The sequence below is a fragment of the Scyliorhinus canicula genome, chromosome 3, assembly GCF_902713615.1.
Source record: "Scyliorhinus canicula chromosome 3, sScyCan1.1, whole genome shotgun sequence".
NCBI classification, from domain to species: Eukaryota; Metazoa; Chordata; class Chondrichthyes; order Carcharhiniformes; family Scyliorhinidae; genus Scyliorhinus; species Scyliorhinus canicula.
In genome coordinates, this window is record NC_052148.1 from 270,779,458 (window position 1) to 270,851,546 (window position 72,089).

Consider the following 72,089-nt stretch of genomic DNA (forward strand, 5'->3'; position numbering starts at 1 on the left):
GCTGTCTGTATTTTTTTTTAAACCCATAATTAACATGAATTTGCAATCTTAGAAACAGCATGCTTCAAAGTTCCCGCAGGTTTTGTTTGTGGATAATTAATTAGGGAGAAAAAAATGATTCCCCTTTCTAAAATCTCAAGAGCGAATTTCATCCCACATGCCTTAAATTCAAACTCAGCTGGATAGTGGCTTTTCACAGTAACTTCATTGGGGCCTACTTGTGACAATAAGCGAGTATTATTAATTATTATTATTACCCTCCACGGCACCACGAATTCTCTGCGCTGTTGCGTTTTGGGTTAGAATCATAGAATGATTCACTACAGAACGTGGTCATTTGGTGCACCATCCTCACTCTTTCAAAGAGCTATCCAATTAATCCCGCTCCACCTCTTCTTTCTCCGCAGTCCCACCAATTTGAGTATTTATCTAACTTTTTGAAAATGACTCTCAAATCTTGTTCCCCCCCCCCCCCCCCCCCCCCCCCCCCTCTTCAGGCAGCGCCTTCCAGACCATAATAACTCGCTGTGTTAAAAAATGTTATGATGTGGAGATGCCGGCGTTGGACTGGGGTGAGCACAGTAAGAAGTCTTACAACACCAGGTTAAAGTCCAACAGGTTTGTTTCAAACACGAGCTTTCGGAGCACGGCTCCTTCTTCAGGTGAATCTCATTCACCTGAAGAAGGAGCCGTGCTCCGAAAGCTCGTGTTTGAAACAAACCTGTTGGACTTTAACCTGGTGTTGTAAGACTTCTTACTTAAAAAATGTTCACATCGCCCGCTCTGGTTCGTTTATCAATTATCTTAATTCTGTACCCCCCCCCCCCCGGTGACTGATCAATAGAAACAGTTTCTCCATAATGGTTCTATCGGCACCCTTCCATTTTCTGAACACCTCCATTAAATCTCCCCTTAACCATCTCCACTTCGAAGAAACCCACCTCAGTTGCGCTCCCCTCTCAGCAGCCCCGATATCATTCCGCAAAATCTCCCTGCATTAATCAGATGGTCGCCAATTTTTAATTTGTTTTGGAACTGGTGGAAATTTTGCTGGTTGACTGCCCAACGACGATGAACTGTGAACCGATGTGGGATGCAGAACCGATACTGCTGACAACGCCAGCACTGAGGTCACATTTCCCCTGAACACTTGTTGGAAAATCCTCTCGGAAGACTAATGGAAAATCGGCAAATGTGGGCTGAGGTTTGACCATGAATCCTCCTTGCCTTCGAGAGCAGGGAATGTCCACTTGGGGAGGAAATCAGCTCTAACATTGAACAATTGAATCTGTTTCACATCAGCAGAAACTGGACAGTGCAACTGCTGCATGCGTTACAAGTTGCTGCCCAAACTGTGCCTTTCAGTAGCGCCAGGCTACAGTTTAACACCAACACTGAGCAGCAGACCAACAACAGCTTGAGAAGTCTGTGCCCACACCAAAGGCACAGTAAGAAGTCTTACAACACCATGTCAAAGCCAAACAGGTTTGTTTCGAGTCACTAGCTTTCGGAGCGCAGCTCCTTCCTCGGGTGAGGCTGCACTCCGAAAGCTAGTGATTCAAAACAAAACCTGTTGGACTTTAACCTGGTGTTGTAAGGCTTCTTACTGTGCTCACCCCAGTCCAACGCCGGCATCTCCACATCAAGGCTACACAAAAGAGGAAGTTGTACCTGGGTGATGCTGATACCTTAAAATATTCGCTTCAAAAGAAAGTAAGACACTGTCTTGGTTATCAGGTAACAGATGATCTCTTCCTGGACTTTAGTATTGAAAAAAACCCTGAGAATTGTTGCAAATGCAACTGCTTGTAAACGGGAACATCTGTGGAGCGAGAAGTCTGGGTGACTCTTTGTCAAAGCTGACTCTTTGTCTTACAGTTATGACAAAGAGTCACCAGACCGGAAACGTTAGCTCCCTACCCTCTCCACAGATGCTGTTATACCTGCTGAGATTGTCCAGTGTTTTCTGTTTCTGTTTCAGAATCCCGCATCGGCAGTAAGTTGCTTTTATTTTTGCTTGTAAACGGGATAGCTCTGTATTTGACATAGCACCAGGCCCCTCCATAACAAACCAGAGAGTATCACCCCACTAAAACCGAGGGCCAACATTCATACTTTACAGTAACTAGATAATCCTGTGTTGTAAAAATACACCTGGCTAGATTACACCTGGAATTTTCCCTCAATTCTGCTTTGCACTCCTGATTTTAGGATTGCAGGTTCCAATAGTTTGGTGGGAGCTGGATGTATTGATGAGATCTGACGCTGTTACACTTCCGGGAGGGGGTGGGTAGGGGTGCGGGCATCAGGAAATTGCTGCTGTACTCTGCATTGTTTTCTATACATGCTAATTTAAAAAACTGGAAATCTATGGGGACCATGAAAATGCACCCAGAGGACGAGGTTCCCTGGCAGAAGTGCAATGAATAAAACTGTAAAGTATGAATGCCAGTGTACCAAGTACAGAGGCTGCAAAGTAAGGACCACAAATTACGACCATTCTGAATAATGTTCGCACCTTCTCTCGTATCTATGCTATTGTGCCTGACACTAGTTAACCAGTGGTTGTGCTTTCACTGGAGAGTGAATACTGAATATATCTGCCTTCTTTTACAAAAGTCTTGGCTTAAAAATGTAAGCGGCATCAAAGTTAAATCACAATCATACCACTACGTACTGTCACAAACTGAAGAGTTATTGGCCGTTGAAAGATATTCGGAGTCAGAAAGCTCAAATCAAATAATTTGTACGAAATCCAACACCAGACAACATATTCTGCGATACATCCTGTATTTTTTTTGCACAGCTCTAATACTAGAGACTGTTACATAATTTAAACCCTTAATTATGTTTAGATTGCGGTGTGGTCAGGTGGAATCGATTAGCCTTCTCTGGATTATCTGTTCCCCATCTTATTAGAGAGAGAGAGAGAGAGAGGAAGCCAGCTCGGCTGTTAATATTTTCTTGAATGGTGTGACATTGCCAGCGTCAAACGCCCCCAAATTCAATCAGGGTCACTGAATTAGTCCTTGGAGGCCTTTTTAAGGCCGAATATTAATTTACCTGTGACTAACCGCAATTAACCCTTTCACCATCAAAGTGCTGTCATGCACAAGGTTCACTGCAATGACAAACCAGTTACCATCTTTAATGGCAGAATGATGATCAAAAGGACTGCCATAGTGTTTTCAGTAGTTAAAATAAAAGGCATTGGATGCTCTGGCATAAAATATCTATACATGCTGCCAAAAAAATGTTTTGAACAGTAAAGAAATTATATTGAACACACATCACTACCACTTGAGAACAGGTAAATCTTAAGGAAGCTTTAAGAAGTTGTTTTGCATTGTAAAGCAGTCTTCATACAACATTCTTCATCCTCATCTCCTCCTAAAGAAACATAGATAATATCAGAATTAGTCTCAAATCTTATATCTGCATTTGACAATCCATCTTGACCTTCACAAACAGCGTGAAACAAACTAGATAATAATCTTTATTGTCACAAGTAGGCTTACATTAACACTGCAATGACGTGACCGTGAAAATCCCCTAGTCGCCACATTCCGGCGCCTGTTCGGGTACACAGAGGGAGAATTCAGAATGTCCAATTCACCAAACAGCACGTCTTTCAGGACTTGTGGGAGGAACCCGGAGCACCCGGAGGGAACCCACGCAGACACGGGGAGAACGTGCAGACTCCGCACAGGCAGTGACCCAAGCCGGGAATCAAACCCGGGACGCTGGCGCTGTGAAGGAACAGTACTAACCACTGTGCTACCGTGCAGCCCTATGTTACCATAACACCCTATCGTATATGGTATATGATTTTGCGTATGATCAATTATGGGAAATTTATGATTACAACAGAATAGAGTCATCATACCAGAAAGCACAGTTGGGGGCTATCTGACCCATCATGCTTGGGCCAGCTCTTTGCCCAATTAGCTCTCACTCTCCTGCTTTTTCCCCAAAGCCTTGAACATTGTTCCTTTTTGAGTATTTATCCAATTCACTTTTGAAAGTTCTGATTGAATCTGCGTCAAACGCCCCCAAATTCAATCAGGGTCACTGAATTAGTCCTTGGAGGCCTTTTTAAGGCCGAATATTAATTTACCTGTGACTAACCGCAATTAACCCTTTCACCATCAAAGTGCTGTCATGCACAAGGTTCACTGCAATGACAAACCAGTTACCATCTTTAATGGCAGAATGATGGAAACGTATTCCAGGTCATTGCATCTTGCCGTGTCAGCTCATTGACCTCTCAGGTTCTTTTGCCAATTACCTTAAATCTGCGTCTCTCTGGTCCCTGGGATCCCTTCCGATGGAAACAGCTCCTTAATATTTACTCTATCAAAACAGCCTCATATTTTTGAATAGCTCTATTAAATCTCCCACCCAACCTTCTCTGCTCTAGGGAGAACGAGCCCAGCTTTATTTTCATACTCATTCATGGGCCATGGGTGTCACAGGCTTGGCCAGCATTTATTGCCCATCCCTAATTGTCCTGAAGTATGTGAAGGTGAGCTTCCTTGAACTGCTGCAATCCTTGTGGTGTAGGTACACCCACAGTGCTGTTAGAGAGGGAATTCCAGGATTTTGACCCAGTGACAGCGAGGGACGGGGATATATTTCCAAGTCAGGGTGGTGAGTCACTTGGCGGGGAACCTGAAGGTGGTGTTTCCATGTATCTGCTGCCCTTGTCCTTCTAGGTTGTAGCAGTCGTGGGCTTGGAAGGTGCTGTCTGAGGAGTCTAGGTGAGTTCCTGCAGCGCTTCTCCAGTCTCTCCACCCATCTGTAGTCCCTTATCCCTGGTGCCATTTTAGAAAATCTCCGCTACCCCCTCCCAGGTCCTGATATCCATCCCAAAGTGCAGCGTCTAGAATTGGACACAATTGTCTTGCTGTGGTTTAACCAATGTGGTAAAAATGTTTAGCATTGAAAAACAGCTTTATCAGCTTGTTTGCCACCTTTGGAGAACATAGAAGATAAGAAGATAAGAACTAGGAGCTGGAGTCAGCAATTCAGACCCCTCGAGCCCGCTCCGCCATTCAATACGATCATGGCTGATCCCCTCACAGTCTCAAGTCTACTTTCCTGTCCATTCTTGAAATGAAAATCGCTTATTGTCACGAGTAGGCTTCAATGAAGTTACTGTGAAAAGCCCCTAGTTGCCACATTCCAGCACCTGTCCGGGGAGGTTGGTACGGGAATCGAACCGTGCTGCTGGCCTGCTTGGTCTGCTTTAAAAGCCAGCGATTTAGCATTGTGAGCTAAACCAGCCCCTTTAACCCATTACACATTAAAAATCTGTCTATCTCCTCTTACGATCTCTGTATACTTTCGGTAGTGGTAATCCTGGACCATGCGCCACACTGAGTGGATTTGAAGCAGGATGTGGTTTCCTGGCTGCCCTCGGGTTCTGTGTTAAGATTTTTAGGGCCTGAGGGGACTGTGTGACATGGAATGATAATGGGACGGTCTCGTCCTCTACGTTGTGGGAGGCGTTAAAGGCGGTGATTGTGTGGGGGGGGGGGTCATTTTGTACAAGGCTCATGTGGATGGGGAGGCAAGGCAGGGGTTGGTGGATGAGATTTTGGTGGTGGAGAGAGAGTGAGCGACTGATCCTACGCCAGAGCTTTGGGTGCGAAGGAAGAAGGTGCAAATGCAGTTTGACCTGTTGTCCACCGGCTGGCTGATGCATCAGCTGCGTCGGGTAAAGAGGGCGGTGCGCGAGTATGGAGAGACGGCCAATCATCTTTTTGTTCATTAGCTGAGGTGGCAAGAAGCTGCTGGAGGGATGGTGCCGGAGCCCAGCCGGGGGGGGGGGGGGATTGGTGTCTGCCTCAGAAAAGATCAATCAGGAGTTTTGCTCCTTCTACCAGGGGCTTTATAAGTCAGAGGCACTGGAGGATGAACGGGGGTCTTGGGGTTTTTTAGAGGGGTTGTAGTTTCCTCAGGTTGTGGAGAAGTTGCAGGGCGGTTTGGAGGTGCCAATGGGGCTGGATGAGGTATGTATGGCTTTGGAGAAGATGCAGGCTGGGAAGGTGCCGGGGCCAGATGGGTTCCCGGTAGAATTCAATAAGAAGTTTGTGGATCAGTTGACCCCCATTGGTGTTGGGGATGTTTAATGATTCACTGGCACGGAGTCCCCTTTCGGAGGCAATGGGGCAGGCTTCTATTACCCTCTTTCTAAAGAAGGATAAGGACCCTAAAGAATTGGGGTCGTATTGGCCAATTCCTCTGCTTAATGTGGATGCAAAGCTCCTAACGAGGGTTCTGGCGTTAAGGTTGGAGCCGTGACTTCCAGAGGTTGTGGGGGAGGATCAAATGGGCTTTATAAAGGACAGGAAGCTGTTGTCTAATGCAAGATGGTTACTCAATGTGGTTCTGGCACTAGCAGTGGGGCCAGAGACAGAGATAATTGTACCTCGGACTCAGAAAAGGCCTTTGATAGGGCTGAATGGGGATACTTGTTTACGGTTCTGGGAAGGTTTGGGTTCGGACCTGGGTTTGCGGTCGGGCTGTTGTTAATGGCACCGCCGGCCAGTGTGCGAACTAACACAATGAGTTTGGGGCCCTTTAGGTTGCACAGGGGGACGAGGCAGGGTTGTCCCATGTCTCTGTTGTTGTTCACATTGACGATCGAGCCATTGGGAATAGCTTTGAAGGTGTTGGACAAATGGAGAGGTATTGTGAGGGGTGGGGGGATGTGGAGCATAGGCTATCTTTGTACGCCCTTAATCTCTAGTGTATGGGAGGGACCCGGGGCAATGAAGGGTGATATTATGGGGATATTGGAGAGGTTTGGTTACTTTTCTGCAACTCGAGAAGGTTAAGTTCACGATGAGGGGAGCGATTGACGGATTCTATCGCAGGTGGCATCCGTTTATTTTGCATTTCAAGGATCTGGTCACTGTGAGCTGTTGGGGAAGGATTCTATTGGGGAGGGGGAGGTTATAATTGCTGATTGGGGAGGGTTGTTTTTGGTTGCTATGGTTTGTTAAGGTTGTTGATACATGCTTTATTGTTTTTTACTTATGTATAAAACGTTAAAAACTCAATAAAAATATTTTCCAAAAATAAATTGCTGTATAACCATAGAATGATTACAGCACAGAAGGAGACCATTCTGCCCTCCAGGTCCATGGTGACCCTCTGTTAGTTACACTCCCCATAGTGCTGCAAATGTATTCTCCAGCCTCACACTTCAGCTATCTTTAATTGCGATCAACACCAGGAATGACCTTTACCAGGAAGCTGAGTAAGTCCATTAAATAGTGAACTATCATCAGCGTGTGGGAAGCGAGTATTTGGCAGAGACCCAGGTTCCCATGGCAAAGTAAACAAAGCTCACCGTGCCACTCAGAGCAGATAAAGATAGCTTGATTGACATTTGAATATGTAACAAAGGTTTTGCTTTTTGCAACGCAGAACCCAAGAGCGAGTGAAAATTTCCACCTGGGTGGAAAGTTGACCTTGCAGATTGTCTGTTGTGGCCGCCTCCTGTTTTTCACCCCCACAACATAATGGGGCTTGTGGGGGTGGAGTGCGTTGGGAGGGGAGGGAAGAGAGGAGAGCGGATCTATCATGGTGATTTAATACTCAGGCAGCGAGCTGAGCTCCCAATCTCCCACACCGTCAGTGTAAAGGAGCTGCGTTGACACAATCTAGGTGGCTCAGATGGTATTGCTCCTGCCTCTGAGTCAGTGGTAGTAAGTTCAAGACCCACTCCAGGACTTGGAGGCTGAGAAATAAGCATTCATGATGCAAACAGGGTGACAGTCAACCTTGCAACACTGTGGGGAAAGGGAAGGTGACCCTGATGATATGAAACAAACACAGTTGTGTATAACCTTGAGGAGCCTTCTTTTCTTTGTATTTAGACATTATTATCTGCAAAACTGAATTCAACAACTCGAGATTATAATCATCACTCGCATTTTTCCCCAGACACTGGGATTGGAAAGGATTGTGCTGCACCTATTTACCGGGCCCACCTTTCGTTTATCTGCTGGTCCCCTTGCACCAGCATCCCATCTGTCACTTAATCTCTCCTGTCCACACACCCCTCCCCGCAGCACGGACTATTCCACCGTTATTCCTCCCCATTTTCTCTGAGCTCCAGACCTGTTTGGAGAATGTTCAGTTTCTAATCTCTTCCAGTTCTGATGAAAGATCCCGAAGTGTCCGACCTGCGACCGGAGAATCCCGCCCGAAGGTCATTGGAGTTCTCCATTGTACGCGGCCGGCCCGTGCCGTTAACTTTGAGTGGGATTCTCCCGTTCCCCGGTCGCGTGTCTCTCCGCGCTGCGCCATTCGCTGGCGACTGGATTCTATCTTCCCAATGCTTGTCAAAGGGATTTCCCATTAAAGCCCCCCTCTCTCCTCCAGGCAACCCATGGGCCGCGATGCGCTGCCAGCGGGAACAGGGAATCCCAATGGCCGGAGAATTCCGACCTTTCCTTCTCCCCCTCCGCAGATGCTGCCAGGTCCACTCAGCGTTTTCTGTTTTTAATTTCAGATTTATAACAATAATAATCTTTTATTGTCCCAAGTATGAAGTTACTGTGAAAAGCCCCTAGTTGCCACATTCCGGCACCTGTTCGGGGAGGCTGGTACGGGAATTGAACCCGCGCTGCTGGCATTGTTCTGCATTTCAAGCCAGCTGTTAGCCCACTGTGCTAAACCAGCTTCTGGTGGTTCTAACAGCCACAGTATTTTGGGTGGCATGGTAGCACAGTGGTTAGCACTGTTGTTTCACAGCACCAAGGTCCCAGGTTCGATTCCCGGCTGGGGTCACTGTCTTTTAATTTAATTTAATTTTTTTATTATTGTCACAAGTAGGCTTACATGAACACTGCAATGAAGTTACTGTGAAAAGCCCCTAGTCACCACATTCTGGCTCCTGTTCGGGTACACAGAGGGAGAATTCAGATTGTCCAATTCACCTAACAGCACGTCTTTCGGGACTTGTGGGAGGAAACCGGAGCACCCGGAGGAAACCCACACAGACACGGGGAGAACGTGCAGATTCCACACAGGCAGTAACCCTTCACCACCGACGCACAGTAGCAGCCGTGTGTACCATCTACAAGATGCACTGCAGCAAGGTTCCTTAGGCAGCACCTTCCAAACCCACGACCACTACCATCTAGAAGAACAAGAGCAGCAGATACCTGGGAACCCCACCACCTGGAGGTTCCCCTCCAAGTCACCCACCACCCTGACTTGGAAATATCTTGCCGTTCCTGCACTGTCACTGGGGCAACATCCTGAGCCTCCCTCCCTAACAGCACAATGGGTGGACCTACACCTCAAGGACTGCAGCGGTTCAAGATGGCAACTCACCACCATCTTCTGAAGGGTAATTAGGGATGGGCAATAAACACTGGCCTAACCAGCGATGTCCACATCCCATAAATGAATTTTAAAAACCTGTGCTCAATCCAATGATGCCTCGTTGGACACTCCCTGAGCACAAACCCTTGACCTGGGTAGGATTGGAACACTTTGGTAGTTTCCTTCATGGGTCGTGAGCGTCACTGGCAAGACCAGTATTTATTGGCCATTCTGAGTGCTGTTCCCCCTCCCCCAGCTCTTTCCCCATATCCTTGCAATTTATTTCCTTCTCCAAGTATTTAATCGCTTCACTTTTGAAGATCACTCTTCAATTCGGGGTGACACGGTAGCACAGTGGTTAGCACTGCTGCCTCACAGTGCCAGGGACCTGGGTTTGATTCTGGCCTTGGGTGACTGTCTCTGTGGAGTTTGCACATTCTCCCCATCACAGTGTGGCATTCCACTGGGTGCTCCAGTTTCCTCCCACAGCGCAAAGATTTTGAGAGTACTCAATTCTCTTTTTCCCCAATTAAGGGGCAATTTAATGTGGCCAATCCACCTAGCCTGCGCATCTTTGGGTTGTGGGGGTGAAACCCAAGCAGACACGGGGAGAATGTGCAAACTCCACACGGACAGTGACCCAGAGCCGGGACCGAACCTGGGTCCTCGGCGCCGTGCAGCAGCAGTGCTAACCACTGCGCCGCCGTGCTACACCCCCCCCACAGTCCAAAGATGTACAAGTTAGGTGGATTGGTCTTGTTAAATTGTCCCTTAAGATCCAAAGATGTGCAAGTGAGATGGGTTTACAGGGATATAAGGTGGGGGGGGGGGGGGGGGGGGGCCTCGATGAGGTGCTCCTGGAGGGTCAGTGCAGACTTGACGGGCCGAATGGCCTCATTTTGCACTGTAGGAATTCTATTCTATTCTGTTACTGACATCCTATCGAACAGTGTACTGCAAAGCCTAATGATTTACTGCATAAAAATGTTTTCCTTTCATGTCATATCTGGTTCTTTTGCCAATCACCTCAAGTTGAAACCTTCATTATTTTAAATACTCCCATCAAATCTCCTCTTAATTTTCTCAGGCAGCTCCAAGGTGCAAAACCCGAGCTTCTGAAGGCTATCCACGGAACTGTGACCCCCTCCTGCCCAGAAGCATTCTGTTCCAGTGGCGGTCAATCTGTGACCCAGGGCCCCACATAGCCCACCTGGGGTTTGAGTGCATTTTGTTGACTGTTGCCGCGCGTAGGGGTACCACATTCCGCTAATTTCCATCTGTGTGTAGCTTTTTCCCACCGGTTTGACTGAAGTGATTCGCGGTATAGCAAGGGCTAGTGAAGTGAGGTACTTGCTGATTGCTCACAACATTAGAGTTACAGAACAAAGAGGTCTTGGGGTACAGATTCATAGCTCCTTGAAGGTGGAGTGGCAGGTGGACAGGGTGGTGAAGAAGGCATTCAGCAGGCTAGGCTTTATTGGTCAGAATATTGAATACAGGAGTTGGGACGTCTTGTTGAAGTTGTACAAGACATTAGTAAGACCACACATGGAATACTATGTTCAGTTCTGGTCACCCTATTATAGGAAGGATATTGTTAAACTAGAAAGAGTGCAGAAGAGATTTACGAGGATGCTACTGGGACTTGATGGTCTGAGTTATAAGGAGGGGCTGGATAGGCTGGGACTTTTTTCCCTGGAGCGTAGGAGGCTTAGGGGGGTGATCTTAGAGAGGTCTATAAAATAATGAGGGACATAGATAAGGCAGACGGTTAACATGTTTTCCCAAAGGTAGAGGAGTCTAGAACTAGAGGGCATAGGTTTAAGGTGAGGGGGGAGAGATACAAAAGAGACCTGAGGGGAAAGTTCTTCACACAGAGGGTGGTGAGAATCTGGAATGAGCTGCCAACGGCAGTGGTAGAGTTGGGTACAATTTTTTCCTTTAAAACAGTTAGACAGGGTGGGTTTAGAGGGATATGGGACAAATGCGGGCAGGTGGGACTAGCTCAGTGATAGAAACTGGGCGGCATGGACAAGCTGGGCCGAAGGGCCTGTTTCCAGGCTGCAAACATCTGTGACTCTATAACATCGACTGCGGGAGCCGTGCACTCCTCTGTCAGAAATGTAAATATTTATTTTGTTTTACCATTCAAAGTTGATGACAGTTCTTTTAATATATGAATGATTAACCATTTTCTATATCTTGCAATGAAATACTGGGTGTGCATTAGATGCATTTAGTCTTATTCAAGGGTCGCAATTTGTAAACAAGCCTAATTTCAATCTGGCGGCCCAAGGAGATGAAGGAGGGCCAGTCATACGGCCCACTCACTAACCTTGGTTACCCTTCTACATACTTTCCAAACCCTTCTTGCCCTTCCATCGTACCTGTTCCCGGATCTGGACAAAATATGCCAGCTAGGGACAAACCTGTGACGTGGGCACGAGCTCATGCACGCCTTTGTCACTTCTAGATTTTACTATTCCTGCCCGCCTCGCACTTACCACTCGCCATAAGTTGCAGGTCATCCAAAACTTTACTGTCCGTGTCCATACTCGCAATGCCGTCCCTAAACCTTGCCACTTCTCTTCCTCGCTTTTATTTTTATAAATTTACAGTACCCAATTAATTTTGTCCAATTAAGGGGCAATTTAGCGTGGCCAATCCACCTACCCTGCACATCTTTGGGTTGTGGGGGTGAGACCCATGCAGACACGGGGAAAATGTGCAAACTCCACACAGACAGTGAACCAGAGCCGGGATGGAACCTGGGACCTCGGCGCCGTGAGGCAGCAGTGCTAACCCAATGCGCCACCGTGCGGCCCTTCTCTTCCTTTCTGTACCACTCTCTTTAAAGTTACTTCTCTGACCAAGCTTTTGCTTATACGCCCTCATATTCCCCATGTGTCTCTGTGTCTAGTTTAGTGCAGCAGCTTGACTTATTGTATTAATTGTGGTATTAATTTTGTGTTGTTGTTTGGACTCCGCCAGGAAAATGTAGACTTCCCCTGATGTGGCCTCACCCCTCCCTCCTCCTTTCCCAGGTGATGACAGATGAGAGCAACCAAGGTTCGCCAGACATGATCCGGGGATGGTAGGCTTGTCTTATGAAGAGAGATTGGGCCAATCTGGAGCTGTATTCTCTAGAGTTTTGAAGAGTGAGAGGTAATCTCATTCAAACTTCCAAAATACTTCAAGGAATTGAATTTTTTGAAGAGGTGACCAGGTGCGTAGACGAGGGAAATGCATTTGACGTAGTCTAATTGGACTTCAGCAAGGCTTTTGATAAGGTGCCACATGGGAGACTGACAGCGAAGGTAAGACCCCATGGGATCCAAGGAAATTTGGCAAATTGGGTAAAAATTGGCTGAGTGGCAGGAAGCAGAGGCGGATGGTCGAGGGGTGTTTTTCTGACTGGAAGCCTGTGTCCAGTGGGGTCCCGCAGGGATCAGTGTTGGGGCCCTTGCTGTTTGTGGTTTGCATAAATGGTTAAGAGGTGGTAGATTCAGAACTGAGATGAGGAGGAACTACTTCTCTCAGAGGGTGGTGAATTTGTGGAACTCGCTGCCCCATAGTGCGGTGGAATCTGAATCATTAAATGGTTTCAAGAAGGAGATAGATATATTTAGAACAGTACAGCACAGAACAGGCCCTCCGGCCCTCGATGTTGTGCCGAGCCATGATCACCCTACTCAAACCCACGTATCCACCCTATACCCGTAACCCAACAACCCCCCCTTAACCTTACTTTTATTAGGACACTACGGGCAATTTAGCATGGCCAATCCACCTAACCCGCACATCTTTGGACTGTGGGAGGAAACCGGAGCACCCGGAGGAAACCCACGCACACAGGGGGAGGACGTGCAGACTCCACACAGACAGTGACCCAGCCGGGAATCGAACCTGGGACCCTGGAGCTGTGAAGCATTTATGCTAACCACCATGCTACCCTGCTGCCCCATTTCTGATAACAAACGGGATAAAGGGATATGGGGAACAGTTGGGGAGGTGGATTTGAGACCAGGAAGAGATCAGTCATGATCTGATAGAAACAGGCTCAAAGGGCTGAATTGCCTATTTCCACTGCCAATTCCTATGTTCCTAAATATCTCAAAGTTGCATTTTGCTATCGTCATATATTTTCCTCCAGTACTACCCATCACTCCTGGTCTAACAAGGCTCCAGATGACCTGTTCCTAGGTTTTTGCTTATGTAGGTGTCAGCCGTGGTTGTCGGTTCAAGCACCACTCCAGCCACTTCAGCCTGGAACTCATCATAGAATTCCACAGAGAGAGGCCATTTGATCCATCACACCCATATTGGTTCTTGCTCGGCATTTACTCTGATCCTGTTGTCCTATCTTTAGAGTGAGACTGCTGTACAGGAAATGGTTATGGGACCCATCTTCTGTGTGCTGGGTCGAGCTCAAGAACTGGAGGCATCGGTAGGTCGAGACTGAGACACACGAAGATGGGGGTCATCATACTTACAGAAAGACACAAGTCACAGACCCAACAGAGGACTTAATGTGTGAATGCTTTAGCGTGCTTAACTGAGGTTTCTCTCCCCCGCTGTTTTGACAGAGCTGTTAATCAGTTTAAAATAAACCGAAATTCAAGGAGGTTCTCCTGCATGGGCAGCTGCTGTCAGTGAACCTGATCATAAGCACTGTGTGCCTGGCGGCTAAGCATATGGGTGAGGGGATTTCTGGCTTACAAAAACAGTGCAAAACTTGCTCCATCTCAAAGTGAGTCAAAGTTCACAAGGGAGTTGGTGAGAGAGGGTCAATAACACTGGTTTCAGGTCTTGATGCCCCTTAAGTATCTCCTGAGTGGCCTCAGACACAACTCCCCCTCCTCCTCTGTTGCCCAGGTAGCTTCCATTCAACTGTAGTATTCGAAAAGAGTATCTCAAATGACACGTCATTCTCTATTCTACAGCAGACCAACATTGTCATCTCAACAGGATCGCAACGAGTCTCCGGAGACTAATGAAACCAGGAGCATGATAAATATCAGACCAATATCAGAGTGATCAATATCAGAGAGATCAATATCAGAGAGATCAATATCAGAGTGATTAATATCAGAGTGATTAATATCAGAGTGATCAATACCAGAGAGATCAATACCAGAGAGATCAATATCAGAGTGATCAATATCAGAATGATTAATATCAGAGTGATTAATATCAGAGTGATCAATACCAGAGAGATCAATATCAGAGAGATCAATATCAGAATGATTAATATCAGAGTGATTAATATCAGAGTGATCAATACCAGAGAGATCAATACCAGAGAGATCAATATCAGAGTGATCAATATCAGAGTGACTGACAGCCAAATACCGAGTGCCAGAGGAGGAAAGGGCAGGATCTTTGAGATTGGGATACGAAGGCACTGTCCAATCTACATTCCTCAAATTCTGTCTATGATCTGAAGATACCCCTTTGTACTAAAACGGTTGGGTGAGGTTACTCAAAGCTGCGGAGAGATTGTATTCCACCTTCTCATGGATGTATAGAGTTCTCCAGCGTCCCAATTCGGAACTCCTAGGCACCGTAACATGTGAGGAAACTGGAGCACCCGGAGGAAACCCACGCAGACACGGGGAGAACGTGCAGACTCCGCACAGACAGTGACCCAAGCCAGGAATCAAATCTGGGACCCTGGCACTGTGAAGCCATAGTGCTAACCACTATGTTAGTACAAGACTTGTGGGAGAAAACTGGAGCCCCTGGGGAATCCACTCAGATGTGGGGAGACACGGGGAGATGTGGCTCTGACACTACTTTCTTTCCTGTCCCCATGACTCCCTTGTCAATCAAAAATCTAAATGTGCCTTGAATATATTCACTGACCCAGCAGCCACCACTGCTCTATGGGGAAGAGAGTCCTAAATACCTAAAACCCTCTGAGAGAAGAAATTCCTCTACATCTTAGTCTTAAATGGAAGACCCCTTTGTGGTGATATGATTTGCATAGCTGTCTGCCATTGGTGCAGAACACCGGCTTACCATTGGCCCTGGTCGGTCATGTGCCTCTCGACCGATTGGCTGAGACCAGTCATGTGACAGCTCTCCGATTGGTCGAGAGGCTGAGTTAACCACGCCTCCATACCGAGGTATAAATAGTCGGAACGGTCGTCCATTTTATTGTAGACAACCGCAGGGCTAAGTTCTAGCTTATTAAAGCCTAACTTTTGTATAGCAACTTGTTTCTCGTGCAATTGATGGCTCATCACTCTTATTTTGAAACTTTTCTGAATACCTCACGGGGGGACACAGCCTCTCCACATCTACCCTGCCGAGCCCCCTCAGAATAGTTTAATAAGATCACCTCTCATTCTTCTGAACTCCAATGAGAAGTCAATAAGAGGACAAAGAGATTTCAAGTCAGTAGCCTCTTTGTCGTGTGAGGACGTGCTTTGAAGATCTCTTTGCAGACTAAATCCTTTAATTAGAACCTATTACATTAATGCCCATTCTGACTGAAGAAAAATAAGCTGCTTTTGTTTTATTTGAAGAGTATTTGTTCAATATTTTATTGAAGTAATATTTTGATTCAAGATCACCATATGAAATGACAGATCAGCGGTAATGGATGATTCGGTGCAGGTTAGTTATTGAGAAGTGGAAAACTGTAACTCTCTCCCTTAAGTCAGGGCGTAACTGAAACTGTCAAAACTGAGACTGATAGATTGTTGTTGGGACTGGGTAGTAATGGTTCCAGAATCAAGGCGGGTAGATGCAATTAAGATCCAGATCGGCCATGATCTAAGTGAATGGTAGAATGTGGCTTGAGGAGTCTCCTCCTGCTCCTGACTTGAGTAGTTCAAAACAAATTCACAAACAGTTTGTGAACAAAATGGGAAAAACCTTGCATTTGCATGGTGCCTTTCACATCCTCGGAATACCCGAATTGTTTGGCCATTGCCCCAAGGAGCCTGGGTTTTAAAAAAAAGGGCAGGAAGTTAGGTTTCGATTACCTAATCTCCAGCTGGACCCCATCTGGAGTGCATTCAGTACTGGACACCATTATTCGGGGAGGATGTACTTACTGGTCTTAGCGAGACTGCGAGAACACATTCATCAGAATTTTATCGGACCGTAGAGGGTTGAATTACTAGGACAAGTTGCATAGACCAGGTTTGTATTTCCTTGACTATAGAAGAGTCTGGGGGTGATCCAGTCAAAGTACTTAACATTAAAGGATTTGATGGGATAGATACAGAGAAACTCTGGTTGGGGATGGGTGGGGGCCGGGGAAGGGGGGGGGGGGGGTAGTCCAGAGGAAATCAGCGGAACCTTAATATTAGAGCTTGGCGGGGCAGCACGGTTAGCACTGCTGCCTCACGGCGCCGAGGTCTCAGGTTCGATCCTGGCTCTGGGTCACTGTCCGTGTGGAGTTTGCACATTCTCCCCGTGTCTGCGTGGGTTTCACCCCCCACAACCCAAAGATGTGCAGGCTAGGTGGATTGGCCATGCTAAATTGCCCCTTAATTGGAAAAAAAGAATTGGGTTCTCTAAATTTATTCCAAAAAAATAGAATGGCAGTTCAGAGGTTATGTCAGGAAGCATGTTTGATAGTGTTGATGCAGATATGTTTCCGCTTGTGCAGGTGACCAGAACAAGCGGGGCCGTAAATATAAGGTAATGACTAATTAATTGAACGGAAAATTCAGGGGAAGCTTCTTTAGCCAGAGCGTGGTGAGAGTGTGAAGTTTGCTGCCATCGGGAGTAGTTAAGGCGAATAGTATGAGGTGCCGTTAAGGGGAAATTAGGGACGGACTGTTATGGCCCCTCCCATCGACCGGATTTCCCGACCTGGCCAAAGTCAAAGTGAATGGCTCGCCGCATTCTCCAGCTCCGCCCCCACCATGACAGGGCCGTAACATTCTGCGCGAGATGAGTACACGAGGGAGAAAGGAATGGAAAGATAGATTGATAGGGTTGGATAAAGTAGAGCGGGATGAGGTCCATGTGGAGCATAACACCAATATATTGAGCCGACAGGCCTGTTTCTGTGCTGTGAATACCTTGTATTTATGACAGTGATCAACAAATATGAGCAACTGGCTACTTGGCACAGCTCCGAAAGTGCTTAACATTAGATAGGGCGAGCAGCTTGGAGCTATTTGCAGCAACACAACAACCCAACTTTGACTTTCTCTTTGAATTACTGACAGTAAACTCCACCGGCTTAAATTAGACACAAACAAAACACCATCTGATTATTTTCTGCGGTGCCCCATCAGCAGGCAAAATAAGCAATCTTCGTACAAACTGAACTAGCGCTTTTTGGCAAGCTCACCAATTAATCAGAAATAATTGTATCGTTCCAGTGTTTATAAATTGCAAAGTTTTTAAAGTTTCGCACTTCAAGTGTCACTGCTCAGGGACTGCCGACAAATGGGAGGAAAGCAAGATCGGTGACAGCCGTTGTGATGTACGGGCTCCTGTGAACGTACGAGTTGTCACTTCATGTTGCTTTCTTTCTAACGTACAACCATAACTCTACAAACTGAGGGCACAGTGGTTAGCATTGCTGCCTACGGCGCTGAGGACCCAGGTTCGATCCCGGCCCTGGGTCACTGTCCGTGTGGAGTTTGCACATTCTCCCCGTGTCTGCGTGGGTTTCACCCCCACAACCCAAAGATGTGCAGGTTAGGTGAATTGGCCACGCTAAATTGCCCCTTAATTGGAAAAAATAATTGGGTACTCTAAATTTATTTTTAAAAACTCTACAAACTGCAGACCTCCTCCCTTAATCTCAGTTCAGCTTAACCAGAATCTCACCATTGCAGCAGTGCAACATCTGCCCTCTTCCCCCCCCCCCCCCCCCCCCCCCCCCCCCGCCCCCCCGACTCTGATTTTGCTTATAAACTGTTGCATCTCAAACTTCGCCCAATTCTGATGAAGAGTCCTCATCCTGAAATATTGGGCGGGATTCTCCCATTCCCCCAGTCATGTGTTTCTCGGAGGTCCGCGGTTCACTGACAGCGGGATTCTATCTTCCCACCGCTTGCCAATGGGATTTGACATCGTAACCACTCCACCTCGCCGGGAAACTCCCTGGCGGGGTTGTGCTGCTGGATTGAAAATTGAATGGCAACGACTAGAGAATTCTGGCCAATGATCTTTCGCCACAATAAATGATATCTGACAAAGCGTTATGTGGCGGATGAGTGTGTGCGAGCCCTGCCGTTGACCTGTGCCATCACGCAGGCTTCCTATCTCCACATTTGGAACATTAACTCCACCCCTTCCTCAGCTCACCTGCTGCTGGAACCCTCATCCATTCTTTTATCACCTCCAGACTAGATCATTCTAACCCTCTCCAGGCTGGTTTCCCACGTTCTGCCCTCCATCAACTTGAGACCATCCCAAAACTCTGCTGCCTGAGTCCTTACTTCCACCAAACCCCATTCATCCATCACCCTGCGCGCGTTCACCCACGTTGGCTCCAAGATCAGCAACGCCTCAAATTTAAAATTATTTTCAAGCCTCCCCCCCCCCCCCCCCCCCCAACCACCCCCCTCCACCCCCCCACCATGGCCTCACTGTTTTTTTTCATCTCCTCCACACTCCACAACTCCTTGAGATCTTTGCGCTCCTTCAGTTGTGGACCCCACAGCATTCCGGATTTAAATCCCTCCACCCTTTGCCGGCTGCGCCTTCTGTTCCCTGGGCCCCAAACCCCAGAATTTCCTCACTAAATCCCCCTGCCGCTCTCTCCTGCTTTAAACAAACCTCTGTGACCAAGGTTTCGACCCCCTTCCCTGCTATCGCCTTATGTGGCTCAGTGTTGGATATTACTACCACACCAACATATAAATTAGGGTCAACTGTAGATCATTTGGCCGCTGCTATTCAATAACGCCATAGCTGATCTAATTGTGGCTCCAACTCTACTTTTCTTCCTATCCTCTAAACTCATTGGCTGTGATCTAGCAGCCCCATTAATCATGGCTGAAAATCCCGTGATAAAGAACAAAGAAAAGTACAGCACAGGAACAGGCCCTTCGGCCCTCCAAGCCTGCGCCGACCATGCTGCCCGTCTAAACTAAACCTTCTACACTTCCGGGGTCCGTATCCCTCTATTCCCATCCTATTCATGTATTTACCAAGACATCCCTTAAACGTCACTATCGTCCCTGCTTCCACCACCTCTTCTGGCAGCGAGTTCCAGGCACCCACTACCCTCTGTGTAAAAACAATTTCCCTCGCACATCTCCTCTGAACATTGCCCCTCGCAGCTTAAACGTATGTCCCTTAGTAATTTACTTTCCCACCTGGGGGAAAAAGCTTCTTACTATCCACTCTGTCCATGCCCCTCATAATTTTGTAGACTTCTATCAGGTCGCCCCTCAACCTCTGTCGTTCCAGTGAGAACAAACCGAGTTTATTCAACCTCTCCTCATAGCTAATGCCTCCATACCAGGCACCATCCTGGTAAACCACTTTGGTACCTTCCCCAAAGCTTGCACATCCTTCCAGTAGCGTGGCGATCAGAATTGAACAATCTACTCCAAGTACGCCTAACTAAGCTTCTATAAAGCTGCAGCATGACTTGTCAATTTTTATACTCAATGCCCCGGCCGATGAAGGCAAGCATACCGTATGCCTTCTTGACTACCTTCTCCACCTGTGTTGCCACTTTCAGTGACCTGTGGATCTGTACACCCAGATCCCTCTGCCTGTCAATATTCTGTTTTAAAATAAATTTAGAGTACCCAATTACTTTTTTTTCCAATTGCCAAGGGGCAATTTAGCATGACCAATCAACCTAACCTGCACATCTTTGGGATGTGGGGGTGAAACCCACGCAGACATGGGAAGAATGATGTGACCCAGGGCCGGGATTCGAACCCGGATCCTCCGCGCCGTAGTCCCAGTGCTAATCACTGCGTCACGCGCTGCCCTCTGCCTGTCAATATTCTTAAGGGTTCTGCTGTTTACAGTATATTTTCCATCTGTGTTAGACCTTCCAAAATGCATTACCTCATATTTGTCCGAATTAAACTCCATCTGCCATCTCTCCGCCCAAGTCTCCAACCGATCTATCCTGTTGTATCCTCTGACAGTCCTCATCGCTTTCCGCAATTCGACAAACCTTTGTGTCATCCGCAAACTTACTAATCAGACCAGTTACATTTTCCTCCAAATCATTTGGGCAGCACGGTAGCATTGTGGATAGCACAATCGCTTCACAGCTCCAGGGTCCCAGGTTCGATTCTGGCTTGGGTCACTGTCTGTGTGGAGTCTGCACATCCTCCCCGTGTGTGCGTGGGTTTCCTCCGGGTGCTCCGGTTTCCTCCCACGGTCCAAAGATGTGCAAGTTAGGTGGATTGGACATGATAATTGCCCTTAGTGTCCAAAATTGCCCTTAGTGTTGGGTGGGGTTACTGGGTTATGGGGATAGGGTGGAGGTGTTGACCTTGGGTAGGGTGCTCTTTCCAGGAGCCAGTGCAGACTCGATGGGCCGAATGGCCTCCTTCTGCACTGTAAATTCTATGAATCTATGAATTTATATATACTGCAAAGGTCCCAGCACTGATCCCTGTGGAACACCACTAGTCACAGCCCTCCAATCAGAAAAGCACCCTTCCATTGCTACCCTCTGCCTTCTATGACCTAGCCAGTTCTGTATCCACCATGCCAGCTCACCCCTGATCCCGTGTGACTTCACCTTTTGTACCAGTCTACCATGAGGGACCTTGTCAAAGGCCTTACTGAAGTCCATGTAGACAACATCCACTGCCCTACCTGCATCAATCATCTTTGTGACCTCCTCAAAAAACTTGATCAGGTTAGTGAGACATGACCTCCCCTTCACAAAGCCGAGCTGCCTCTCGCTAATATGTCCATTTGCTTCCAAATGGGAATAAATCCTGTCTCAAAGAATCCTCTCCATAATTTCTGGCCACTAAATCTCACAAGTGGCCAAAAACAGTATTTGGGCCAGTGAAATCTCAGTTTAAGATCCAACCCCCCCCCCCCCCCCCGGGTGATATGATCAGGTTCACGCCCAGCAAGGGTCTGAAAATGATCTACATCTTTTAACATAAATTATCATGTCATTAAAGGCCTTGAAGCCATAGCGTTCGCCCATGTCCCATCCTCCCGGCGGCTGACATCATGCTTTACTACTGGTTCTCAAAAACAGAACCCAGTCGCGATGACCATGCTGGGGGTGCGGAGATGCCTCTAGCAGTCCTGTTACACACACACACACAGTCAGTGCTGAGACACTCAGTCCTGTTACACACACACACACACACACACACAGTCAGTGCTGGGACACTCAGTCCTGTTGGACATGGGGAAATACCAAGGGGTCACTGGCGGGGGGAGGGGGGTGGTTTATCCTGTTCCATGGAGGGGGGGGGGGGGTTTTCCCTTTCTGTGTGTGGGGGTTGGGCGGTGTTCTCCTTAGCCACCGGGGGGTCCTAATGACCATTAGGAGAGGGGGGTGGGGGGCGGGGGAGTTCTGAGATCCATTGGGGGGGGGGGTCCATTTGACGGGTGTGTGTGTGTGGGGGGGGGGGGCTCTATATTTAATTTTAAAAGCTGCGCTCCGATCTCAGATTCCCAACTGTACAAGTGTGTTTAGGCCCTGCCCCTCCAGCTGGCTGCGTGATCCTCGCCCGCACTCTGAAATTGCCAGAGTGCCGTGTGATCAGACGGCATTTGAAGCCAGCGAGTTTCACACAGCTTTTCTCGCCTGGTCCAACATTCTGTACAATTTTTAGAAGATTGCACTCAGTGTGGCTTAGTGTGAAAATCCAATCTTCTCAGGCTTCTCTACAAAACTCTAAACTTTCATCTTCACTACTCCTGCAACCTTTCCGTAGCCGCTATTTCCTTCCTCTAATCGGGTAGCCAGAACTACACACTATATTCCAACTGCAGTCTGAAACAGACTTTGTAAAGTTATGTGGAATTACAGTGTTTGTTACACAGAAACAAACCCTTCAGCACACTTGACCTAGAACATAGAACAGTACAGAACAGGCCCTTCAGCCCTCGATGTTGTGCCGAGCAATGATCACCCTACTTAAACCCACATACCCGTAACCCAACAATCCCCCCATTAACCTTACACTACGGGCAATTTAGCATGGCCAATCCACCTAACCCGCACATCTTTGGACTGTGGGAGGAAACCGGAGCACCCGGAGGAAACCCACGCATACAAGGGGAGGACGTGCAGACTCCACACAGACAGTGACCCAGCCAGGAATCGAACCTGGGACCTGGGACCCTGGAGCTGTGAAGCATTGATGCTAACCACCATGCTACCGTGATATGCTGCTGTTTATTTTTTTTTAAAATTTAGTGTACCCAATTCATTTTTCCCAATTAAGGGGCAATTTTAGCGTGTTCAATCCACCTACCCTGCACATCTTTTGGGTTGTGGGGGTGAAACCCACACAAACACGGGGAGAATGTGCAAACTCCACACGGACAGTGACCCAGAGCCGGTATCGAACCTGGGACCTCGGCGCCGTGAGACTGCAGTGCTAACCACTGCGCCACCGTGCTGCCCGCTCTGCTGCTGTTTATGCTCCACATGTTCCCCTCGTCTCCCTCTATCAGTATCCTCCGATTCCTTCCTCCCTCATGAGTTTATCTAACATCTATGTAAATGTATCTACACTATTGACCTGAAGTACTCTTTGAGATAGTGATTTGCACAATCTCCCCAATCTGAGTAAAAAGTTTTCTCCTGAATTCCGTTTTGAATATTTTAGTGACATTCTTTCCAGGCCCATTGTTTTGGACTCTCCCACAATCAAAATGTTTTCCTTATATCTAACCTATCAAATACTTTCATCACCTTACAAAGACGTGTAACTTTACCTTCTCTGTTTTTATATGCTATGCTTCCAGGATCGCAACTGTGGATTCTGTTGCCTTTTAAATCTGGAACATTCTTCCCCACGCCCGCCAAATGTTGCTGATGCCAGGCATCAATTAAATATTTTTAAATTGAGAATGGTAGATTTTCACTGGGCAAGAGTGTTCAGAGTTTCCAGAACCAAAGTGGATACGTTGGAGTCAGGTACAAATCAGCCATGACCCAACTCAATGGTGGAATAGGCTCAAAGGGTTGAATGGTCTACACCTATTCCTATATTCCTTTTCTATGGAATGATCTATTTAGGCTGCTTTGTTTAATGGTCCCCAGATCCACCTGCATTTCTGCTCTATTTACAGTCTTATTGTTCATGGTGTGTGTTGCTAGGGCAGCACGGTACCACAGTGGTTAGCACTGTTGCTCCACATCGCCAGGGTCCCAGGTTCGATTCCCGGCTTGGATCACTGTCTGTGCAGAGTCTGCATGTTCCCCCCGTGTCTGCGTGGGTTTCCTCCGGGTGCTCCGGTTTCCTCCCACAAAGTTCTGAAAGACGTGCTGTTAGGTGAATTGGACATTCTGAATTCTCCCTCAGTGTACCCGAACAGGCGCCGGAATGTGACCCCCTCCCCCACCCCCCACCTCCCACTTGCCTGTCTATGTCCTTCTTTTACAATCTTTGCCACAATTTACCACACTTCCCAAGTGTGGTAAGGATTTATTTTGCTGCAACTTCTCCGCCCATTTTCCCTGACCGACACCCCACCATCACATCCCACATTCCTCTGTGACAGAAGGATGATTAACACGGCCTTACACTCAAGGTCGAGCAGCTATGTAAGCTGTCATTAAAGATATTCAGTTTGTACAGTTGCAGGTGAAAATGCCTGCAGTAATTTCAATTGTGCGTACCAACTTTCCACGGTATGCATCGTGACCAAGCTATGGGTAAAGGCTGAGGAAGTTGGATCATTTCACCTGAGAGCAGTGATGGGTAATCTGCGGCCCATGGCCCTATATGGTTCCGAGTGCGGCCCATGGCCCTACACAGCTCCGAGTGCGGCCCATGGCCCTACATAGCTCCAAGTGCGGCCCATGGCCCTACATGGTTCCGAGCGCGGCCCATGTCCCTACATAGCTCCGAGTGCGGCCCATGGCCCTACATGGCTCCGAGTGCGGCCCATGGCCCTGCATAGCTCCGAGTGCGGCCCATGGCCCTACATGGTTCCGAGTGCGGCCCATGGCCCTACATGGCTCCGAGTGCGGCCCATGGCCCTGCATGGCTCCGAGTGCGGCCCATGGCCCTACATGGTTCCGAGTGCGGCCCATGGCCCTATATGGTTCCGAGTGCGGCCCATGGCCCTACATGGTTCCGAGTGCGGCCCATGGCCCTACATAGCTCCGAGTGCGGCCCATGGCCCTACATGGTTCCGAGTGCGGCCCATGGCCCTATATGGTTCCGAGTGCGGCCCATGGCCCTACATAGCTCCGAGTGCGGCCCATGGCCCTACATGGTTCCGAGTGCGGCCCATGGCCCTATATGGTTCCGAGTGCGGCCCATGGCCCTACATAGCTCCGAGTGCGGCCCATGGCCCTACATAGCTCCGAGTGCGGCCCATGTCCCTACATGGCTCCGAGTGCGGCCCATGGCCCTACATAGTTCCGAGTGCGGCCCATGGCCCTACATGGCTCCGAGTGTGGCCCATGGCCCTACATAGCTCCGAGTGCGGCCCATGGCCCTACATAGTTCCGAGTGTGGCCCATGGCCCTACATGGCTCCGAGCGCGGCCCATGGCCCTACATGGTTCCGAGTGCGGCCCATGGCCCTACATGGCTCCGAGTGTGGCCCATGGCCCTACATAGCTCCGAGTGCGGCCCATGGCCCTACATGGTCCCGGGTGCGGCCCATGGCCCTACATAGCTCCGAATGCGGCCCATGGCCCTACATAGCTCCGAGTGCGGCCCATGTCCCTACATAGTTCCGAGTGCGGCCCATGGCCCTACATGGCTCCGAGTGTGGCCCATGGCCCTACATAGCTCCGAGTGCGGCCCATGGCCCTACATGGCTCCGAGTGCGGCCCATGGCCCTACATAGTTCCGAGTGCGGCCCATGGCCCTACATGGCTCTGAGTGCGGCCCATGGCCCTACATAGCTCCGAGTGCGGCCCATGGCCCTACATGGTCCCGGGTGCGGCCCATGGCCCTACATAGCTCCGAGTGCGGCCCATGGCCCTACATGGTCCCGGGTGCGGCCCATGGCCCTACATAGCTCCGAGTGCGGCCCATGGCCCTACATGGCTCTGAGTGCGGCCCATGGCCCTACATGGCTCCGAGTGCGGCCCATGGCCCTACATGGCTCTGAGTGCGGCCCATGGCCCTACATAGCTCCGAGTGCGGCCCATGGCCCTACATGGTCCCGGGTGCGGCCCATGGCCCTACATAGTTCCGAGTGCGGCCCATGGCCCTACATGGCTCTGAGTGCGGCCCATGGCCCTACATAGCTCCGAGTGCGGCCCATGGCCCTACATGGTCCCGGGTGCGGCCCATGGCCCTACATAGCTCCGAGTGCGGCCCATGGCCCTACATGGCTCTGAGTGCGGCCCATGGCCCTACATAGCTCCGAGTGCGGCCCATGGCCCTACATGGCTCTGAGTGTGGCCCATGGCCCTACATAGCTCCGAGTGCGGCCCATGGCCCTACATGGTTCCGAGTGCGGCCCATGGCCCTACATAGCTCCGAGTGCGGCCCATGGCCCTACATAGCTCCGAGTGCGGCCCATGGCCCTATATGGTTCCGAGTGCGGCCCATGGCCCTACATAGCTCCGAGTGCGGCCCATGGCCCTACATGGTCCCGGGTGCGGCCCATGGCCCTACATAGCTCCGAGTGCGGCCCATGTCCCTACATAGTTCCGAGTGCGGCCCATGGCCCTACATGGCTCCGAGTGTGGCCCATGGCCCTACATAGCTCCGAGTGCGGCCCATGTCCCTACATAGTTCCAAGTGCGGCCCATGGCCCTACATGGCTCCGAGTGCGGCCCATGGCCCTGCATAGCTCCGAGTGCGGCCCATGGCCCTACATGGTCCCGGGTGCGGCCCATGGCCCTACATGGCTCCGAGTGCGGCCCATGAGTCATTTTGTTGACTGTGTGCAGGATTGCCACATTCCACTGATTTCTGTCTTTGGCGTTTTTCCTACCGGTTTGACTGAAGTGATTCGCACATAAGGCGAGGATGATTGAAGTGAGGTCCGATTGCTCACAGCACTGACAGTGTGAGCCCTGCACTCCCTCTGTGTCCAAATATTTACCATTTGTCTTTTAAATCGATGATAGCCCTATTAATGAATAAATGATTAAGCATTTTCTATAACTCTTTATGAAATATTCGGCATGTATTGAATTTATTTAATCTCATTCGTGGTTAGTGAGCCACTCTCTACCCTTGGTTACCCATCACTGGACTGGAGAAAAGAAAAATTCCGTCTCCCACCTTTGCATGTAGAAAGCTGATTTCCTGCTGCGGAAACATGTTTTGAGGTTATATCCGACAAAGAACAAGTCTCCTGTTGTGATGCTGTTTTTTTATTCTTAAAAATTAAAAATCGTTTTATGGAATCTCATTCTTTGAAAATACAGTTAAAAATAAAGGTGTTGTCTTTTACTAAAATCTCTGTTTTTTGATCATAGAATTTACAGTGCAGGAGGAGGCCATTCGGCCCATCGAGTCTGCACCAGCCCTTGGAAAGAGCGCCCCGCTTAAGCCCACACCTCCACCCTATCCCCATAACCCAGTAACCCCACCCAACCTTTTTTTTGGACACCAATGGCCAATCCACCTAACCCGCACATCTTTGGATTGTGGGAGGAAACTGGAGCACCCGGAGGTAACCCATGCAGACATGGGGAGAACGTGCAGCCTCCACACGTACAGTGACCCAAGTTGGGAATCGAACCAGGGACCCTGGAGCTGTGAAGTGACAGTGCCAACCACTGTGCTACCGTGCTGCCCTGTTTAGCCAATATAAAATACTTACAACACCTACGTACCCACTCCTATCTACAATTGCAAGTTACATTCATATAAAGCATCCTCAGGATTTTCACAGCAGTGAGCATCAAACAATATCAGACACCAAGATATGTAAGGAGATCCTAGAACAGGTGATCAAAAGCTGAGTCAAAGATGTAGGTTTTGAGGCACATCTTAAAGGAGGAGAGAGAGGCAAAGAAAGGGCTGTTATCCATTGACGGGATGTGGGCATTATTGTATTTATTGTCAATCCCTAACCACCCATTTCAGAGGGTAGTTATGTGTCAATACATTGCTGTGGGTCTGGAGTCACAAGTAGGCCAGACCAGGTAAGGACGGCAGATTTCCTTCCCTCACGGACATGAGTGAACCAGCTGGGATTTTTAATAAATTTAGAGTACCCAATTATGTGTTCCTCCCAATTAAGGGGCAATTTAGCGTGGCCAATCCAGCTAATCTGCACATTTTTTGGGTTGTGGGGGTGAGACCCATGCGGACACGGGGAGAATGTGTAAACTCCACCCGGACAGTGACTCAGAGCCGGGATCGAACCTGGGACCTCGGCGCTGTGAGGCAGCAGTGCTAACCGCTGTGCCACCATGTCGCCCTACCAGCTGGGATTTTAGGACAATCTGTTAGTTTTATGCTCACCAGTACTCTTTTTCCTAATTCACGATTTCCTCAATTACATGAATATATATAAATTCCCAAACTGCCATGTTGGGATTTCAGATCAATGGCCCAACCCTCAGCATTGCAATTCCAGAAATATAAGAATTATGCAAAGGTGCCCAATTAGAAGTATGTCTTACGATTTGGCTATCATGACCATGTTACTAAAACCTGCACGGTTAACCCTGGTCTAACGGGCAGCCTGCACTGGTCCCCACAGGTCACTGGTACATACTCACGTTCGGCGCACCTGGACTCTCATCTGTGTTCCACCACAAAACTCATGGTGGTTCCATCGAAGGAAGGTGGAGCGATGATCCTGGGCCCTGGCTGCGATGTGAAGCTGATCACTGGTTTTCCCTCTGAGAAGGCCTTGGACGCCCTGGTTATGGGTTGAGAGGTCAGAGTGTGCATCGGGTTCAAGGTTTTTCCGGTTGGGGAATAATAAGGACTCTCCATGTAATGGACATCGCTGGGCTGGCACACCGTACTGTAGGGTTTCCCGGTCTCGTTGCATTCGTTCTCTGGCCGGGAGAGCGGAGTGGGTAGATTGGGCAGCATGGCTGGCGAGGGTAGAAATCCAGGGTAGATCATGTAGGTGGTGCCGTAGGTGCCAGGGTTGATTGCAATGGGAGACATGGGCACTGGCATGGGGGCCATGGGCTGTTGGGGCATGGGCACATCCACGTATTGCCGTGTCTCTGGGTCGTACAGTCGCTTGCAGGCTGGTTGAATGGGCGTGTCGACCAGGTAGTACTGCCCGGTGCTGGGGTCCAGCAACATCTTGCGCTGCGTGTGCGGAGCTGGGTAGCAGGGCACCGGGGGGCTGTCCATCAGCACTGGCGGCTGCACCTTAACCGGGCTGATCAGCTCTGGTGGCTGCATCCCAGGTGGGGTGAAGGTGATGCACCGGGGTGGGGGTTGGTGGTAGATGGTGGCGGGGGACGGTTCCCGTTGTTGTTTGGGGCTGGGGCTGTGCTGGCGGCCCGGGGGCAGAGAGTAGGCGGCAGTAGGTGGCGGTGCTTTGATGGGGATGGTCAGGTAGTTGCCGTATTCGGAGGGGAGCGCTTGTTGCGGGTTCTGGGAGCCGCTCTGTCGCTCCACCGGAGTTTGCGCCGCTCGGCTTGGCTCCTCCAGGTCCTGGCGATGGGGCGCCCGCAGCGAGCGGGATTCTGGCGGCGGCGGGCTCCTGGCGCGGGCTGGTTTGACTTGCTGCGGTACCGGGGCCACGGTGAAAAGGTGCGGTCCGGTGCCCTGGGTACCGGTGGGGGGTCCCGGGGGCTTCCCTGCGGCGGCCGCTTGCACCCTCGGGACGGGCGGGAACGCCGCCCGTTCCTCGCTGGCGATCAGAGACAGGACGTGACTCCCGGCGAGCGAACCGGCGCCAGACTCGCTCTTGCGTTTCCACTCGTTCTTGTCGAACACGTATAATTCCTCCATGGTGCGCACGGCCGCCGTTAACTTCTCCAGAGCCAGCTGCTTACTGGCGGCCGCCACGCCCGGCGAACTTCCCGCTGCCGCCTCGCTAAGCGGGGCGCGGCTGATCTTCATGCTGGTGTCTGGGCTGCTTCCCCCGCTGCTCTCGCCAGGAACTCGCCTCCCCGCAGAATCGCGGCGGCTAACCGCCTGCAGCACGATGGGCAGCAGCGAGCTGACCGCGCCGGAGGGAAGTGGATCGCGGTTCTGCAGCTTCAGCAGCTGGTAGGAGGTTTTCACCAACTTCCTGACATCCCGGACCTGGTGCAGGGGAGTCTGCAGCTTGTGCAAATCCTCCCTGATGTCCCTCACCGTGAAGTGAGGAGCTTTACTCCTGGGATCTTCCTCTGCCAGCGACATGCACAGTGCCTGGAATCTGCTCTGCTCAACCCGCCCTGCCGCACTCTCGCCTATATCAGGAGGGGGCAGGTTGGCACTGCTGAATGCACCCCCCTGCCGCCCAACACCCTCCCCACTCTCCTGCCGCCCAACACCCTGCTGCCTGCTCCCCTGCCCACCCCCCTGCCGCCCAACACCCTGCCGCCCAACCCCCTCCCCACTCTCCTGCCACCCAACACCCTGCCCACCCTGCTGCCCAGTACCCTGCCACCCAACCCCCTGCCCACTCTCCTGCCCACTCCACCGCCCGCCCCACTGCCCGCTCCCCTGCGACCCAACACCCTGCTGCCCGCTCCGCTGCCCACTACCCTGCCGCCCAACGCCCCCCTCCCCACCCCCCTGCCGCCCAGCCCCCTCCCCACTCTCCTGCCCACCCTGCTGTCTAACCCTCTGCCCACTCCCCTGCCCAACCCTCTCCCCACTCTCCTGCACACTCCCCTGCCCACCCTGCTGCCTGCTCCCCTGCTGCCCACTTCCCTGCCGACCGACCACCTCCCCGGCCCCCTGCCCACTACCCTGCTGTCTAACCCCCTGCCCACCCCCCACTCTTATCCGCATTTCTGGCCATTTGCAACTTGCTGTCTGGCTGTCTGCGCTGCCCCCCTGCCCAGCCCCCTGCCCGCTCCCCTGCAAACCCCCCTGCCCACTCCCCTGCCACGCAACACCCTGCCCAGCCCCTTGCCCGCTCCCCTGCCCGCTCCCCTGCCACGCAACACCCTGCCCACCCTGCTGTCTAGCCCCCTGCCCACTACCCCCCTCCCCACTCCCCTGCCGGCCCCCCTGCCCTCCCCCCTCCCCACCCCCCCTGCCCAGCCCCCTCCCCACTCCCCTGCCCGCTCGTTGCCCCTCTCTGGGCTAAATGGCTTGGCCGTTTTGCTCCTTGCCCCCCGGCTGCCCTCTGGATGCCGGGCACGAAGAGATGGGACATTTTTCGGTCCTGGCAGAGGCTTTGCCGCCCGATGTGCGCCCGGACGCGGCGGGCGGCTTCCCGGGCTCCGGTGCCGCTGCCCCCGGACAGCAGCCGTTCCCGGTCCCGCCGATCGGCCCACAGCCGGAATGCGCTGCGCTCGCTGCCGAATCCGCCGGCCCGCTGCTCCGCCGGCGGCTCCGGGAGATCGGGGCTGCCGGTCAGCTCTGCCGGCCCTGGGGGGGACGGGGGGCAGATCTCCCCCCTCTCCATCCGCAGCTCCTGTTCCAACTGCATCTTCTTCCCGATCACATTCTGCAGCAGACTGCAGGCCAACACCGACCTCCTGGGAGCCTGCTCCATGTCTGCGGCCGCTCTGCCCCTCTCCCCGCTGCTCTCCCTCTGCGCTGCTTCCCGCCGCTCGGCGGCATTCCGGACCCGCCTCCTGGCCGGGAGCCGCTCCTTCCCATCCCAGCTGGGAATGCCGCTTGGGGGGGTCACTCTGGATCCAAATCCCTCCCTCTGGCCGCCGCTCACTCCTCCCGCCCCATTTTCCTGCCGGTTGGGAACGGCGTTCGCCACACCCTCCGCCGGTGAGTGTTTCCGTGCCGCCCCGTGGCTCTGGCTCCCCGGGCCAGCGCTGGACGCTGGGTTTCCGCCAGCAAATTGGCTGCCATTCCTATTCGCCGCTGCTTTCCCACCAGGAAGATCGGGAATTTCCGAGCAGCGGGCGCTATCCCCGGGCGGCGAGGACAAACTGGCGGATCGGTGACCAGCGCAGAAAGTGTCAAAATATTCATCCGCCGGCCGGGCCAGACTGCGGAAAGTTCGCGACGTTAAACTTCCCACTTCCTTATCGGCGTCGTCCAGCTCACTGGGTCCGCCGGAACTTCCGCTGAAACTCTCCAAAGCTGCGCTCCTCCCTCCGTCCGCCCGAACTTCCGCTGGCGAATCTTCCCAAATTCCCCGCCAATTCCGCTCCTTTTGGGAATCGGCGCAAGTTCCCATCTCCAGCGCCCGGGAACTGGCCCTGATCGACAGGTGGATGCGCCCGGCGCAGTTGGCACTGCCAGGGTGCCCGCCGTCCGCTGCCCACTCACCATTCCGCTGCCCGTCTGCCTCCTCTGCGGGCGGCGGCGCATCTCCGGCGCAACTTGCGGCGCGTGGGGTCTGGGAACCTTCCTCGGAAGCGTCGCTCTGGCCGGAGCTGCTGTCCAGGAAGGTGCAGGTGGCGCTGCCCTCCTCCAGGGCACAGCAAGATCCCAGTATAACCTCACACTCGCCATCATGGTCCAGCTCATACAGTTGGATCTCGTGGGTGCTGATAAATTGCACCTCGTCTTTCCCGGCGGATTGGGAATGATCCCAGGACACATCCCACTGTCTGTCCTCGGTGTTTCCAGTCCCGCCCTCCTTCCGCCGGCAGATTTCCGAGCCCGCGGCCATTTCACAGCCGGAAAATTGGGCGGGGGGCTCGCCCGGCCAGCCAAGCCGGAGAGATCCCCGCTCTGCCGCCCGGGTTTCCTCGCCGCTGGCGCTTCTCCGGCGAGAATCTCCCCCGCTCTCCTCCCTCCTCATTGCGCTCCGCCGGATCTTCCGCCGCTCCAGGCTGGCTCCTGCCACCTCCCTGCCCGTCACTCTGCGGGGGCACCGGCTGGTACGGCTGGTTGCCCAGTCCCCGGTGCCATGGACAGAGGACGCTCCGGCTCCCAGCGGCGTTCCCAGCGGCGCTCCCAGCGGCGTTCCCAGCGGCGCTCCCAGCGGCGTTCCCAGCGGTGCTCCCAGCGGCGCTCACAGCCTCCGCCACCGAGACCCACACAATGTGGCAGCTTCCAGCTTCACTGTCCCAACAACACTCAGGTCAGCAGCCAACATCCAGCGAAATGTCCCTCCTGAGCCAGCCAGCCACACAGCCACAGCATTTCCTGCAGGAAATTCACATTGAAAGAGTTAAATCAGAGTCACAGCCTCCAAAACCTGCAGCATGTTTCATGTTAAAATCCCAACGTTGTGCATTTAATTAATTGAAATCTGAGCTCCGACTTTTGCATTCTTTGAAAAAGGACAACCTTTCACAATGCAGATTATAAAAGGTAAAAAATTGCATTAATATAGCGCCTGTCCCAAACACCTTTCACACCTCCTCACAGTCCCTGCTTCCAACGTTGAGACAGTGGGACTAATTGGGCAGCTTTGAAAGGGGCAGCATTTGAAGGGTGGGCCGAATGGGTTGTGTTCATTCTATATCATCACAAACACCCGGATTGGTAAAAAATCACCCTCCCCCCCCCCCCCCCCCCCCACCCCCCAACCTCCCATTTAAAAAAAATGCAGAGATTCTAAACAAATGGGAAGAAATTCTATATAAATCCTGCCTTTATAATCACACATCTGCTGTTAAGCCAATTTTGCACCGACTCTCTGCCCAAATTACTATTTCTGTTCAAACTTTTGCCCGGGAATTTCAAAAAAAGGTAGCACAAGATCCGTGTGCAGGTGCGGAAAGGAAATCTTGGTACCAACCCTGAGGATTTTTAAACATCCAAACCACTTTTAAACATCAGACCACTATTTAAAGGTGGAGACTTGAAAGCGGCTGTGGCTAGTCACCAGTTTAACAGCGAGGTGTAAGATCCTGAGAAACACAAGCAGACCCCCAGAGTAACAGATTTAAATCACCCTCAGCACCCTCACTATTGGCACCGGTCTGAATACTACCCCATTCCTGATCAAAGATTGGTGCAGGTTGAGTTGAACAATATTTAATTGCAGCACATATTAAACTACAAGAACACCCTGAACCCACCCGCATTATGACTGAATACACTATTTGGGGGGGGGGGGGGTGAATTTCCTAATTATTGAGCCTAAGTTATTTTTGGCTCTGAATCAAATGCGCCAGCAGAAGACTGTTTAAACCTTTTGATTAACAGCAGTATCTTGCGCACATCAATCAAATAACATGATCCAAGTCAGAGACTCGCCAGAGTGGATGGAGGCAACACTCACAGAGCTGACAGAACCTGATTCTCCGAGGGCTGAGCGCCGGGGGCGAGCTGGACACAGCTTCATCGGGAGGTCCTCGGGGTCTTTGTTAGGAGCTCACTGAGACGATCTCTGAGTCACAACTGCAAACTATTCATAGACAATGCGTCACTTATGCCGATTGAATGAAGTACTATTTTAAACGAACCCATTACACTGGCTGATAAGGAAAATGAGAAGGGTCGGGCAGAGGTAAGGGCAAACGGATATCAGGGGGGTGGGGTTTTCTGAGGGTGTCTCGACCTGTCTCATGTTCACAGTCCTGTGGTCGGGGCTGACATGTCCAACGGGAGGACATTCCCCTTCCACAATATCAGCGCTCCCAAAACTTGTTAAAGACATATTTCAAACTGGTTATAATGTAGGGAATGCTGTACTGCAGCTTCCACAGTGCAGCACTCCCTCAGTACTGACCCTCTGACATTGCAGCACTCCCTCAGTACTGACCCTCTGAAAGTGCAGCACTCCCTCAGTACTGACCCTCTGACAGTGCAGCACTCCCTCAGTACTGACCCTCTGAAAGTGCAGCACTCCCTCAGTACTGACCCTCTGACAGTGCAGCACTCCCTCAGTACTGACCCTCTGACAGTGCAGCACTCCCTCAGTACTGACCCTCTGACATTGCAGCACTCCCTCAGTACTGACCCTCTGACCGTGCAGCACTCCCTCAGTACTGACCCTCTGACAGTGCAGCACTCCCTCAGTACTGACCCTCTGACAGTGCAGCACTCCCTCAGTACTGACCCTCTGACAGTGCCGCAATCCCTCAGTACTGACCCTCTGACAGTGCGGCACTCCCTCAGTACTGACCCTCTGACAGTGCGGCACTCCCTCAGTACTGACCCTCTGACAGTGCGGCACTCCCTCAGTACTGACCCTCTGACAGTGTCGCACTCCCTCAGTACTGACCCTCTGACAGTGCAGCAATCCCTCAGTACTGACCCTCTGACAGTGCCGCACTCCCTCAGTACTGACCCTCTGACAGTGCGGCACTCCCTCAGTACTGACCCTCTGACAGTGCAGCACTCCCTCAGTACTGACCCTCTAACATTGCAGCACTCCCTCAGTACTGACCCTCTGACAGTGCAGCACTCCCTCAGTATTGACCCTCTGACAGTGTAGCACTCCCTCAGTGCTGACCCTCTGACAGTGCGGCACTCCCTCAGTACTGACCCTCCCACAGTGCGGCACTCCCTCAGTACTGACCCTCTGACAGTGCGGCACTCCCTCAGTACTGACCCTCTGACAGTGCGGCACTCCCTCAGTACTGACTCTCTGACAGTGCAGCACTCCCTCAGTACTGACCATCTGACAGTGCAGAACTCCCTCAGTACTGACCCTCTGACAGTGAGGCACTCCCTCAGTACTGACCCTCTGACAGTGCAGCACTCCCTCAGTACTGACCCTCTGACAGTGCAGCACTCCCTCAGTACTGACCCTCTGACAGTGCGGCACTCCCTCAGTACTGACCCTCTGACAGTGCAGCACTCCCTCAGCACTGACCCTCTGACAGTGCGGCCCTCCCTCAGTACTGACCCTCTGACAGTACGGCACTCCCTCAGTACTGACCCTCTGACAGTGCAGCACTCCCTCAGCACTGACCCTCTGACAGTGCGGGACTCCTCCAGTACTGACCCTCTGACAGTGCAGCACTCCCTCAGTACTGACCCTCTGACAGTGCGGCACTCCCTCAGTACTGACCCTCTGACAGTGCAGCACTCCCTCAGTACTGACCCTCTGACAGTGCAGCACTCCCTCAGTACTGACCCTCTGACAGTGCAGCACTCCCTCAGTACTGACCTTCTGACAGTGCAGCACTCCCTCAGTACTGACCCTCTGACAGTGCGGCACTCCCTCAGTACTGACCCTCTGACAGTGCGGCACTCCCTCAGTACTGACCCTCTGACAGTGCAGCACTCCCTCAGTACTGACCCTCTGACAGTGCAGCACTCCCTCAGTACTGACCCTCTGACAGTGCAGCACTCCCTCAGTACTGACCCTCTGTCAGCGCAGCACTCCCTCAGTACTGACCCTCTGACAGTGCGGCACTCCCTCAGTACTGACCCTCTGACAGTACGGCCTCCCTCAGTACTAACCCTCTGAGAGTGCAGCACTCCATCAGTACAGTCCCTCTGACAGTGCGGCACTCCCTCAGTACTGACCCTCTGACATAAGAACATAAGAACTAGGAGCAGGAGTAGGCCATCTGGCCCCTCGAGCCTGCTCCACCATTCAATGAGATCATGGCTGATCTTTTGTGGACTTAGCTCCACTTTCTGGCCCGAACACCATAACCCTTAATCCCTTTATTCTTCAAATAACTATCTATCTTTACCTTAAAAACATTTAATGAAGGAGCCTCAACTGCTTCACTGTGCAAGTAATTCCATAGATTCACAACCATTTGGGTGAAGAAGTTCCTCCTAAACTCAGTCCTAACTGTACTTCCCCTTATTTGAGGCTATGCCCCGTAGTTCTGCTTTCACCCGCCAGTGGAAACAACCTGCCCGCATCTCCCCTATCTATTTCCTTCATAATTTTATATGTTTCTATAAGATCCCCCCTCATCCTTCTAAATTCCAACGAGTACAGTCCCAGTCTACTCAACCTCTCCTTGTAATCCAACCCCTTCAACGCTGGGATTAACCTAGTGAATCTCCTCTGCACACCCTCCAGTGCCAGTACGTCCTTTCTCAAGTAAGGAGACCAAAACTGAACACAATACTCCAGGTGTGGCCTCACTAACACCTTATACAATTGCAGCATAACCTCCCTAGTCTTAAACTCCATCCCTCTAGCAATGAAGGACAAAATTCCATTTACCTTCTTAATCACCTGTTGCACCTGTAAACCAACTTTCTGTGACTCATGCACTAGCACACCCAGGTCTCTCTGCCCAGCAGCATACTTTAATATTTTATCGTTTAAATAATAATCCCGTTTGCTGTTATTCCTACCAAAATGGATAACCTCACGTTTGTCAACATTGTATTCCATCTGCCAGAACCTAGCCCATTCACTTAACCTATCCCAATCCCTCTGCAGACTTCCTGTATCCTCTGCACTTTTCGCTTTACCATTCATCTTAGTGTCATGTGCAAACGTGGACACATTGCCCTTGGTCCCCAACTCCAAATCATCTATGTAAATTGTGAACAATTGTTGGACCAACACGGATCCCTGAGGGACACCACTAGCTACTGATTGCCAACCAGAGAAACACCCATTAATCCCCACTCTTTGCTTTCTATTAATTAACCAATCCTCTATCCATGCTACTACTTTACCCTTAATGCCATGCATCTTTATCTTATGCAGCAACCTTTTGTGTGGCACCTTGTCAAAGGCTTTCTGGAAATCCAGATATACCACATCCATTGGCTCCCCATTATCTATTGCACTGGTAATGTCCTCAAAAAATTCCACTAAATTAGTTAGGCATGACCTGCCCTTTATGAACCCATGCTGCATCTGCTCAATGGGACAATTTCTATCCAGATGCCTCGCTATCTATTCCTTGATGATAGATTCCAGCATCTTCCCTACTACCGAAGTTAAGCTCACTGGCCTATAATTTCCCGCTCTCTGCCTACCTCCTTTTTTAAACAGTGGTGTCACGTTTGCTAATTTCCAATCCACCGGGACCACCCCAGAGTCTAGTGAATTTTGGTAAATCATCACTAGTGTATCTGCAATTTCCTTAGCCATCTCTTTTAGCACTCTGGGGTGCTCTTTTTTGTTTTATATATTTGTAAAAACTTTTACTGTCTGTTTTTATATTCTGAGCAAGTTTACTCTGATACTCTATCTTACTCTTCTTTATAGCTTTTTTTTAGTAGCTTTCTGTTGCCCACTAAAGATTTCCCAGTCCTCTAGTCTCCCACCAATCTTTGCCACTTTGTATGCTTTTTCCTTCAATTTGATATTCTCCCTTATTTCCTTAGATGTCCACGGTCGATTTTCCCTCTTTCTAACGTCCTTCCTTTTTGTTGGTATAAACCTTTGCTGAGCACTGTGAAAAATCGCTTGGAAGATTCGCCATTGTTCCTCAACTGTTACACCATAAAGTCTTTGCTCCCAGTCTACCTTAGCTAGTTCTTCTCTCATCCCATTGTAATCTCCTTTGTTTAAACACAAAACACTAGTATTTGATTTTACCTTCTCACCCTCCATCTGTATTTTAAATTCCACCATATTGTGATCGCTCCTTCCGAGAGGATCCCTAACTATGAGATCATGAATCAATCCTGTCTCATTACACAGGACAAGATCTAGGACCGCTTGTTCCCTCATAGGTTCCATTACATACTGTTCTAGGAAACTATCGCGGATACATTCTATAAACTACTCCTCAAGGCTGCCTTGACCGACCTGGTTAAACCAATCGACATGTAGATTAAAATCCCCCATGATAACTGCTGTACCATTTCTACATGCATCAGTTATTTCTTTGTTTATTGCCTGCCCCACCATAACGTTACTATTTGGTGGCCGATTGACTACTCCTATCAGTGACTTTTTCACCTTACTATTCCTGATTTCCACCCAAATGGATTCAACCTTATCCTCCAGAGCACCAATGTCATCCCTTACTATTGCCCGGATGTCATTCTTAAATAACAGAGCTACACTACCTCCCTTACCATCCACTCTGTCCTTCCGAATAGTTTGATACCCTCGGATATTTAACTCCCAGTCGTGACCATCCGTTAACCATGTTTCAGTAATGGCCACTAAGTCATAGTCATCCACGATGATTTGCACCATCAACTCATTTACTTTATTACGAATACTACGAGCATTCAGGTAAAGTACACTTATGTTGGTTTTTTTACCTCTGTTTTGAATCTTAACATGTCCAGTTTTATTCCTTTTAGTATTACTGGGCCTATTCACTGAGCTCCCCTCAGTCACTGTACCTTGTACTGTCAGCCTTTTTGATTTTTGACTATGTCTTCTCTGCCTTGCACTTTCCCCCTTACTTTGCTTCTGTCCCTGTTTTACTACCTTCCCGCTTCCTGCATCGGTTCCCATCCCCCTGCCACCTTAGTTTAAACCCTCCCCAACAGCTCTAGCAAAACCCCCCCCCCCCCCCCCCCCCCCCCCCCCCCCCCCGGACATCAGTTCCAGTCCTGCCCAGGTGCAGACCGTCCGGTTTGTTCTGGTCCCACCTCCTCCAGAACCGGTCCCAATGCCCCAGGAATTTGAATCCCTCCCTCTTGCACCATCTCTCGAGCCACGCATTCATCCTATCTATCCTGACATTCCTACTCTGACTAGCTCGTGGCACTGGTAGCAATCCTGAGATTACTACCTTTGAGGTCCTACTTTTTAGTTTAACTCCTAACTCCCTGAATTCCGCTTGTAGGACCTCATCCCGTTTTTTTACCTATATCGTTGATGCCTATGTGCACCACGACAGCTGGCTGTTCACCCTACCCCCCCCCCCCCCGCCCAGAATGTCCTGCAGCCGCTCCGAGGCACCCTTGACCCTTGCACCAGGGAGGCAACATACCATCCTGGAGTCTCGATTGCGTCCACAGAACCGCCTGTCTCTTCCCCTTACGATCGAGTCCCCTATCACTATAGCCCTGCCATTTTTCTTCCTGCCCTGCTGTGCAGCAGAGCCAGCCACGGTGCTATGAACCTGGCTGCTGCTGCCTTCCCCTGGTGAGCCATCTCCCTCAACAGTATCCAAAGCGGTATATCTGTTTTGCAGGGAGATGACTGCAGGGGACCCCTGCACTGCCTTCCTACTCTTGCTCTTTCTTTTGGTCACCCATTTTCTATCTCCCTCAGTAACTTTCACCTGCGGTGTGACCAACTCGCTATACGTGCTATCCACGACCTCCTCAGCATCGCGGATGCTCCAAAGTGAGTCCATCCGCAGCTCCAGAGCCGTCAAGCGGTCTAACAGGAGCTGCAACTGAACACACTTCTTGCACGTGAAGGAGCCAGGGACAGTGGGCGTGTCCCTGTGCTCCCACATCGCACGCGAGGAGCATGACATGGGTCTGGGATCTCCTGCCATGTCTTAAACCTTAGGTAAACTTATGCAACTACAATTTCAAAAGAATGAAAGAAAAATAAATAAATTAGACAATGAAAACAAAAACGACTTAGCTGTCACTTACCAGCACCTCCTCCCCACCCAGCTTCGAATTCCCACCTAGCTTCAAATTCCCAAACTCACTCTTGGTTGTGCCTCACTCTGGCTCTGTCTTCTCTGGCTCACTGGGAGAACTCACCCAGGATCTCAGATGCTCCCTGGTTCTCTCACAGGCCAGAAGAAAGAGAGCGAACAAAACAGTAGAGAAAAAGCACCTTCTCCCACTCAGCACCGAATTACCTCACTGCACCAAATTACCAAGTTGCAATTCCCACTCTGGATGTGCCTCACTCACTCAGGCTGTGTCTTCTTGACAGTGCTGCGCTCCCTCAGTACTGACCCTCTGACAGTGCTGCGCTCCCTCAGTACTGACCCTCTGACAGTGCTGCGCTCCCTCAGTACTGACCCTCTGACAGTGCATCGCTCCCTCAGTACTGACCCTTTGACAGTGCGGCGCTCCCTCAGCACTGACCCTCTGACAGTGCGGCACTCCCTCAGTACTGACCCTCTGACAGTGCAGCACTCCCTCAGTACTGACCCCCTGACAGTGCAGCACTCCCTCAGTACTGACCCTCTGACAGTGCAGCACTCCCTCAGTACTGACCCTCTGACAGTGCAGCACTCCCTCAGTACTGACCCTCTGACAGTGCAGCACTCCCTCAGTACTGACCCTCTGCAGTGCAGCACTCCCTCAGTACTGACCCTCTGACAGTGCAGCATTCCCTCAGTACTGACCCTCTGACAGTGCTGCACTCCCTCAGTACTGACCCTCTGACAGTGCAGCACTCCCTCAGTACTGACCCTCTGACAATGCGGAGCTCCCTCAGTACTGACCCTCTGACAGTGCAGCACTCCCTCAGTACTGACCTTCTGACAATGCGGAGCTCCCTCAGTACTGACCCTCTGACAGTGCAGCACTCCCTCAGTACTGACCCTCTGACAGTGCAGCGCTCCCGCAGTACTGACCCTCTGACAGTGCAGCACTCCCTCAGTACTGACCCTCTGACAGTGCAGCACTCCCTCAGTACTGACCCTCTGCAGTGCAGCACTCCCTCAGTACTGACCCTCTGACAGTGCAGCACTCCCTCAGTACTGACCCTCTGACAGTGCAGCACTCCCTCAGTACTGACCCTCTGACAATGCGGAGCTCCCTCAGTACTGACCCTCTGACAGTGCAGCACTCCCTCAGTACTGAAACTCTGACAGTGCAGCACTCCCTCAGTACTGACCCTCTGACAGTGCAGCACTCCCTCAGTACTGATCCTCTGACAGTGCAGCTCTCCTGCAGTACTGACCCTCTGACAGTGCAGCACTCCTTCAGTACTGACCCTCTGACAGTGCGGCACTCACTCAGTACTGACCCTCTGACAGTGCAGCACTCCCTCAGTACTGACCCTCTGACAGTGCGGACCTCCCTCAGCACTGACCCTCTGACAGTGCAGCACTCCCTCAGTACTGTCCCTCTGACAATGCGGACCTCCCTCAGTACTGACCCTCTGACAGTTCTGCACTCCCTCAGTACTGACCCTCTGACAGTGCGGCACTCCCTCAGTACTGACCCTCTGACAGTGCAGCACTCCCTCAGTACTGACCCTCTGACAGTGCAACGCTCCCTCAGCACTGACCCTGTGACAGTGTGGCACTCCCTCAGTACTGACCCTCTGACAGTGCAGCACTCCCTCAGTACTGACCCTCTGACAGTGCAGCACTCCCTCAGCACTGACCCTCTGACAGTGCAGCACTCCCTCAGAACTGACCCTCTGACAGTGCAGCACTCCCTCAGCACTGACCCTCTGACAGTGCAGCACTCCCTCAGTACTGACCCTCTGACAGTGCGGCACTCCCTCAGTACTGACCCTCTGACAGTGCAGCACTCCCTCAGTACTGAACATCTGACAGTGCAGCACTCCCTCAGTACTGACCCTCTGACAGTGCAGCACTCCCTCAGTACTGACCCTCTGACCGTGCAGCACTCCCTCAGCACTGACCCTCTCACAATGCGGACCTCCCTCAGTACTGACCCTCTGACAGTGCAGCACTCCCTCAGTACTGACCCTCTGACAGTGCAGCACTCCCTCAGTACTGACCTTCTGACAGTGAAGCACTCCCTCAGTACGGACCCTCTGACAGTGCAGCACTCCCTCAGTACTGACCCTCTGACAGTGCGGCACTCCCTCAGTAGAGCACTGTTGTTGTAGTGCTGCAGTCTGGAGCAGGACCTGGACCCACAACCATCCTGACTCAGAGTGAACCCTCTATCCACTAAGCTGATTAAAGAGGTGATAAATCCAACACCATGCACATATAGTGTTTTATGGACATAAACAGCGATGTTTTGTACCGTAACCAACACTTTGCATTGATCTGGAGTGAAAGTGAGGCAGAATATCAGAAAGTAAATGCCCATGGATTTGAGGTTCATTAAGGCCACTCCATTTATTACCATCTTTCTAGAAAAAAACAACATTGATAATGTGCATGATGTCTGCACACTTGAATTATTGGCAGCATGAGATGTATTTGCAGCATAAGGCACAGTGAGATCTACATTGGTTGAATTGGAAATTATTTCAGGAGATGTGGGTCTGGTTTACGGAGACCAGAATCTCTGGCACTGGAAGTAATAATAATAATCTTTATTATTGTCACAAGCAGGCTTCCATTAACTCTGCAGCGAAGTTACTGTGAAAATAGCGGTGAAGGAGAAATCACAGACTCGTTCCCCTCGCTAGCAATAGATACATCTGCAGACAAATAATCACCACGCCACATTAAAAATAAGGAGCAGTGGATATGTGGGGGAAACGTGAGCCTCGCTCACTCTGTCGTTATGGATTGCAGTATATTTTACGCCTGCAGGGTGATGGGCCGGCCACAGGGCTGACAACAGGTGTGTTATAGACGTGCAGCTCCGAAGCCAATCCCTCCCAGCAGCAGCCACTGTGTCCCGTTCAGCCTCCCAATATACAGACACCCAAATACAGCACACACAGCAAGCCCACAGCTTTAACCATTCCAGTCCAGCTGTATTCAGCAGTCACATGCAGTTGATGGGAAATTTACAACATAAATGGCTGGTTGAGAGCCCCCAGTGGAATAAACAGACCCCCACGACCTCCCACCCCCTACAATTCCTCTCATTTCTAATTCCGCCCTGAGAGTGTGGGGGAGGCAAATTCAGTCAAAGTTTGTGCAACGGTGTAAGAAACCAATTTCCGAAGCAGCAGAGATAAGAGCAGGGCCAGTGCGACTCGCCCAACTGCTCTGGCAGAGGGCCAGCACAAAGATGATCGGCTGAATGGCAACCTTCTGTGCTGCACCCCTCCTGCATTCTGTCCAGGGACAGACCCTTGGTTCCCTGTCCCCTGTTTCTTCAACCACAGCTGGTTTTTTTGTGGCACTTTGCTGATGCTCTCCCCTCTCGGGTGCAGAGCGAGGAGGCAGATGTCTACCTCAGGTAGATGTCTACCTCAGACAGGTGTCTACCTCAGATAGATGTCTACCTCAGACAGATGTCTACCTCAGGCAGATGTCTACCTCAGACAGATGTCTACCTCAGGCAGATGTCTACCTCAGATAGATGTCTACCTCAGACAGATGTCTACCTCAGGCAGATGTCTACCTCAGATAGATGTCTACCTCAGACAGATGTCTACCTCAGGCAGATGTCTACCTCAGGCAGATGTCTACCTCAGGCAGGTGTCTACTTGAGACAGATGTGTATCTCAGACAGATGTGTATCTCAGACAGATGTCTACCTCAGGCAGGTGTCTACTTGAGACAGATGTGTATCTCAGACAGATGTGTATCTCAGACAGATGTGTATCTCAGACAGATGTCTACCTCAGGCAGATTTCTGTTCAGGCAAATGCCTACCTCAAGCTCGCGTTTACCCCAGACAGATGTCCAATTCAGACAGGCGTCTAATGTCTTTGATTCCTGGGTTCAAATCCCACCGTAGCAGATGGTAAAATTTGGATTCAAGAAAAATCGGGAATTAAAAGTCTAATGGTGACCAGGTAAATGTTGATTGTTGTAGAACCCCATTTGGTTCACTAATATCCTTCAGGGCAGGAAATCTGCAGTCATTACCTGGTCTGACCTATTTGTGTGTCCAGACCGACAGACCCAGTTAGGTTGACTCTGAAATGCACTCAGTCCAAGGGCTAATTAGGGCTGGAATAATCGCTGTCTCTGCCAGCGATGTCCAAATCCCATGTTAGAACTAAAAAAAAATTCTATGATTCTACAACATAAAAACAGGAAATAACAACCACAAATTGCAGGCATCAAAACTATTATACATTTAAATCAAATCTTTAAAACTTCCCAGAACGGCGTACACATCTGCCAAAGGCAGATTGATATGACTACAGCAGAGTGGACTGTATCAAAAATCTGGTCAAATCGGAGCAAGACATTGCGGCGCAGTGGTTAGCCCTGCTGCCTCAAGGTGTTCGATCCTGGCCCCGGTTCACTGTCCGTGTGGAGTTTGCACATTCTCCCCGTGTCTGCGTGGGTCTCACTCCCACAACCCAAAAAGATGTGCAGGGTAAGTGGATTGGCCATGCTGCATTGTCCCTTAATTGGAAAAGAAAGAATTGGGTACTCTAAATTTATATTTCTTTTAAATCGGTGCAAGATTGAAATCATGGGGCGGGATTCTCCGCGAACTGGCGGGGCGGGCAACAACGGCGCAAAGGAGTGGCGTGAACCACTCTGGTGTCGGGCCGCCCCGAATTCTGCACCTTCAGGGGCTAGGCCGGCACCGGAGTGCTTTGCGCCGCATCGTCTGGCGCAGAAGGGGCTTGGCGCCATGCCAACCGGCGGCAAAGGGCCTCCACTGGCCGGCGCGAGTTAGCGCATGCACGGGAGCGCCAGCGTGTGCTGGCGTCATCCCAGCGCATGCGCAGGGGTGGGTTCACCTTCGCACCGGCCATCGGCACAGGCCCGCCCGCGGATCGGTGGGTCCCGATCGCGGGCCAGGCCGCCGTGGGGGCATCCCCGAGGCCAGATTCCCCCCCCCCCCCACCCCCCCCCCCCGAGGACCCTGGAGGCCGCCCGCAGAGCCAGGTCCCGCCGGTAAGTACCTACCTTAATATACACCGCTGGACGGGCCTAAAACGGGCGGCCGCTCGGCCCATCGCAAGCTGGAGAATTCGGGCGGCACCGGGGCCCATTGCGTCGCGCCGGTCCCACACAGAGGATGGGACGTATGTGGAATGAGCTGCCGGAGGAAGTGGTGAGGCAACGACATTGACAACATTTAAAAGGCATTTGGACAGATACATGGATAGGAAAGGTTACAGGGATATGGGCCAAATGCAGGCAAATGGGGTTAGCTTGGATGGGCCTTTTGGTTAGCATGGACCAGGTTGGGCCGAAGGGCCTGTCTCCGTTCCGTAGATTCTATGATTCGATGATCTGCAAACTTACTGATCATACCTCCTACATTCATGTCCAGATCATTAATGTACACTACGGACAACATGGAATCCTGCACCAATCCCTGTTGAACATCACTGGGCCCAGGCTTCCTGTCTCAATAACAACCTTTGACTATCACCCTCTGTCTCCTCGCACTGAGAAGTCTGACAACACCAGGTTAAAGTCCAACAGGTTTATTTCAAACCATAACCTTTCGGAGCACATCCCCTTCATCAAGTGACGTGGAGGCAGCTTCACAGTCACAGCATATATACGCAAAGACACAATTGCAAGACAATTACAGATTGGAATGTGAAGAATGGTTGGAATGTGAATCTTTACAGGTAAATAAGTCTTTACAGGAACAAACAACGTGAGTTGAGTGAGTGATAATCACAGGTAATCGAGGTGTGAATTGTCTCAAGCCAGGACAGTTAGTAGGATTCTGTAAACCCGGGCAGTATGACGGGGGTTACATGTAATGTGACATGAAGCTGAGATCCCGGTTGAGGTCTTCCTCATGCGCGCAAACTTGGCTCCCAGTTTCTGCTCGCCGATTCTGCGTTGTTGTGTGCCTTGAAGCAGAATATTGACCCGAAGATCGGAGGCTGAATAACCTTGACTGCTGAAATCTTCACAGACTGGAAGGGAACACTCCTGCCTGGTGATTGTTGCGTAGTGTCCTTTCATCCTCTCACTCAGCTAATTTTGGATCCAATTTGCCAAATTGCCCTTGATTCCATGGGCTCTGACCTTCTCGACCAGTCTCCCATGTAAGACCTTGTCAAAAGCCTTACAGAAGTCCATGTAGCTTACATCAGCTACACTACCTGCACCTACATACCTAGTCACCTCCTCAAAAAATTCAATCAAATTTGTAAAATATAGGGCAGCACGGTGGCACAGTGGGTTAGCACTGCTGCCTCACGGCGCCGAGGTTCCAGGTTCGATCCCGGCTGTGGGTCACTGCCGTGTGGAGTTTGCACATTGTCCCCGTGTTTGCGTTTCGCCCCACAACCCTAAGATATGCAGGCGAGGTGGATTGGCCACGCTAAATTGCTCCTTAATTGGAAAAAATGTATTGGGCACTCTAAATTTATTTTTAAAAAGATTGTAAGATATGACCTCCATTTGACAAAGCCTTGCTGACTATTCTTGATTAATCTTCGCCTCTCCACGTGAAGATTTATCCTGTCCCCAGAAATTTTCCAATAGTTTTCCCACCAATGTAAGATTCACTCACTGGCTTGAAATTTCCTGTTGTTTTCTCTACTTCCCTTCTTGAATAATGGTAGCACATTAGCTGTCCACCACCTCTCCCGTGAAAATTAGAAAATTATTGACTGAGCTTCTGCAATCTCCTCCCTTGCCTCCCATATAGCCTGGGATACATCTCATCTGGACCTGGCAATTTATCCACTTTTAATCCCACTGAAACTGTTACTATCTCCTCCCTCTCAATGTCAATTTGTTCAAGGACATCAATGTCCCTTTTTTTCCTTATCTAACCTGGGATATCCCTTGTCACCCAGGATTCTCTGAGGGTGGCATGTGGCGTAGTGGTTAGCACTGGGACTGTGGCACTGAGGACCTGGGTTCGAATCCCAGCCCTGGGACACTGTCCGTGTGTAGTTTGCACATTCTCCCCATGTCTGCGTGGTTTTCACCCCCACAACCCAAAGATGTGCAGGTTAGGTGGATTGGCCATGCAAAATTGTCCCTTAAAAAAAAATCCAGGGTTCTCTGGAATTGATGGTCCCATTCTTCACCTTTACTGGGATATGTTGACTCTGTACTCTCTCTATTTCCAGTTGACTTTTGCTAGATCCTGTCTTATGCTATTAAAATTTCCGTCCCCCAATTCAGAACCTTTATTTCTGGTCCATCTCTGTTGTCCCTTTCCATAACTATCTTAAATCCTACTGAGTTATGATCACTGTCACCAAAATGCTCCCCCACTAAAACATGTACCATTTCCCTGCCTTCATTTCCGAAAACTAGGTCCAGCACCTGTCTTGGAGGGCTTTCTACATATTGGCATAAAAAGGATCTCCTGGATTTGCTTCCACTCGTGGCTGCAGGAATGGTGTAGGAGGGAGGGCTTCAGGTATTTGGATAATTGGAGTGCACTCTGGGGAATGTGGGGCCTGTACAAGCAGGACGGGTTGCATCTGAACTAGAGGGGCATCAATATCCTGGGAGGGAGGTTTTCTAGTACTCTTCGGGAGGGTTTAAACTAATTTGGCTGAGGAATGGGAACCAGATTTATAGTCCAGCAACTAAGGAAGCCGATATTCAGGACGCCAAAGCACGTAGTGACGCAGTGGGGAAGGTAACACTGACAAAGGAGAGTACTTGCAGGCACGGAGATGGGTTGAACAACTCAAGAAACATCAGGAATAAGGTGGGTGAACTTCAGGCATGGATTGGTACTTGGGACTACGATGTGGTGGCTATCACGGAAACTTGGATAGAAGAGGGGCAGAAATGGTTGTTGGAGGTCCCTGGTTATAGATGTTTCAACAAGATTAGGGAGGGCAGGGCAGCACGGTGGCCTAGTGGTTAGCACAACCGCATCACGGCGCTGAGGTCCCAGGTTCGATCCCGGCTCTGGGTCACTGTCCGTGTGGAGTTTGCACGTTCTCCCCGTGTCTGTGTGGGTTTTGCCCCCACAACCCAAAAATGTGCAGAGTAGGTGGATTGGCCACACTAAATTGCCCCTTAATTGGAAAAAAAAATAAATTGGCTAATCTAAATTTAAAAAAAAAAGATTAGGGAGGGTGGTAAAATAGGTGTGGGGGTACATTGTTAATTAGAGATAGTATAACAGCTGCAGAAAGGCAGTTTGAGGAGGATCTGCCTACTGAGGTAGTATGGGTTGATGTCAGAAATAGGAAAGGAGCAGTCACCTTGTTGGGAGTTTTCTATAGGCCCCCCAGTAGCAGCAGAGATGTGGAGGAACAGATTGGGAAAAAGGTTTTGGAAAGGTGCAGAAGTCACAGGGTAGTAGTCATGGGTGACTTCAACATCCCAAATATTGAGTGGAAACTCTTTAGATCAAATAGTTTGGATGGGGTAGTGTTTGTGCAGTGTGTCCAGGAAGCTTTTCCAACACAGTATGTAGATTGTCCGACCAGAGGGGAGGCCATATTGGATTTGGTACTTGGTAATGAACCAGGGCAAGTGATAGACTTATTAGTGGGTGAGCATTTTGGAGATAGTGACCACAATTCTGTGACTTTCACTTTAGTAATGGGGAGGAATAGGTGCGTGCAACAGGGCAAGGTTTACAATTGGGGGAAGGGTAAATACGATGCTGTCAGACAAGAACTGAAGTGTATAAGTTGGGAACATAGGCTGTCAGGGAAGGACATAATTGAAATGTGGAACTTGTTCAAGGAACAGATACTACGTGTCCTTGATATGTATGTCCCTGTCAGGCAGGGAAGAGATGGTCGAGTGAGGGAACCGTGGTTGACAAGAGAGGTTGAATGTCTTGTTAAGAGGAAGAAGGAGATTTACGTAAGGCTGAGGAAACAAGGTTCAGACTGGAGGGATACAAGATAGTCAGGAGGGAACTGAAGAAAGGGATTAGGAGAGCTAAGAGAGGGCATGAACAATCTTTGGCGGGTAGGATCAAGGAAAACCCCAAGGCCTTTTACACATATGCGAGAATTATGAGAATGACTAGAGCGAGGGTAGGTCCGATCAAGGACAGTAGCGGGAGATTGTGTATTGAGTCTGAAGAGATAGGAGAGGTCTTGAACGAGTACTTTTCTTCAGTATTTAGGAATGAGAGGGGCCATCCATATTGTTGGAGAGGACAGTGTGAAAGAGACTGGTAAGCTCGAGGAGATACTTGTTAGGAAGGAAGATATGTTGGGCATTTTGAAAAACTTGAGGATAGACAAGTCCCCCGGGCCTGACGGGACATATACAAGGATTCTATGGGAAGCAAGAAATGAAATTGCAGAGCCGTTGGCAATGATCTTTTCGTCCTCACTGTCAACAGGGGTGGTACCAGGGGATTGGAGAGTGGCGAATGTTGTGCCCCTGTTCAAAAAAGGGAATAGATATAACCCTGGGAATTACAGGCCAGTTAGTCTTACTTCAGTGGTAGGCAAAGTAATGGAAAGGGTACTGAGGGATAGGATTTCTGAGCATCTGGAAAGACACTGCTTGATTAGGGTTAGTCAGCACGGATTTGTGAGGGGTAGGTCTTGCCCCACAAGTCTTATTGAATTCTTTGAGGAGGTGACCAAGCTCGTGGATGAAGGTAAAGCAGTGGATGTAGTGTACATGGATTTTAGTAAGGCATTTGATAAAGTTCCCCATGGTAGGCTTATACAGAAAGTAAGGAGGCATGGGATAGTGGGAAATTTGGCCAGTTGGATAACAAACTGGCTAACCGATAGAAGTCAGAGTGGTGGTGGATGGCAAATATTCAGCCTGGAGCCCAGTTATCAGTGGCGTACCGCAGGGTTCAGTTCTGGGTCCTCTGCTGTTTGTGATTTTCATTAATGACTTGGATGAGGGAGTTGAAGGGTGGGTCAGTAAATTTGCAGATGGTATGAAGATTGGTGGAGTTGTGGATAGCGAGGAGGGCTGTTGTCGGCTTCAAAGAGACATAGATAGGATGCAGAGCTGGGCTGAGAAGTGGCAGATGGAGTTTAACCCTGACAAGTGTGAGGTTGTCCATTTGGAAGGACAAATATGAATGCGGAATACAGGGTTAACGGTAGGGTTCTTGGCAATGTGGAGGAGCAGAGAGATCTTGGGGTCTATGTTCATAGATCTTTGAAAGTTGCCACTCAAGTGGATAGAGCTGTGAAGAAGGCGTATGGTGTGCTAGCGTTCATTAGCAGAGGGATTGAATTTAAGAGCCGTGAGGTGATGATGCAGCTGTACAAAACCTTGGTAAGGCCACATTTGGAGTACTGTGTGCAGTTCTGGTCGCCTCATTTTAGGAAGGATGTGGAAGCTTTGGAAAAGGTGCAAAGGAGATTTACCAGGATGTTGCCTGGAATGGAGAGTAGGTCTTACGAGGAAAGGTTGAGGGTGCTAGGCCTTTTCTCATTAGAATGGAGAAGGATGAGGGGTGACTTGATAGAGGTTTATAAGATGATCAGGGGAATAGATAGACAGTCAGAGACTTTTTCCCCGGGTGGAACACACCATTACAAGGGGACATAAATTTAAGATAAATGGTGGAAGATATAGAAGGGATGTCAGAGGTAGGTTCTTTACCCAGAGAGTAGTGGGGACATGGAATGCACTGCCTGTGGAAGTAGTTGAGTCGGAAACATTAGGGACCTTAAAAGGCTATTAGATAGGTACATGGATTACGGTAGAATGATGGGGTGTAGATTAATTTGTTCTTAATCCAGGACAAAAGTTCGGCACAACATCGTGGGCCGAAGGGCCTGTTCTGTGCTGTATTTTTCTCTGTTCTATGTTCTCTGGATGCATTTTAAGAATTCTGCCCACTGTAAGCCTTTTGTACTTTGACTATCCCAGTTAATATTGTGGAAGTTGAAATCCCTGACTATTACTTCCTGATTATTCTAACATTTCTCAGAGATTTGCCGACATATCTGCCCTTCTATATCTCCCCGACTGGTTGGGGGCATATGGTACACTCCCAGCAATTTGATTGCCCCCTTTTTGCTTCTATGTTCTACCCATATGACCTCATTTGAGGAGCCTTCTAACATATTATCCCTGCTCGCTGCAGTAATTGACTGATTAACCCAGTGATACAGGAATCTAAAGCCCTCCCTCCTACACCATCTCTTCAGCCACGCATTGATCTGGTGTATCCTGCTATTCCTATACTCATTGGCATATGGCACTGGGAGTAATCCTGAGATTACAAACTTTGCTTTTCAATTTGCTACCTAGCTCCCGAAATTCCTGTTGCAGGATCTAATCCCTCTTACCGCCTATGTCTTTGGTACCAATGCGAACCACGACCTCTGCCTTTTCACCCTCCCTCTTCAGAATGCCCTGCAGCCGTTCAGTAGCATCCTTGACCCTGGTACCATGGAAGTAACACACCATCCTGGAGTCACGTCTGTGGCCGTAGAAATACCTGTCGGTACCCCTCACTCTCGGGTCTCCTACGCTCTTCCACTCTTAATCCTCTCCCAGTGCAGCTAAGCCACCCACAGTGCTGTGGACCTGGCTCTGGCTGCACTCGTAGAATCATAGAATACCTACAGTGCAGAAGGAGGCCGTTCAGCGCATCAAGGCTGCACCGATCTTCCGAAAGAGCACCCTACTCTATCACCGTAACCCCATAACCCCACCTAATGTTTTGGACACAAAGGAGCAATATGGCACGGCCAATCCACCTAACCTGCACATCTTTGGTCTGTGGGAGGAAACCGGAGCACCCGGAGGAAACCCACGCAGACACGGAGAGAACGTGCAAACTCCGCACAGACAGTGACCCAAGCTGGGAATCGAATCTGGGACCCTGGCGCTGTGAAGCAACAAATGCTACCCACTGTGCCACCAAGATCCTGTAGCTGGAACTTAACTCTTGCTATCTATATTCCGCATCGTTTTATTAATTTTATTTACCAGGTCCTTACCCATCTTCTCAGAATTCTTGCTCTCTCCAAATTCCCTATCAAGCCGCTCTATTCAGATGCCAGTCCGTTTCAGAACCGTTCTGGGTTATTTATGTTGACCTGGGTCTTCAAGTTAACATCTCCTCTAGAAACCTGCACCTCTGACAGTGCAGCACTTCCTCATTACTGAACCATACTGGGCCATCAGCCATTGCGCTCAAGTCCCTGGAGTGGGGCTTGAATCCACAACTTTGTAACTCAGAGGTGAGTGTTCTACCTACCCAGCCACCGCTGACACGAGAGAGGGACGGTAGCACAGCGGTTAGCACAGTTAATTCACAGCTCCAGGGTCCTGGGTTCGAGTCCCGGCTTGGGTCACTGTCTGTGCGGAGTCTGCACGTTCTCCCCGTGCCTGCGTGGGTTTCCTCCGGGTGCTCCAGTTCCCTCCTACAAGTCCAGAAAGACGGGCTTGTTAGGTGAATTGGACATTCTGAATTCTCCCTCAGTGTACCCGAACAGGCGCCGGAATGTGGTGACTAGGGGCTTTTCACAGTAACTTCATTGCAGTGTTGATGTAAGCCTACTTGTGACACTAATAAAGATTATTATTATTAAAGGATAAAGGTGACCTTGGGGTGTGGGCGCCTCCGATGGGCCAGGGGAGTCACAAAGGTGGTCCCCCCACCTCCTAGCCTGACACCAGCCCACACAGCTAAAACCCTAAACATGTATAGACAGGTCTAACTAACAGCAGATACTCTGTGGCAGCAGATAATGATCCAATCATAGTTTTGTATCTTTCACTACCTGTTGGGTTTGCACACAACAGTCTGATTTTTGTAAGAATCTTTTTGAAATATTGGGCATACTTAACTCTAACTGAATTTGCATGGGAAGTTCTTGATTGAGATGGATTCATGTGAGCATATTAATAGCATCCTATTATGTTACATAGCTGTCTGAAAATGATAAATGTTAACCATCTGATAAATGACTGACTCCGTGAAAGCACAATTTGCTGATTACTAAAGTATCGAGCAACTCGTGTACAGTAAGTACAGCATGGCTGGTGAGGAGTAAGTGGATCATCTGAATCCTGTGTCAGCTTAGCAAGAAATAACATAGCTTAGAGCATAAAGCTAAACGATGGCACCTACTCCTGCCACCCACACCCCGAGTCTCACATGGTGCTTCCTGCTCAAAGTAATCATGGTGTTGCCATGGTTTGGTGGGTTGTATTCTTGGTTCATGTCCCACCTGCGAGACTTGAGGCTCAGACTCCAGTGCAGTACTGAGGGAGTGCTGCGTTGTTGGAAGTGTTGTCCTTTAGACGAATTTAAAATCATTAATTTTTGATTTGATTTGATTTGGATTTATTGTCACGTGTTCCGAGGTATAGTGAAAAGTATTGTTCTGAGTACAGTCCAGGCAGATGGTTACATGAATGAAAAACATAGGACATGCAATAAATACGCAATGTGATGTACCATCAATTGGATTCAAGACACGATTAGGATCGAACTGTGGCTTTAATCAGCTAGTTGTTAGCCCGGTGGTCGACTACAGAGTAAGGCTGACCGCTGGGAACTCTGGGTACTTATACCCCGCCTCGGAGGCGGGGTCTACTTGCCTCTCGACCAATTGGTCAGCAGTCACATGACTATTCCCAGCCAATCAGACGAGAGGCACATGACCAGCCAGAGCCAATGGGAAACCCATGCTCTGCACCAATGGCAGTGCTCACATTCATACCACCACACAATGTAAGCACATAGACATAGACATTGGGTGAAGCATGCGGAGTGTAGTATCACTCAGTAGAGAAGATGTGTGGAGAGAACAGATCAGTCCATAAGAGGGTCATTCAGGAGTCTGGTAACAGCGGGGAAGAAGCTGTTTTTGAATCTGTTAGTGCGTGTTCTCAGACTTCTGTACCTTCTGTCCAATGGAAGATGATGGAAGAGAGAATAACCCGGATGGGAGGGGTCTTTGATTTTGCTGCCCACTTTCCCCAAGGCAGTGGGAGATATAGACAGAGTCAATGGATGCGATAAAATGGATGAGATGAAACGCTGACTGTGCGATCGCTTTGCTGAGCACCTTCAGTCTGTGCGCATTCAGGACCCTGACCTTCCCGCAGCTCTCCACTTTAACAAAAGAACCTGCTCCCATGCCCACATGTCTGTTCTTGGCCTGCTGCAATGTTCCAGTGAAGCTCAAATCAAACTGGAGGGACAACATCTCATCTTCCGGTTAGGCACGCTACAGCCTTCCGGCCTGAACATCGAATTCAACAACGTCAGATGATCAGCTCTACCCCACCTAGACACATTTGTTTTCATCCCATTTCGTTTCAACTGTCGCTTACTATTTCATTCTTTCTTGTCTTTCTTAATATATATTTAACCCCCCCCCCCCCCAATCTTATCCGCCTCTCCTTACCCCTTCTGCCCTTTGCTTCCCCTCACCCCACATCTCCATCTGTCACAGTTCACCCTCTGATGTTAGTCTCCCTGCTGCTTGGCCTCTCCCACCTTTTATTCTCTCCGGGGACTGCCGTTAGCACTCTTTCCCCTTGGTTTCTGTGGCCATTAGCACCCGGTTTCCCTGTGGCTATGACTCATCTTTCATTCTCACTCCACAGTATAAATATTCCCCACATTCTCTGTCTGTTAGCTTTGACAAAGAGTCATCAGACTTGAAACGTTAGCTCTTTTCTCTCCCTACAGATGCTGCTAGACCTGCTGGGATTTTCCACCTTTTCTCTTTCGTCAATGGATGGGAGGTGGGTTCGTGTGATGGACTGGGCTGTGTTCATGACTCTCTGAAGTTTCTTGCAGTCTTGGGCTGAGCACTTGCCATATCAAGCCATGATGCAGCCCGATAGGATGCTTTTAATGGTGCATCTGTAAAATTTGGTAAGAGTCAATGTGGACATGCCGAATTTCCTTAGTTTCCTGAAGAAGCAGAGTCGCAGTTGTGCTTTCTTGGTTGTAGCATTGACGTGGGTGGGCCAGGACAGATTGTTGGTGATATGTAGACCCAGGAATTTGAAGCTGTTAACCAGCTCCACCTCAACCCTGTTGATGCAGACAGGGGCGTATATGACACTTCATTTCCTGAAGTTTTGCTGACATTGAGGGAGACATTGTTGTCGTAACACCACTCCACGAGGTTCTCTATCTCCCTCCCGTACTCTGACTCATCGTTGTTCAAGATCTGACCCACCACAGTCATGTTATCAGCAAACTTGTAGGTGGAGTTGGAGCCACAATTTGCCACACAGTCGTGTGTGTACAGGGAGTATAGTTGGGGGTTAACTACGCGGGGCCCCAGTATTGAGGACTATCGTGGAGGAAATGTTGTTATTTATCCTGACTGATTGTGGCTTGTGAAAATACATAGAACATAGAATATACAGTGCAGAAGGAGGCCATTCGGCCCATCGAGTCTGCACCGACCCACTTAAGCTCTCACTTCCACCCTATCCCCGTAACCCAATAACCCCTCCTAACCTTTTGGATACTACGGGCAATTTATCATGGCCAATCCACCTAACCTGCACGTCTTTGGACTGTGGGAGGAAACCAGAGCACCCGGAGGAAACCCACGCAGACACGGGGAGAACGTGCAGACTCCGCAGACAGTGACCCAGCGGGGATTCGAACCTGGGACCCTGGGGCTGTGAAGCCACAGTGCTAGTCACTTGTGCTACCGTGCTGCCCATGGGTCAGGAAGCCGAGGATCCATAAGGATGAGCCAAGACCTAGGTTCTGCAGTTTTGATATGAGCTGGGCTGGGATTATGGTGTTGAAGGTGGAGCTGTAGTTAAGTCCAAGGACGTAGGAGTCCTTGTTGTCGAGATGCTCCAGGGATGAGTGTAGAGTCAGGGAGATGACGTCTGCTGTGGACCAGTTGTGGCAGTATGCGAATTGCTGTGGATCATGGGATTCCGGGAGTATGGAGGTGATGTGTCCCATGACCAACCTCTCAAAGCACTTCATAATGATCGATGTCAAGGACACCGGACGGTAGTGGTTGAGGCACATTGCCTGGTTCTTCTTTGGCACCGGTATGATGGTGGTCATCTTGAAGCAGGTGGGAACCTCGGAGTGGAGTAGGGAGAGGTTGAAGGTGTCCGCAAACACATCCACCAGGAAAGAAGATGTCTATTCTCAATCTGTGCCAGAGCAGTGAGGGAATCAGAATCTGTTCAGGAATATCTAGTTTGGAATAACAGAAAGTTGTTTACCACCAGAGTGAAAATGCATCCAGATCCAGAGTGAAAGGTAAATAATAATAATAATAATCTTTATTTGTGTCACAAGGTAGGCTTACATTAACACTGCAATGAAGTTACTGTGAAAATCCCCTAGTCACCACACTCCGGCGTCTGTTCGGGTACACAGAGGGAGAATTCAGAATGTCCAATTAATCTAACAGCACGTCTTTCGGGACTTGTGGGAGGAAACCGGAGCACCCGGAGGAAACCCACGCAGACACGGGGAGAACGTGCAGACTCCGCACAGGTAGTGACCCAGCGGGGAATTGAACCTGGGTCCCTGGGGCTGTGAAGCACCAGTGCTAACCACTGTGCTCCCGTGCCACCCGATAAATTGTAGCCTGATTAAAAAAACAGGTTAAAGGGATATGGGTAACAGGCAGGGAGGTGGTTTTGAGACCAGGAGGAGGAGATCAGCCCTGGTCTGATTGAATGAGGAGCAGACTTAAAGGGCTGAATTGCCGACTTCGCTCCTGATACCTATGTTCCTGTGTTCCTGTACACACTAGCACAGGGTAGCACGTCTCCCAGCCCATTCCTGTATTGGGATTATGGACACTTTTGTTATGATTAGCCATTGCTTTCCAAACTCATTTTGTTAAATTATCACCACATTGTGCATAGTAAGAAGAATCATAGCATGAAGTAGCACTGAAAGAGACCATTCGGCCAATCAGACCTGTACTGGGTCTTTCAAAGAGCTATCCAATTAGTCCCGCTCTCCTGCTCTTTCCCTGCATCCATGGGAATGTTCTCCCTTTCCCGTATTCAGCCGATTCCCTTGTGAGTGTTACTTTTAAATCTGCTTTCACCACCTTTCAGGCAGTTTACTGAAGATCGTAACAACTCACTGCGTCAAAAATATTTTTTTTTGCCTCTCGGCGCTGAGGTCCCGGGTTCGATCCCGGCTCTGGGTCACTGTCCGTGTGGAGTTTGCACATTCTCCCCGTGTCTGCGTGGGTTTCGCCCCCACAGCCCAAAGATGTGCGGGGTAGGTGGATTGGACACGCTAAATTGCCCCTTAATTGGAAAAAAATGAATTGGGTACTCTAAATTTGTAAAAAAAAAATCTTCATCTCTCTTCAGACGCTCTGACCAGTTCCCTTAAATCTCCTCCCTTTGTTTACCAGCCCTTCTGCCACACAAAATGGTTGATCCTCATTGACTCTATCATAACCCTTTGTAATTTTGAACGTTCTTAAATCAACCGTTAACCTTCTCTGCCCTAAGGAATACTGTCCCAGCTGCTCTAATCTCTCCAGATGGAATTCACGAAGGCTGTTTACTTTCTCAGTGCTGAGTTCCATCGACTCCAGCCAAACATCCATGTGAAAACCTGCAGAGAATGTACATGCCTACAGAGAATGTACATGCCTACAGAGAATGTACATGCCGACAATAACAGGAGCAGCTTCAATCATGTCAACATTCGAAGTGCCAGGAATCTGATCAAGGTCCTTGGAACATGGTGACTTTTTTTTTTTTATCCATCTCAGTTTTCAACTGAACATGCAGTTGACAACACAAGAACTGTTTGGTCGCTGTCTGCTCAAGGGGAAAGAAAGGATTTGCGTTTGTATAGCGCCTTTAATGAACTAGGATGTTCCAATTAACAGCCAATGACATATTTCTGGAGTGTTGTAATTCAGGAAGCATGGATGCCAATGCATGCACAGCTCGGTCCCACAAACAACCACATCATCTGCTTTGGCGATGTGAACACTGTGGAGATGTGCTCTGTTCTTCAATAAAGTTGTGCCGTAAGACTATGAGACACAGGAGTAGTGGCAGTAGTAGGCCATTTGGCCCATCGAGTCTACTCCGCTATTCAATGAGCTCATGACTGATCTGATCCTCAACTTCACTTTCTTGCTCTATCCCCACAACCCTCGATTCCCCTCACTGATTAAAAATCTGTCTCTCAGCCTTGAACATACTTAACAACCCGGCTTCTACAGCTCCCTGCGGTAAAGAATTCCACAGATTCACTAACCTTTGAGAAATTTAATTCCTCCTCATCTCGGTCTTCAATGAGTGACCCCTCAATCTGAGATTGTGCCCTCTGGTCCCAGACTCTCCCACCAGAGGAAACATCTTCTCAGCATCGACCCTGTCAAACCCCCTGAGAATCCGAAATGTCTCAATGTGGTCACCTCTCATTCTAAACTCCAATGAGTACAGGCCCAACCTACTCAACCTCTCCTCACAAGAAGATCCCTCCCATACCCGGAATCAACCTCGTGAACCTTCTCTGGACTCCCTCCAATGCTACCTTTGCTGAGCTAATGGGACCAAAAATCCCAAACTACACACAATCTTCCAGGTGTGAACAAACTAGTGCCTTGTATAATTGTAGCAAGGCTTCACCCAGAATCCCAGGTTTGATTCTTGGCTTGGGGTCACTGTCTGTGCGGAGTCGACACATTCTCCCCGTGTCTGCGTGGGTTTCCTCTGAGTGCTCCCACAAGTACCGAAAGACGTGCTTAATAGGTGAATTGGACATTCCATTTGGAATGAAGGCCAAAATTCCTTTTGCCTTCACAATTACCTGCTAAACCTGCAGGCTAGATTTTTGTGATTTATGCACTAGTATCCCCCTATCCCCTCTGTGCTGCAGTTTTCTGCAGTCTTTCTCCATTTAAATAATATTCACCTCCTTTATTCTTCCTACCAAAGTGAATAACCTCACATTTTCCTATATTATATTCCACCTGCCAAGTTTATACCAGTCTATATCCCTGTGTAGACTCTGTGTCACACTCACCACTTGCCTTCCGGCCTGTTTTTGTGTCATCCACAAATTTGGCAATAGTACATTTTATACCATCTTGAGAGGAGCCTCCTCAATAGTGCCGCACTTCCTCAGTCCTGCACTGGACATCAGCCACAACCTTTGTACTTAAGGTTTTGGAGTGGGACTGAGAGACAGCAGTACTAGTAATCATAAATTTATTTGTGTCACAAGTAGGCTAACATTAACACTGCAATGAGGTTACTGTGAAAAACCCCTAGTCGCCACATTCCGGCGCCTGTTCGGGTACACAGAGGGAGAATTCAGAATGTCCGATTCACCCAACAGCACGTCTTTCGGGAATTGTGGGAGGAAACCGGAGCATCCGGAGGAAGCCCACGCAGACACGGGGAGAACGTGCAGACTCCGCACAGACAGTGACCCAAGCCGGGAATCGAACCCGGGTCCCTGGCGCCATGAAGCAACAGTGCTAACCACGGTGCTACTGTGCCATCCATAACTGCTAAGACTGATGCCTTGTCCCATAGATTTTTTTTAAAAAATTTTTTTATTGAGTTTTCATATTTTATATATGACAAATTACAAGTTATTAGAGAGAGAGAAAAAAAGAAAAAAGGAAAACACAAAAATTTAACATGAATATTTACAGGTACGTATCTTCATAACAATAATTGTGGCCGCCCCCTTTAGCCAGCATACATATTTTACATTCCCCAATATGGCCGAGGCACATGTTTATAGGCATTTATTTATAGTTTGGTTTTGGGCCTTGGCTTGCCATCAAACCCCCATACCGAGCCCGTAGCCCCCCCCCCCCCTCCCTCCCCCCGGCTACCTTCCCCCGATTCCCGCCCATTTTCCCCTGGTTCTTGGCCACCCAACTATTCTTCCTCCTGTACGTTGGCCATAAACAGGTCCCGGAACAGTTGCATGAATGGCTCCCACGTTCTGTGGAAGCCGTCGTCCGACCCTCGGATGGCGAATTTGATTTTCTCCATTTGGAGAGATTCCGAGAGGTCGGACAGCCAGTCTGCAGCTCTGGGTGGTGCTGCTGACCGCAAGCCAAACAGGATTCTACGGCGGGCAATCAGGGAGGCAAAGGCAAGGGCGTCCGCCCTCCTCCCCAGGAATAGATCTGGCTGGTCTGAAACCCCGAAGACCGCCACTATCGGGCATGGCTCCACCCTCACCCCCACCACTTTGGACATAGCCTCGAAGAAGGCTGTCCAGTACTCCACAAGTCTGGGGCAAGACCAGAACATGTGGGCGTGGTTGGCCGGGCCTCTCTGGCACCGCTCACATTTGTCCTCCACCTCCGGGAAGAACCTACTCATACGGTTTCTCGTTAAGTGGGCTCTATGTACCACTTTTAGTTGCGTCAGGCTGAGCCTTGCGCACGTGGAGGTGGAGTTGACCCTGTGCAGTGCTTCGCTCCAGAATCCCCACCCTATCTCCATCCCCAGGTCGTCCTCCCATTTCCTTCTTGTTGCGTCCAGTACGGTGTCGTCCCTATCTACCAGTCGGTCATACATGTCACTACAGTTCCCTTTCTGTAGGATACTTGCGTCCAGTAGGTCTTCCAGTAGTGTCCGTCGTGGCGGTTGTGCGTATGTCCTTGTCTCCTTTCGTAGGAAGTTTTTGAGCTGCAGGTACCGTAGCTCGTTCCCCCCAGCTAGCTGAAATTTCTCTGTCAGTTCGTCCAGTGTTGCGATCCTGTCATCCGTGTATAGGTCCTTGACTGTCAGTGTCCCCCCGTCCTGCCTCCACCTTTTGAAGGTGGCGTCAGTCAGTGCTGGTGTGAACCTATGGTTGTTGCAGATGGGAGCCTTGTCCGACATTTTGTACAGGCCAAATTGCTGCCGCAGTTGGTTCCAGGATTGGAGGGTGGCCGTCACCACTGGGCTGGTGGAGTGTTTTTTGGGTGGGGATGGGAGTGCTGCCGTGGCGAGGGCCCGGAGGGAGGTTCCCATGCAGGAGGCCATTCCGCACGCACCCACTCGGCTTCTGGCTCCTGGATCCATCCCCTTAGCCTTGTCCCATAGATGACTGCCTGTGTTATTTTAAATCGACATTAATGATTCTTTGATTAATGACAGAAGCTTTGGACCTGCAGCTGTGCTCTAAGCGTCCAGTTTCTAACCCAGCACAATAAGCAGCTTCGCTGTTTTTGTTCCCCTGCTCACATTCTCACTGCTGATTGGTGGCCACACAGACAGACATTACAGGTGCCCGCCCACCTGTCCCCTTCACCTGTTGACATCACACTGGGTGATACAGCAGGTGCATCTTATAGAATCATACAATGGTACTGTGAGCAAGGGGCCATTCAGCCCATTGAGTCTACATTGCTTCTTTCAAAGAGAAATCCTTGTGGTGAATGTAATATATGTGTATATATGATAATTCACACTGTCTTTGTAAAGTGCTGTGGCGCTATCCTACCACTAGGGGGAGTAGCTCTGGGAGTACTCAGGAACTTGTACTGGGCTCCACCCTTGGCTCCGCCCACGACTCCTCCCCCTAGTGCCACTGTATAAATACCCTTGTCCAGAGTCAGCCTGAGTTCACTACGAGTTCATCAACGGGTAACAGGCTGGCTCTGAAGTAAGTCGATTAAAGCCTAGATTCATATCGGAAACACGTGTCTGGTTAATTGATGGTTCCATCACCCCACTCCCCTCTCCTTTCCCAAATTCCCTGCATCTTTTCCCCCTTGGATAAAATATTGGTCCAATTCTCTTTTGAAAGTTATAATTAATCTGTACCCAATACCCATCAGGTTGCATATTCCAAATCCCGACCATCCATTGTACAAAACCATTTTTCCTCCTGTCACCTCTGGTTCCTTTGCCAATGATCATAAATCTGTTCCTCTAGTTATCGACCTTTCAGCCATTGGGAACTGTTCCTCTTTATTTATTTATTTTTTAATAGACATTTTATTGAGGTATTTTTTGGTTTTACAACAATGACAAAATAAACATCATACATAAGAATATAAACATAGTGCAAAAAAAGCCTGCTACCTCCCTTGCCGGTCCCACCTTTATTAACCCCCTACTCTAAACTAAACTAACCCCCCCAACTTCTGCTGACGATTAACTTTCTGTAAAGAGGTTGATGAACGGCTGCCACCTCCGGGCGAACCCTAACAGTGACCCTCTCAAGCCCAACTTGATTTTCTCCAGACAGAGAAAGCTAGCCATGTCCGATAGCCAGGTCTCCGACTTCGGGGGAGTTGAGTCCCTCCAAGCTAATAGTATCCGTCTCCGGGCTACCAGGGAAGCAAAGGCCAGAATGTCTGCCTCTTTCCCCTCCTGGATTCCCGGGTCTTCCGACACCCCGAAAATCGCCACCTCTGGACTCAGCGCCACCCTTGTTTTTAACACCTTGGACATGACGTCTGCAAACCCCTGCCAGAATCCCCTGAGTTTTGGCCATGTCCAGAACAAATGGACAAGGTTCACTGCCCCCACCCCCGCACACCTATCTTCTACACCAAAGAACCTGCTGATCCGGCCCACTGTCATGTGAGCGCAGTGAACGACCTTGAATTGTATCAGGCTGAGCCTGGCACATGATGTGGATGCATTGATTCTACTCAACGCATCTGCCCAGAGGCCATCCTCTACCTCTCCTCATTACTCCACCTCCCATTTGCGCTTCAGCTCCTCAGTCTGCGTGTCCTCTGACCCCATGAGCTCCTTATAGATGTCGGAGACCTTCCCTTCTCCCACCCATCCTCTGGAAACTACCCTATCCTGAATCCCCCTTGGTGGTAGGAGCGGGAAGGTTGAGACCTGCCTAAATAGGAAATCCCGCGCCTGCAGGTACCTAAACTCATTTCCCCTTGCCAATCCAAATTTCTCCTCCAGCTCCCTCAAGCTAGGAAAGCTCCCCTCTATAAACATATCCCCCATCCTCTCAATCCCTGCCCTCTGCCATTTCCAAACCCCACCCCCCGTCCATCTTTCCTGGGGATTGGAGACCAGACCGATGCTCCCTCCGCTCCCACATGCTTCCTCCATTGCCCCCAGACTCTCAGGGCCACCACCACGGGGCTGGTGGAGTACCGTGCCGGCGGGAACGGCAGAGGCGCCGTTATCAGCGCACCCAAACTGGTGTCCGGAAAAAAAACAAGAAACCGAAAACTTTTTCTTTGCAAAACATAAACGCTACAGCCACATTTCCAGTTCAAAGTTTTCAATCCGACACCAGTCCTTTCCTTTTTGCAAAATCCAGTGCTTCCTCTGGCGACTCGAAATAGAAATGTTGTTCCTCGTATGTGACCCAGAGGCGGGCCGGGTACAACAGCTGAACTTCACCTTTTTCTTGAAAAGGGTCGACCCGATCTGATTGAATCCCGCTCTTCTCCTGGCCACCTCCGCACTCAGGACTTGATAGATCCGTAAAATACTGTTGTCCCATTTGCAGCTCTGTGTTTGCATGGCCCACTGCAAAACATGCTCCCTATCCAGATACCTGTGGAAACTCACTGCCATTGCCCTCGGGGAGGGGGGGGGGGGTGTCCCATTCGCGGCTTCCTCGCGAGTGCTCTGTGAGCCCTGTCCACCTCCAAGGGTCGGGGGAATGCCCCATCCCCCAGCAACTTCTCAAACATGCCCGCTATAAATGCCCCAGCGTCCGCTCCTTCGGACCCCTCCGGGAGCCCAATGATCCTCAATCTCTGCCGACGGGACCTTGATGGAGCCATCAATTCACCAGACACGTGTTTTCCGATGTGAATATCTTTAATAGCTTTAATAAACTTCCTACAGAGCCAGCCTGTTACCCGTTGATGGACTCTCGGTGAACTGCAGGCTGACTTTGGACAAGGGTATTTATACAGCAGCACAAGGGGGAGGAGTCATGGGCGGAGCCAAGGGTGGAGCCCTGTACAAGCTCCTGAGCATTCCCAGAGCTACTCCCCCTCGTGGTCGGATAACGCTACTGCGCTTACAAAGATACAGTGTGAATTACCATGTTACATTCACCACAGATCTATTCTCTAGGTCCTCCACTTTCTCCGGGAGCCTTTTCTGCTGGTCTCTCAGCATCCCCACCACCAACTCCACCGCTGTTTGATGTTCCTCCTGGTCAACCAGCGCCTTCTCTACTTTCTGGATCGCCCGATCTTGGGCATCCAATCTAAGTTCCAGCCGCGCAATTGCCTCTTTAATCGGGTCCAAGCAGTCCTGCTTCAGCTAGGTGAAGCCCTCCTGGATCACTTGCATCAACTGCTCCGTTGACCGCTGGGTCGACAAGCCAGAGGTCCGGCCCTCCGCCATGCTTCCTCCCGGTGCAGCTTCAGCCCAAGCCTTCTCTGTCCTTCTGTTTCTGCCTTTGCGAACACTCCTAGTCCTCCTCTCCATGCACCGATGTGGGAATTCAATACACAATTGCCTTTGTCATCAATTTTTCAAATCAAGTCCGGTAAAAAATGGGGGGGGGAAAGGTCCAAAAGTCCGACCTGAGCGGGAGCCACCAAATGTGCGACTTACTCCTTCATAGCCGCCACCGGAAGTCCGCCTCTTTATTTATTCTATCCAAACCCAATTCAATCTCCTCTTCGTCTTCCCTGCTTTGTGTTGAAGTCAGAATCGCTCAATGTTATTGCTATTCGGAAGCGATTTCATTAATCTGCCAGCCACTTAACCAAGTGGCATCAAAAACAATAGAGAAAAATATTGCTTATTTAAAAATGGTATATTTTATGTCACCATTGTAGATTTTGATGACATGACATGGGTAGGCCACTTCCGACTCCAAGGATGGTGAATCTGTCGAATTCTCTACCACACAAGGCTGTGAGAGCCAAGTTACTGAATATATTCAAGGAGGAACTAGACCGATTTCTGGACTCTAAAGGTGCCAAGGGGAATGGGGAGAATGCGGGGAGCATGGCGTCGGGATGGGGGATCGACCATGATGGCATTGAATGGCAGAACAGGCTCAAAGAGCCGATTGGATTCTTCCTGCTCCCATTGTTTTAGGGTTTTATGCTTTTGGGAGGATTACGTGTGTTGGTTCAGCTGGGTGCAATGCAATTGAAGATGTTGATTGCTATTGCTCTCTGGTAGTTTAGTTTGACAGATGAATAAAGGAGAGATGCCTCCTACTGATACTGTGGGCGGCACAGTAGCACAGTGGTTAGTACTGTTGCTTCACAGATCCAGGGTCACAAGTTCGATTCCTGGCTTGGGTCACTGTCTGTGCGGAGTCTGCACGTTCTCCCCGTGTCTGCGTGGGTTTCCTCCGGATGCTCCGGTTTCCTCCCATAAGCCCTGAAAGACGTGCTTGTTAGGTGGATTGGACATTCTGAATTCTCCCTCCGTGCACCCGAACAGGCTCCGGAATGTGGTGAGTAGGGTTTTTTTTACTTCATTGCAGTGTTAATGTTAGCCTACTTGTGACAGTAATAAAGATTGTTATTATTATTATTTCTCATGAAGACTGTTGCCTCTTGCATCTCAAGGTGCAAGTCTGCAGCAAACACTGTGCTGACATGGGTACTGTGGAAAACATTTACTCTGCTGGTGTTTCTTTATATAGATAAATGAAAGACAGACTTGCATTTATATGGCACCTTTCACAACCCCTAAACATCCCAAAGTATTTTACAGCCAATGAGTTCTTTTTGAAATCTGGGGCGGGATTCTCCGACCCCCCGCCAGGTCGGAGAATCGTCCGGGGCCGGCGTCAATCCCACCCCCGCCGTGTCCCGAATTCTCCGCCACCAGAGATTCGGTGGGGGCGGGAAACACGCCGCGCTGGTCGGCGGGCCCCCCGCGGCGATTCTCCAGTATGCGATGGTCCGAAGTCCTGCCGCTGTCAAGCCTCTCCCGCCAGCGGGAATCAAAACACCTACCTGACCGGCGGGATTGGCGGCGGGGGCGGGTTCCAGGATCCTGGGGGGGTTTTGTGGGGCGATCTGGCCCCGGGGGGTGCCCCCACGGTGGCCTGGCCCACGATCGGGGCCCAACGATCGGCGGGCGGTCCTATTCCGTGGGGGCACTCATTTTCTTCTGTCTTCACCATGGCGGAGGCGGGAAAGACCCCCTCCCCTGTGCATGCACCGGTATGACGTCAGCAGCCGCTGACGCTCCGGCGCATGCGCAGACTTACGCCGGCCGGCGAAGTCCTTTCGGCCCCGGCTGGCGTGGCGCCAAAGGCCGTTCACGCCAGCCGGTGGAGCGCCAGCCAATCCGGCACTGGCCTAGCCCCTCAATGTGAGGGGCTTGGCCCCTAAAGGTGCGGAGACTTCCGCACCTTTGGGGCGGCCCGACGCCGGAGTGGTTCACGCCACTCCATCCCGCCGGGACCCCCGCCCCGCCGGGTAGGGGAGAATCCCGGCCCTGGTAACTGTTGTAATGAAGGGAAATGAAGAAGCCCAGCTCTGCACAGCAAGCTCCCACAAACATTAATGTGATAACGAGCCAGACAATGGTCCGGTGTTCAATAACCGTAAGGCTCTCAGAACTAACTAAAATCATGAAAGAGCAAATCAAACAGCAACTTTAAGCATCCACACATAAGTTTGGGAATCCAGGGGCAGCACGGTGGCCTAGTGGTTAGCACAACCGCCTCACGGCGCTTAGGTCCCAGGTTCGATCCCGGCTCTGGGTCACTGTCCGTGTGGAGTTTGCACATTCTCCCCGTGTCTGCGTGGGTTTCGCCCCCACAACCCAAAAAATGTGCGGAGTAGGTGGATTGGCCACGCTAAATTGCCCCTTAATTGGAAAAAATAATTGGGTAATCTAAATTTATAAAAAAAAAAAAAGTTTGGGAATCCAGAACTTACGTATCAAATTTAAAATTCTCACCTTCCATGATCTCGCTCTTCCCCATCTCTGCAATCTCCTCCAGCCCTACAACTGTCCAACGTATCTGCATTCTCCGAATTCTGGCCTCTTGTGCAATCCCCAATTGTAATCGCTCCACCATTGGCAGCCATGCATTCAGCTGCCTGGTCCCTAAGCTTTGCAATTGCCCTCGTAAATGTCTCCACCCCTGTCCCTTCCTCTCAGATGCTCCTTCGTGAGCTTGGCTGGAAAACACAGTCAGAGGGTCGGTGCAAACACAATGGGCCAAATGGCCTCCTTCCACACTGCAGGGATTCTACGATTCTATAAGCCACTCTATCGCCATGACCAATCAGATTGAAGGATTGCAAGAACAATGGAGCAGGGACTGACATAAGTTGGGTTGAATGAACTCAACGTCAGATCAGGGACAGAAAGAGAAATAAAGAGAAGGAAAGAAAGATTAGATTGGGAGAGGGGGGAAAAAGAGACAGAAAGGAAATATTTTAAATGTTACATTTTTAAAACCTCTGGCAACAATTAGAACCCTAAGGATTCAGATTCCTCACTTTGCAGTTAATTTTCAGAGACAGAGAGGTAATTTGGTAATAACTGATACTTACTGTTAAAAAAGTACTTGGAATGAAAAAGTACTTGGAATGAAATGCACAAAAGTGGTGCAGTGGTTAGCACTGCTGCCTCACGGCGCCGAGGACCCTGGGTTCGATCCCGGCCCTGGGTCACTGTCCGTGTGGAGTTTGCACATTCTCCCCGTGTCTGCGTGGGTCTCACCCCCACAAACCAAAAAGATGTGCAGGGTAGGTGGATTGGCCACGCTAAATTGCCCCTTAATTGGGAAAAAAAAGAATTGGGTACTCTTAATTTTTTTTTAAAAGAATGAATTGGACAAGTCTTAATTTTTTTTGTGGCAAGCTAAGTTCACATCTACTGTACAAATATAGCAACTGCATGCCACTCGATCTCTTTCAATGCTGAGGCAGAAGGAGAGATGGCATTTTCGTGAAGCTAACTGATAAACAACACAGGCCAGACAGCAACCTTGGGGTTTTTAGAGCTTAAGCACACACCTGCCCTGTGTCTGAAATCGCTGTGGCGTTTGTGCATGAATAACAGTGGTTTCAATGCCGCCGCAGCGTAAATAGGGAATGAAAGCGATCACATGGAAAGTTTTGTCAGTTTGGAAATTCTGGAGTACAACTTGATGAAACTTCTGGATGAATTGGCGTCTATTTAAAGATGATTGGTAGTGGGGGGCGGGATGGGGGCTTTGCTGTTAAATGTGGCAGTCGCACTGTCTGTCAGAGAGTCTGGGTAAGAGAATGTAGCTCTCCAGTTGTCTGCCGTTGACAGGAATGGGGTCTGATATTAGTCTCCCTGTCAGATGTGACTGTCACTTTTCCAAGGCCAGAATAAAGCAGCAGATGAGTAATACTTGACTGGACAAGTAGACGACGGGCTGTACAAACCCTAAACAATCTCCCGACTGACCATTACATCATTGGGTTGGGGTGTGGGGGTGGGGGGGTGTTGGTATTTTGTTTTGTCCACGTGTTTGGATCAAGTGTATTTGCTGACCAAGGAGTTCTAATCTTGTGGTTTGCCATGAGTTGACTTGTGCTCCTAAACTAGCCCCAATGAATATAATTTTTAACAAATCAATTTAGAGTGCCCAATTCTTTCTTGTCCAATTTCGGGGCAATTTTAGCGTGGCCAATCCGCCTACCCTGCACATCTTTGGTTTGTGGGGGTGTGACCCACGCAGACACGCGGAGAATGTGCAAACTCCACATGGACAGTGACCCGGGGCCGGGATCGAACCCGCGAGGCAGCCACCATGCCACCCTCCCAGTGAATATAAATGACATTAATTTGCTCGTTAATTATAATGAAAATCAAACGTGCAAACTTGCTGTTGCTCCTCCCCTTTTAAGCACAGCAGGAGCTGAAAGAATTCTTTTGCCAAACACAGCAGAAAAAATAAACGAGAGGAGACATTTGCCGAGTTTGCCAGGATGATTGCAGAGGCTGCGATTTCCATCCTCCCAGTCTCCCAGCCTCCCAGCTTCCCAGTCTCCCAGCCTCCCAGCCTCCCAGTCTCCCAGCCTCCCAGTCTCCCAGCCTCCCAGCTTCCCAGCTTCCCAGCCTCCCAGCCTCCCAGTCTCCCAGTCTCCCAGCCTCCCAGCTTCCCAGCCTCCCAGCCTCCCAGTCTCCCAGCCTCCCAGCTTCCCAGCCTCCCAGTCTCCCAGCCTCCCAGCCTCCCAGTCTCCCAGCCTCCCAGCCTCCCAGTCTCCCAGCCTCCCAGCTTCCCAGCCTCCCAGCCTCCCAGCCTCACAGTCAAACAGCCTCCCAGCCTCCCAGCGTCCCAGCCTCCCAGTCTCCCAGCCTCCCAGTCTCCCAGCCTCCCAGCCTCCCAGCTTCCCAGTCTCCCAGCCCCCAGCCTCCCAGTCTCCCAGTCTCCCAGCCTCCCAGTCTCCCAGCCTCCCAGCCTCCCAGCGTCCCAGCCTCCCAGTCTCCCAGTCTCCCAGCCTCCCAGTCTCCCAGCGTCCCAGCCTCCCAGCGTCCCAGCCTCCCAACCTCCCAGCGTCCCAGCGTCCCAGCCTCCCAGTCTCCCAGCCTCCCAGTCTCCCAGCCTCCCAGTCTCCCAGCCTCCCAGCCTCCCAGCGTCCCAGCCTCCCAGTCTCCCAGCCTCCCAGCCTCCCAGTCTCCCAGCCTCCCAGCCTCCCAGTCTCCCAGTCTCCCAGCCTCCCAGCCTCCCAGTCTCCCAGCCTCCCAGCCTCCCAGCCTCCCAGCCTCCCAGTCACCCAGCCAGAACATTGTGATCAGAGCGGCTGATGATACCACAGTGTCAACCAATGAGTTAGAGGTGGGGAGGGACGTATGGCAAGACTAATTGCAAACAGCCTATTTTACGGCAAAAAAAAGTCTATTAACGCATCAGATAGAGTATATTTAAACAGTGCACGGTAACAAACAGTCTACAGAGTCCATTTCATTTGAGCAACTACAAACTACAGCAAATAGAATTCATGTCCAACGTCTGCTGCTAGAAGCAGGATTATTCCTCCATAAAAATGCGTCAGGATACAAAAGTTCAAGGGCAGCACGGTGGCGCAGTGGGTTAGCCCTGCTGCCTCCTGGCGCCGAGGTCCCAGGTTCGATCCCGGCTCTGGTTCACTGTCCGTGTGGAGTTTGTACATTCGCCCCGTGTCTGCGTGGGTTTCGCCCCCACAACCCAAAAATGTGCCGGGTAGGTGGATTGGCTAAATTGCCCCTTAATTGGAAAAAATGAATTGAGTACTGTGAATTTATAAAGCAAAAAGGGCACCGCCCCGATTTGGCCGTCGGAAGGGATTCTCCACCTGATCACCGATTACGATATCGGCGCCGGGCAACCGAGAATACTGCCCCACATGTTTCTAAAACAGGGCTCAAATGTTTTGAGTTAAACATCATCCAAATCATGGGATCGATAATTCTTTGCATTTAAAATTTCATGTTTAAAACAGCCGCGAAATGACCTTTTCTGTTCTGTGGCACATTGAGATTTGAGTGTAGACAATATGATGGTGTTTTGTAGCGATCAAATCTGCCAGCCAAATGGTTAACTTGCTGTATCCTGCTGCTGATTTACAATCCTTGTCAATTCAACAGAACCACCCTGCAATCTGCTGACCCCCCCCCCCCCCGCCCACCCTAAAATCACTTTACTTTCAAAGTTAGCACAGCCTTTCTACCCTTCTCAGTATTGATGGGCTAAGGGTCTGCCGTTGGTTCTGTCAGCGGCGCGCGCGCCATCCTCATGGCATTTGGGGATTGCGTGACCTACGAAAGACTCACTCACATAGCTGAAGGGATTGTGATACTTTTTAGGAAGCAGGGCAGATCAATTATCTGACGTTGAAAGCTCTTCGTGAACCTTTTCGGGAGAACCTTAGACTCAGAAGGAAGCTATTTGATAATCCGATTGTTGAATAGATGCAGCCTGGAACGTATCCCTGTATAGTCGAGTTAACAATCCTGCAGGGTTGGCTTGGAGTTTCCTGGAACTAATTAATCTCCAGGGCGCTAATGCAAGCAAAACGTGAGCGAATAATTATTGGGCATTAAAAAGAATTAGGCGTAATTTTCTTTGTATTGTATTCTCATTCTTTAGACTTAAACTGTTTGATCAATGGTCAAGAATTGGTTGTCCAATTGGTGTCAAAAGGCAGGACACCAAGGGGATGGACAAGTCAGGTGACCAATTGTGAAAATGGGGGTGTGGAGTAGTTGGCAGGAGGACGTCATGTGATGAAGCCAGAGTTGGCGACCCTGCTGTACAGTGGGACTGAGGACAGGTCCTTTCAACATATACCCACAAGCATAGAAACATAGAAAATAGGAGAAGTAGATTGTTATTATTACTAGGAGTAGGCCATTCAGCCCTTCGAGCCTGCACCACCTTTCAATATGATCAAGGCTGATCATGCAAATTCAGTATCCCACTCCTGCTTTCTCTCCATACCCCTTGTTCTCTTTAGCCGAAAGGGCCATGTCCAGCTCCCTCTTCAATAAATCCAACAAACTGACCCCAACAGCTTTCTGTGGTGGAGAATTCCATAAGTTCACATCTCTCTGGGAGACAGTGGGCTAGATTCTCCGCCGTCGGGATTCTCCGTTTTGCCGGCAGCCCAGGGCGGTTTCCCGACAACATGGGGCTGCCCCACAATGGGAAACCCCATTGACCGGCCGGCAAAACGGAGCATCCGGCCGGCGGGCTGAACCAGAAATTTGGCACGGCGGGGCGGAGAATCCAGCCCAAGGTTCTTCCTCATCTCAGTCCTGAATGGCTGACCCCTTATTCTTAGGCTGTGACCCCTAGTTCCCGACGTCCCCAACATCGGGAACATTCTTCCCGAATCTAGCCTGTCCAGGCCCATCAGGATTTTATATGTTTCTAGGAGATCCTCTCTCATTCTTCTAAACTCCAGTGGGTACAAGCCCAGTCGATCCAGTCTTTCTTCATATGTCAGTCCTGCCATCCCGGGAATTAGTCTGGGAACCTTCGCTGGACACCCTCAATAGCAAGAATGTTCTTCCTCAAACTAGGAGACCAAAACTGCACACAATACTCAAGGTGTGACCTCACCAAGGCCCTCTATACCAGTAGCAAGACATCCCTACTCTTATACTCAAATCCTCTCGCTATGAAGGCAGCACGGTAGCACAGTGGCTAGCACTGTTGCTTCACAGCGCCAGGGTCCCAGGTTCGATTCCCCGCTGGGTCATTGTCTGTGCGGAGTCTGCACGTTCTCTCCGTGTCTGCGTGGGTTTCCTCCGGGTGCTCCGGTTTCCTCACACAGTCCAAAGACGTGCAGGTTAGGTGGATTGGCCACGCTAAATTG

General features: G+C 50.2%; 1 protein-coding gene across 1 annotated transcript; it reads right to left on the minus strand.

Annotated features, from left to right (window-relative positions):
- Nucleotides 1-1,771: 1,771 nt before the first annotated feature.
- Nucleotides 1,772-33,796, minus strand: c3h4orf54 (chromosome 3 C4orf54 homolog). Its single transcript, XM_038792990.1, has 4 exons — nucleotides 33,702-33,796; nucleotides 30,600-32,617; nucleotides 28,150-29,866; nucleotides 1,772-3,390 (listed from the first exon to the last, which is right to left on the minus strand). Exons 2-3 carry the CDS (start codon nucleotides 32,268-32,270, stop codon nucleotides 28,169-28,171), a joined length of 3,369 nt encoding a protein of 1,122 aa, XP_038648918.1. The 5' UTR covers nucleotides 32,271-32,617; nucleotides 33,702-33,796; the 3' UTR covers nucleotides 1,772-3,390; nucleotides 28,150-28,168.
- Between the last annotated feature and the right edge of the window lie 38,293 nt (nucleotides 33,797-72,089).

Excerpts from the sequence above, each read along its gene's own strand:
- c3h4orf54 (XM_038792990.1), bottom strand. The coding sequence starts at position 32,270 with ATGAGGAGGGAGGAGAGCGGGGGAGATTCTCGCCGGAGAAGCGCCAGC. Across the intron at positions 29,867-30,599 it reads GGCAGGGGAGTGGGGAGGGG|GAGAGTGGGGAGGGTGTTGG; the intron begins GCTGGGCAGGGG and ends GTTGGGCGGCAG.